The sequence below is a fragment of the Pristiophorus japonicus genome, chromosome 3 (assembly GCF_044704955.1).
Source record: "Pristiophorus japonicus isolate sPriJap1 chromosome 3, sPriJap1.hap1, whole genome shotgun sequence".
NCBI lineage: Eukaryota > Metazoa > Chordata > Chondrichthyes > Pristiophoridae > Pristiophorus > Pristiophorus japonicus.
Genome location: NC_091979.1, coordinates 328,577,092 through 328,648,785, shown reverse-complemented (window position 1 = coordinate 328,648,785; position 71,694 = coordinate 328,577,092). Strand labels below are relative to the sequence as shown.

At 43.8% G+C, this 71,694-nt stretch overlaps 11 non-coding genes and 1 pseudogene across 11 annotated transcripts; 1 reads left to right on the top strand and 11 right to left on the bottom strand.

Annotated features, from left to right (window-relative positions):
• The first annotated feature begins 358 nt into the window (after positions 1-358).
• LOC139256375 (probable G-protein coupled receptor 139) lies at positions 359-3,465 on the top strand (annotated as a pseudogene).
• Positions 3,466-15,130: 11,665 nt separating this feature from the next.
• trnav-aac (transfer RNA valine (anticodon AAC)) lies at positions 15,131-15,203 on the bottom strand. Its single transcript has one exon. It is a non-coding gene; the product is annotated as a tRNA-Val (tRNA).
• Positions 15,204-23,370: 8,167 nt separating this feature from the next.
• On the bottom strand, positions 23,371-23,443 carry trnav-cac (transfer RNA valine (anticodon CAC)). Its single transcript has one exon. It is a non-coding gene; the product is annotated as a tRNA-Val (tRNA).
• A 2,675-nt stretch (positions 23,444-26,118) lies between these two features.
• trnai-aau (transfer RNA isoleucine (anticodon AAU)) lies at positions 26,119-26,191 on the bottom strand. Its single transcript has one exon. It is a non-coding gene; the product is annotated as a tRNA-Ile (tRNA).
• Positions 26,192-28,863: 2,672 nt separating this feature from the next.
• trnav-aac (transfer RNA valine (anticodon AAC)) lies at positions 28,864-28,936 on the bottom strand. Its single transcript has one exon. It is a non-coding gene; the product is annotated as a tRNA-Val (tRNA).
• Positions 28,937-42,579: 13,643 nt separating this feature from the next.
• Positions 42,580-42,652, bottom strand: trnav-aac (transfer RNA valine (anticodon AAC)). The gene has a single exon. It is a non-coding gene; the product is annotated as a tRNA-Val (tRNA).
• A 1,519-nt stretch (positions 42,653-44,171) lies between these two features.
• On the bottom strand, positions 44,172-44,244 carry trnav-cac (transfer RNA valine (anticodon CAC)). Its single transcript has one exon. It is a non-coding gene; the product is annotated as a tRNA-Val (tRNA).
• A 1,537-nt stretch (positions 44,245-45,781) lies between these two features.
• On the bottom strand, positions 45,782-45,854 carry trnav-aac (transfer RNA valine (anticodon AAC)). The gene has a single exon. It is a non-coding gene; the product is annotated as a tRNA-Val (tRNA).
• A 2,674-nt stretch (positions 45,855-48,528) lies between these two features.
• trnav-aac (transfer RNA valine (anticodon AAC)) lies at positions 48,529-48,601 on the bottom strand. The gene has a single exon. It is a non-coding gene; the product is annotated as a tRNA-Val (tRNA).
• A 10,888-nt stretch (positions 48,602-59,489) lies between these two features.
• On the bottom strand, positions 59,490-59,561 carry trnav-cac (transfer RNA valine (anticodon CAC)). The gene has a single exon. It is a non-coding gene; the product is annotated as a tRNA-Val (tRNA).
• A 2,673-nt stretch (positions 59,562-62,234) lies between these two features.
• trnav-cac (transfer RNA valine (anticodon CAC)) lies at positions 62,235-62,307 on the bottom strand. Its single transcript has one exon. It is a non-coding gene; the product is annotated as a tRNA-Val (tRNA).
• Positions 62,308-67,725: 5,418 nt separating this feature from the next.
• Positions 67,726-67,798, bottom strand: trnav-aac (transfer RNA valine (anticodon AAC)). The gene has a single exon. It is a non-coding gene; the product is annotated as a tRNA-Val (tRNA).
• Positions 67,799-71,694: the final 3,896 nt, after the last annotated feature.

Here is a 71,694-nt window from a genome sequence, read left to right as displayed (position 1 = left end):
CCTCGTTATTGAACAAGGAAAATAGTGTGCATTATCTCATAGTCAGTTGTCCTATGACTGAACCCAACACCCTATAAATCTATAATTTCATGGTATTGCTCCTCAATCTTCCGAGATCAGCTGTATATAGGCTGTTGATTTTAGTGATCATGAGGAGGATTTTCCAGTAATAAGGTTTTGAAACTTCCCTCCAGATTACCTTCTCTCCACAGATGTTACATTTCACACACAGAGTGCTTTAATCTCCCATAAAGTAATCTACAGCAAAGAAGACAATGTCAGATCACATTAAACAGCTGGTTCATTAAAAGAAATCACGGGATGTGGGTATTTCTGACAACACTGGAATTTATTGTCCATGCACAGTTGCCCTTATGAAGGTGGTGGCGAGTCTTCTCCTAAAGTTTTACGCAAGTGAGTAGATTTTTAGGCCATTTCAGAGGGAAGATAAGAGTCAACCATACTGATGCGGGACTGGAATCATGTCTAGGCCTAAACGACGTAAGGACAGCAGGTTTATTACACTAAAGTGCTTTAGTAAGCCAGTTGAACTTCAAAAAACTCCAACAGCTTCTCGGTCATTATTCCTGATACCAGATTTATCTTCAGATTGTTTGAATTCAGCCACATAACTCCATTAAAACCAAGGCGTCCAGGCGCCCGAATCAACTGCGGATGAGACACTGATTGAAATGGTGTCGAGGCCTCAATGAATTCAAATTCTCCTTATTTCAGTAATGAATGTCCAGCCTGCTGATAGGATCTACCAAGGCACGTCCTGTAGTCTAGCGCAAATCCGGGTCCGGGCAGGGTTGGGCGAGCAGCAGGAAGAATCTCTTCTCACCAAATTTCCACAACTCGCAATTTGCGTCTTTTTGGCAGATTTAAAGGAGACCAAATATGATCGCTAAAGTTCAAAACACTAGTCATGTATAAGTATTCCAGGAAAAATATTGGGTTAGAAATTAATTATAGCCCAGGAATGGGCGGCAAAATGACAAAAGCTGGAGCATCAGTGCCAGGCGCACACAAAAGTCCCTCTCACTGCTCAAATAAATGATTGTGGTGCTAAATAAAGTCTTAAAGGCCATGCTGATTGGCGTTACATTCAAAGGGGCGACCAATATCGGGTGCAATCAACTCATCTTGGCCACATAAATTTTCCCAATACTTAAAGGGGAAGTTTATTGATATGGTAGCACCACATTCTCAGCATTGCCGCCTGTGGAGCTGCATCAACAAGGAGAAGAATAACACGGAGAAGGAGCCGGACGACTGAAACAGGTGTGCTCATGGCAGTTCGTCCTCAGTCGGGTGTTCAGGGTGCATGATTGCTTCAACAAATGTAACTTAACAACATATGTACCACGAGCTTCACACACTGCCCAAAGCATCAGACCCACAGCACTCACCCACCGTCAATCTCCACCGAACAGAATTCACACACACATCTCAAGCTTTCCACACAATGACAACTGTCCAACGATGGCAGGCACAGAAGTCATTCATTATTGGATTGAATCTGATATGTGTGATATGTTTATGCATATATTAATTAATGGAGTTTGCAATATTTTTTGGTCTCTCTCTTTCACCGTTGCGCCCAGGATGAGGCTGTGATATCGCAAGACACATGGATGATATGATGGCGATCAGCTGAGCAAAAGTATTTGGGGTTTAAGTTATACTGGTGTATGGCTGGAGGTCTCTTTGGAGGAGGTGGCAGAATTCTGTGCTGACTAACTTGGTGACGTGAAGAGTTTAATACACTGCTCCTGGGTTCATTGAAGGTAGGAGAAGTGTTCTGGCAATATGCTCGGAGGGAAACACGCACTGATGAGAGCCCTGGTGTTCCTCCTCGAACATTCGTGCAAATGTTCCCATATTTCTGACTGCCGTCGCTCCCGCCTCCACAGATACTGAAGGGCGAGGTGCCAGGCCAGTGCAACACACATTAATGTTGTTATCTGCAACAGTTTAAATCTTTGAACAATAAATGTAGCCACTCTCCTTTTGTCAGAAGACTGCTGTTAAAAAGTACCTTGAAATTACTCATATAGGTTGATCCACTGGCTGAAACTGAAAAGAAACCGCTGAAACTAGCTTGCCCTGACAGCTGCAAATGATTAATGTGGATTCCATTAAATAATTTCCCTGGAGTCAGTATTCTGCAGCTGTGCACCTCTGTCCCCTTTCGCTTTCTGTTCGAGGCGCTGTAGTGCATGGCTAGAATGACTTGTGCAGATTGGGCTCCCAGTGAGCATTGCACGTTGAATGACGTCACGGTCTGATTGACGTTGAAGTCCCCGGCAGTACTTCATACCAGTGGCGCAATGGGGAGTCTAAATTTGCCGTGCACCGCCGGATTTGCCTTGCCCCGGCGCAACTGCACCAACATCACATTGCCGCCCTCTGCAGGCACTAAACTAACAGGAGGTGCTAACAAACTGCATTTTTTCCCCATTGTCCTTAAGGCAATCCGAGAAATCAGCTGGATTTTCTGATTGGAGGGATGAAATAAGTGATATGTGTGGAAGGGGATTTCTAAGAAGCAAAGCATCACTTGCCAGGCGAATGTGCAATGGAGATTAATGTGACTGCGAGTTTATTGACTGTCTTTTCTTGTTTCTTACAGTGAACCTGGTGGCATTTGTATTCTACCCCAGAGGAAGTGTGGGCTCTCCAGATGCAGCACTCTTTACTCGGTGGCCATAGCAGCGGCGGATTTGATGGTGGTTATTACAGAAGTTATATCATTTTCCTGGTCTGTGTAGCGAGGGACAATTCTGTCTGGTTAACCGTCGCCTTCACATTTGATCGGCTCATAGCCATTTGTTATCAGAAACTTAAAGCAGTGTATTGCATTCCGAAAATGGCAACTTCTGTGATTGCAACAGTTTGTCTACTGTTGTGCTTGAAGAACATTCCTTGGTATTTTTCATTTGAAGCTGTTTATATCATTAACAATGTACCATGGTTCTGCCAATCAAAGCCTGAGTTTTACACGTTACCTGCCTGGATTGGATATGATTGGCTCCACCGAATCCTCACCCCATTATTGCCCTTTTTCTTTATTTTGCTCTTTAATGCTCAGATCGTTAGTTACATTTTTGTGGCCAATATAGTTCGCAGGGTGTTGCTGTCCAATCAAGGCGGGACTCAGGCCGATCCAGAAAAGGAGAACCGAAGAAAATCCAGATTTTACAATTCACCATATCGGGCAGCTTCATCGTGCTATGGATGCCCTATGTCATTAACTTCTTGCATTATAGAATCTCAAAAACATATTATTACACAGGCCCATCTGATCCGGGATATATCATACAGCAGGTGGCGTATATGTGTCAGCTTAACAGCTCATTTACCAACACCTGCATCTATGTGGTAACTCAGGCTAAATTAAGAGAGGAGTTCAACATTATGTTCCGAACTCAGTTTTCACGATTTGTTAAGTTACTCAAATAAACACTACTGAAGTCACATGAGATCTAACTTGTTGGACTTACTAATTGCATTAGTCACCCAGCAATGTCATGGCAAAGACTCTGAATGTGAGGCGCATTCTGTAAATACATAGGCCTGGTTTGTGCAGTTGGCGGAACAACTACACATTATTCTGCTGGCATCTATGTGGAATATGAACTTACTTGATACAGAATCACCTTCGCCGACATGTTCTTTGATGCTATGTACTAGAGGGCAATGTAAAGACCGTGAGATCTCAGAGGTGTACCAGTTATCATTTGGGCCTCGTGCTCCAATCAGGAAAGAGAAATTCTCTACTTCATTCACAGTCTCCGGAAAGGAAAACATAACAATATGAGAGCTTTCCGGAATAGACATCTTCGGACTGAAATTGTCGCTCTTCTTAAGGCTTGTTACCACCATAATGTGATTCCGGGTGGAGCTCCTCGGCCACAGGGAGAAGAGGATTGAGGAGAACTCCATTGACAACTTTCCCAGTGGCTGATAGCAGGGAGATTCCCCTATAGTTTCCGCAATCGGACTTTTCCCCTTTTTAAAAAATGGTCACAGTCGCTGCATCTCTGAGATCTCCCAGCATGCTCTCCTCCCTCCAGATCAGAGAGATGAGGTCATGTATCCGCGCCATCAGCGCCTCTCCACCATACTTTAGCGCCTCAGCAGGGATTCCATCCGCACCAGTAGACTTTTTATTCTTGAGCTGTTTTATGGCTTTGCCTACCTTGTGCAACATTACATGTTTCGTTCCCTATGGTCACAACAGACATGATATTTGCAGTGCAACAGTTTCAGGAAAAATGCAGCGAGAAGCGCCAGCCCTTATACATGGTCTTTTTCAATCTTACAAAGGCCTTTGACACCATCAATCGCGAGGGTCTACGGAGCATCCTCCTCCATTTCAGATGCCCCAAAAGTTTGTCAACGTCCTTCACCTACTTCGATGACATGCAGGCCGTGATCCTTACCAACGGATCCATTACAAACCCAATCCATGTCCAGCCTGGGGTCAAACAGGGCTGCATATTCGCTTCAACCCTCTTTTCAAACTTCCTCGATGCCATGCTCCACCTCACCATCAACAAGCTCCCCGGTGGAGTGGAACTAAGCTACAGAACCAGTGGGAAGCTGTTTAAGCTATGCGGTCTCCAGGCCAGATCAAAGTTCACCCCAACCTCTGTCACTGAGCTGCAATAGGCGGACAACGCCTGCGTCTGCGCATGTTCAGAGGCTGAACTCCAGGATATAGTCAATGTATTCACTGAGGTATATGAAAGCATGGGCCCTACGCTTAACATCCGCAAGACAAAGGTCCTCCACCAGCATGTCACCGCTGCTCAGTACTGCCCTCCAATCATCAAGATCCACAGTGCGGCCCTGGAAAACGTAGTCCATTTCCCATATCTCGGGTGCCTCTTATCAACAAAGGCAGACATTGATGCGGAGATTCAACATGGCCTCCAGTGCGCCAGTGCAGCCTTCGGCCATCTGAGGAAAAGTGTGTTTGAAGACCAGGCTCTCATATCTACCACAAAGTTCATGGTCTACAGGGCTGTAGTAATACCCGCCCTGAGGCATGGACGATGTCTGGAAGGCAACTTTAGTCGCTGGAGATATATCACCAATGATGTCTCCAGAAGATCCTGCAAATCCCCTGGGAGGACAGGCGCACCAATATCAGTGTCCTCGATCAGGCTCACATCCCCAGTATTGAAGCACTGACCACACTCGATCATCTTCGCTGGGCAGGCCACATAGTTCGCCTGCCAGAATCGAGACTCCCTAATAAAATGCTTTATGTAGAGCTCCTTCATGGTAAATGAGCCAAAAGAGGACAGCAAAAACGATATAAGGACACCCTCAAAGCCTCCCTGACAAAGTGCGACATCACCACTGACAACTGGGAGACCCTGGTGGAAGACCACCCAAGGTGGAGAAAGTACATCCAGGAGGGCATTCAGCTCTTCGAGTCTCAGTGCAAAGAGCATGAAGAGGCCAAGCGCAGGCAGCGGAAGGAGTGCTGTTTGTCCCACCCAGGTTTCGATGCAATTTGTCTGTCCTCCCTACTGCTGCTTCCTGGTGGCCCTCTGCCAGCATGTGGTCTTTTAATATTTTATTTTGTTGTTCTGCGTTCTTTCGCCCCCTGCATCGACTCCCTTGCATTTGTGTAGCAGCAGGATAATGTTCAGGAAAGAAATGGATAAAGGAAAGTGAGAGAGAGAGAGAGAGAGAGCAGCAAAAAGGTCATTGATGGATTAACGGCAGTGTGTGTGCGGACCCACGAGCGGCCTGTGGTAGCAGCAAAAGCCTATGGTACCTGGTATTGCCAGGGGGTCTCCCATCCAAGTGCTAACCAAGCCTGTCTCTGAGTAGTTTCCGAGATTGGACGTTTTCAGACTAGTGTGGCCGTAAGCATCATCGCACAGGCTTTCTCTTTACTTAAACGGACAGACAGCTCATTCCATGCATTCATACAAGTAATCAGCACTCAACTTTCAGTTCACCATTTTCCTCCCGCTCCCCCTCCTCTTGCTGGTCTGCCTCCCACACAAACAAACTACAAGCCCTATCCTTCATTGCCTTGCACGAAGCTTCAAAACTACCTGTCTTTCACCATTCCCTCACTGACCCCCAAGTCACTCACTCACTCACCCCCAAATCTCACGCTCGCCAACCTCAAAATCTCTCACCCCCTCAAATCGCTCTCCCGCAAATCTCCCCATCCCCGATTCTCTCCTCCCCCAAAAAAGCTTCCACCGCCCCCAAATCGCCAGGATTGTATAATTTCCAATCCTTCCCATTTTTAAGCCAAGTCTCTGTTATTACCACATTTCAGGATTCCCATGTGGCAATCGGATTTGTAACACTCCTCACATTAACAATATACATTCCAGCAGCATGTTAATTGGCTTTGATTTTTCCCTGCATTGAATTGCTGCTCTTACTACATTTTCTTTGTTTTGTTGCTGTTTGATCCTTCCATGTTTCGATGCACCTTGTCGCTCATCTCTGATGCTGCATCCTGGTTCCCCTCCGCCAGCTTGTGTTTTTTTGCTGTCTTATTTTGTTCTTCTGAATTCTTTCGGACCCTGCTCCGACCCCCTTGAAGTTGTATAGCAGGAGGAGAATGTTCAGGAAAGAAATAGTGAAAGAGCGAGAGCAGCAAAAAAAGGTTGTTGATGGATTAACGGCAGAGTGTGTGCAGAACCACGAGCGGCCTGTGGCGGCAGCAAAAGCCTACTGCACCTCGTATTCCCTGGCAGTCTCCCACACAAGTACTAACCACGTCTGAATCTGTTTACTTTTCGAAATCCGACGAGATCGAGTGCATTCAGACAAGTGTAGCTGTAAGCGTTGGCACTCTGGATTTCTCTTTACTTAAATCGATATACGGCTGCTCTTCATTTATTTTTCTCATTCTATGCATTAGAAACATAGAAACATAGAAACATAGAAAATAGGTGCAGGAGTAGGCCATTCGGCCCTTCGAGCCTGCACCACCATTCAATAAGATCATGGCTGATCATTCCCTCAGTATCCCTTGCCAGCTTTTTCTCCATACTCCTTGATCCCCTCAGCCGCTAGGGCCACATTGAACTCCCTCTTGAATTTATCCAATGAATTCCAGTGTATAAGGGCCCAGTTGATCCAGTCTCTCCTCATATGTCAGTCCTGCCATCCCGGGAATCAGTCTGGTGAACCTTCGCTGTACTCACTCAATAGCAAAAACTTCCTTCCTCAGATTAGGAGACCAAAATTGAACACAATATTCCAGTTGAGGCCTCACCAAGGCCCTTTGCAACTGCACTAAGACCTCCCTGCTCCAACACTCAATCCACAAGCTATGAAGGCCAACATACCATTTGGCTTCTTCACCACCTGCTGTACCTGTATGCTAACTTTCAATGACTGATGAACCATGACACCCAGGTCACGTTGCATATCCCCTTTTCCTAATCTGCCGCCATTCAGATAATATTCTGTCTTTGCGTTTTTGCCCCCAAAGTGGATAACCTCACATTTATCCACATTGTAGTGCATATGCCATGCATTTGCCCACTCACCTAACCTGTCCAAGTCACCCAGCAGCCTCTTAGCACCCCCCTCACAGCTCACACCGCCACCCAGTTTAGTGTCATCTGCAAACTTGGAGATATTACACTCAATTCCTTCATCCAAATCATTGATGTATATTTTAAAGATCTGGGGTCCCAGCACTGAACCCTGCGGCACTCCATTGGTCACTGCCTGCCATTCTGAAAAGGACCTGTTTATCCCGACTCTCTGCTTCCTGTCTGCCAACCAGTTTGCCATCCATGTCAGTATATTACCCCCAATACCAGGTGCTTTGATTTTGCTCACCAATCTCTTGTGTGGGACCTTGTCAATAGCATTTTGAAAGTCCAAATACACCACATCCACTGGTTCTCCCTTGTCCACTCTACTAGTTACATCCTCAAAAAATTCCAGAAGATTTGGCAAGCATGATTTCCCCTTCATAAATCTATGCTGACTTGAACCGATCTGTCACTGCTTTCCAAATGCGCTGCTATTTCATTCTTAATAATTGATTCCAACATTTTTCCCACGACTGTTGTCAGGCTAACCAGTCTATGATTACCCGCTTTCTCTATCCCTCAATTATTAAAACGTGGTGTTAAATTAGCTACCCTCCAGTCCATAGGAACTGATCCGGAGGTGATAGACTGTTGGAAAATGATCACCAATGCATCCACTATTTCTATGGCCACTTCCTTAAGTACTCTGGGATGCAGACTATCAGGCCCCCGGGATTTACCGGCCTTCAATCCCATCAATTTCCCGAGCACAATTTCCCGTCTAATAAGGATATCCTTCAGATTCTCCTTCTCACTAGACCCTCGGTCCCCTAGTACTTCCGGAAAGTTATTTGTGTCTTCCTTCGTGAAGACAGAACCAAAGTATTTTTTAAATTGGTCTGCAATTTCTATGTTCCCCATTATAAATTCACCTGAATCTGACTGCAAGGGTCCTACGTTTGTCTTCACTAATCTTTTTCTCTTCACTTATCTATAGAAGCTTTTGCAGTCAGTTTTTATGTTCCCGGCAAGCTTCTTCTCACACTCTATTTTCACTCTGTTAATTAAACTCTTTGTCCTCCTCTGCTGAATTTTAAATTTCTCCCAGTGCTCAGGTTTGTTGCTTTTTCTGACCAATTCATATGCCTCTTCCTTGGATCTAACACTATCCTTAATTTCCCTTGTTAGCCACAGTTGAGCCACCTTGCCTGTTTTATTTTTAGTCCCGACAATGATGTGCAATTGCTGAAGTTTATCCATGTGATCTTTAAATGTTTGCCATTGCCTATCCACCGTCAACACTTTAAGTATCATTTGCCAGTCTATTCTAGCCAATTCACGCCTCAAACCATCGAAGTTACCTTGCCTTAATTTCAGGACCCTAGTTTCTGAATTAACTGTGTCACTCTCCATCTTAATAAAGAATTCTACCATATTATGGTCACTCTTCCCCAAGGGGCCTCGCACAACAAGTTTGCTAATTCCTTTCTCATTACACAATACCCAGTCTAGGATGGCCAGCTCTCGAGTTAGTTCCTCGACATATAGTCTAGAAAACCATCCCTAATACACTCCAGGAAATCCTCCTCCACCGCATTGCTACCAGTTTGCTTAGCCCAATCAATATGTAGATTAAAGTCACCCATCATAACTGCTGTACCTTTATTGCATGCTTCCTTAATTTCTTGTTTGATACTGTCCCCATCCTTAGTACTACTGTGTGCTGGTCTGTGCACAACTCCCACTAGAGTTTTCTGCCCCTTGGTATTCTGTAGCTCCATCCATACCGATTCCACATCATCCAAGCTAATTTGCATTAATTTCCTCTTTAACCAGCAACGCCACCCCGCCTCCTTTTCCTTTCTGTCTATCCATCCTAAATGTTGAATACCCCTGAATCTTGAGTTCCCAGCCTTGCTCACCGTGGAGCCATGTCTCCGTGATGCCAATTACATCATACCCGTTAACTGCTATCTGCGCAGTTAATTCGACCAACTTAATCCGAATACTCCTTACATTGAGGCACAGAGCCTTCACGTTTGTCTTTCTAACACACTTTGCCCTTTTAGAATTTTGGTGTAATGTGGCCCTTTTTGTTTTTGGTTTTTCTGCCCTCCACTTTTACTTTTCTTCTTTCTATCTATTGCTTCTGCCCCCATTTTACTTCTGTCTGTCTCCCTGCCTAGGTTCCCATCCCCCTGCCATATTAGTTTAACTCCTCCCCAACAGCATTAGCAAACACTCCCCTCAAGACATTGGTTCTGGACCTGCCCAGGTACACACCATCATGTTTGTACTGGTCCCTACTCCCCCAGAACTGGTTCCATTGTCCCGGGAATTTGAATCCCTCCCTTCTGCACCACTCCTCAAGACACGTATTCATCTGAGCTATCCTGTGCTTCCTACTCTGACTAGCACGTGGCACTGGTAACAATCCTGAGATTACTACTTTTGAGGTCCTACTTTGTAATTTAGCTCCAAGCTCCCTAAATTCGTCTTGTAGGACCTCATAGCGTTTTTTTTAACCTACAGCCTTGGTACCTATATGCACCAAGCCAACTGGCTCTTCACCCTCCCTTTTCAGAATGCCCTGCACCCGCTCCGAGACATCCTTGACCCTTGCACCAGGGAGGCAACATACCACCTGGAGTCTCGGTTACGGCCGCAGAAACGTCTATCTATTCCCCTTAAAATTGAATCCCCTATCACTATAGCTCTCCAACATCAGGCTGTCACCCATCCAAGCACTAACTAGGCATGATTCCGTTTAGCTTCAGAGATCACATGAGATAATGCCTTTTCAGAGTAGTGTGGCCATAGGCACGAGCGAAATGACTTTTTCTTTACTTAAATGGACATACAGCCATACTTCATTTCTTTGTCTCATTCTGTGCATTCATGAAAGTAACCAGCACTCAATTTTCATTTCACCATTTTCCACCCCCACCTCTTTCTGCTCTGCCTCCCACACAAACAAACTACAAGCCCTACTCCCTTCATTGCCTTGCCGCAAGCTTCAAAACTACCTGACTTTCACCATTCCCTCACTTACCCACAAGTCACTCACACAATCTCCCCATCCCCAAATCTCTACTCTCCCAAAAAGATGTCTGACCATTCTCAAATCGACAGGATTGTATAATTTCCAATCCTACACATTTTTATAACAGGTCTCTGTTATAGCCACAATTCAGCATCCCATGTGGCAAGTGACGCCTGCGACTCGTCAATCTCATTTGTAACACTCCTCACATTAACACCAATGCATTCCAGCAGCATGCTAGTCGGCTTTGCTTTCTTCCTGCAGTGAATTGCTGCTCTTCCTGCACTATTCTTTGTTCTGTTGCTGTTTCTCCCTCACATGTTTCGATGTACCTTGTCGCTCCTCTCTGCTGAGGCGTCCTGGTGCCACTCCGCCAGCGAGTGGTTTTTTGCAAACTTATTTTCCTGTTCTGCGTTCTTTCGCCCCCTGCGCCAATCCCCTTGCATTTGTGCAGCAGAAGCAGAATGTGCAGGAAAGAAATGGTGAAAGGAAAGTGAGAGAGCGAGCAGCAAATAGGTTGTTGATGGATTAACGGCAGTGTGTGTGCAGACCAATGAGCGGCCTGTGGCGGCAGCAAAAGCCTATTGCACCTGGCAGTCTCCCATTCAAGTAGTAACAAGGCCTGACTACGCTTAGCATTTAGGAGGGGCCGAGATATTGTTGATTAAAAGGGCCTATTTCACATAGTGGAGTGGTCAACAACCAGGGGGCAGTAATTAAAAGTAATTAGTATGAGGGTTAAAGGGGATTTGAAGTGAACATTCTTCATCCACATGTTTGTGGGGGTCTGGAACTCACTGCCTGAAAGTGTGGTGCAGGCAGAAACCCTCACCACATTTAACAAGTTCTTGGATGTGCACATGAAATGCAATAAGGTGCAGGGGTGCACACCTAAAACTGGGCATTTGTTGGCCGGTGCAGATACGATGGGCCTAAAAAGAGTCCTCCCATGCTGTAAACCTCTATGATTATATAATTATCGGTTAGGATTACTTTCATGATGCAAAACGAGGCGATCGGATAATTAATGGTGTTTCCAGTGAAGAAGTGTTCGTGCAAGCTGGGGCTCAAACTCAGGAACCTGAGATGAGGAGTCTTATGAGGCTGCTGTTTGGTGTAGGGGGAGCGTTGTCTCGAACGGTGGCATTTTGTAGCCCAGTGAAGGGCGGTAAACCGCTGTTTGATGCTGCATTCTCCGCTTTCCGCCGGCAGCGGCTGATTGGAGAGTGTGGGAGCGGAAGTTAGGGCTTGTCCCACCCTCACTCACTCTGGAGCTGGGGAAGAGCGATTAGTCGATGTGTTTGTTTGTGGCTTTAATTTTCTGTTGTGAAGCGTGGCGGCGTGGCAGGATTCTTTAATAACCTCTCACAGCTGATCTGAATGCACGGAATCTGCAGCTTTGAGATATGGTTTCTCCAGCGTCAGGGCTGGAAACGGGAGGGAGTGAGAGACACTGTGTAGAATTTGAGTGTCTACAGAACTGCAGAGAGAAATCAGCAAATGGAACAGCATCGTGAGGCACTGCACTCTGTTAATATTGAACCACTAATATGAATGATTTAATTTTATCTAATCATTAATTGAACACGTTTGCAAAAAGTTTCCTCCCAGTTTTGAACCAGGGACCTTTCGCGTGTTAGGCGAACGGGATAACCACTACACTACGGAAACGCTGTAGCAGTAACTTTGTTGGGAACATAACCAGAGCTTTAACCTCAACAGCTCGACTACACTTCTGGAGCTTGTGTCATGAGAATAGAATGACGGTGCGAGATTTAGCAAGGTTGTGAGTGTGGCAGGAATTGATCCCGTGTTTCTCTGCCTTTATACATAGGAACAGGAGTGGCCATTCCTCAGCAAGTGGTGAGAATCTGGAATACACTGCTCTAAAGGGCGGTGGAGTCAGACTCAATCTTATCTTTCAAAACGGAGTTGGATAAGTATCCGAAGGAAAAAAATTGCACAGCTGTGGGTAAATGACAGGGGAGTGAGACTAGTTGAGAGTTGGCATGGGCTCGACGGGCCGAATAGCCTTCTTCCGTGCTGCAACCATTCCCTTATCCTTTGATTCTATAAGTTAGTCGCACATTTAGTAGTGTGCATGGCAGCAGAATATTGAAAGGGACATGGCTTCAGTCGTCACAACGAGAGTCAGCCGATTTAGACGATTCGGGGCGCGAAAATTCTGGTTTAATTATTTTAAAAGCATCATTTTTTTTTGTGAAGTTTCGGTCAGAGAAATGTTTGGGAAAGGAATTTTTTGCTGAAGGCGACTCAGTATTTAATCTTCTTTCTGGCTGTTGGGGTCACACTTCCTTTCGATGTTATTCTTCCAGAATGTATATTTTCTTTGCTGTTTCACAACAACCAGTCCCTTGCCCTCCAGTCTATCTCACTGTTTCCCCACTCTTGTATATATATTCCCGGCAATGAACATTTTGAAGCATACCACTAAAGCACAGTGTCTTAAATGGAGAATGGTTTAAGAGGTAAAGTGCAGAGCACAGACAAGTTATTCAATTAAGGACTCTCCTTCAGTTAATATTTTTTTGTTGTGCAAATGTAGATCATCAGTTAATGAATGATGTTTTCCCATGAAAGCAGGGTAACATTTAACGACTATACTTTTTCTACATTTCGAAAGACACTGGTTCATCAGGACAGTCTGCACGATTTGTTAAGGATGGTTTGCATTTTACTAACTTGATTACATTTTTGGAGGAGGTCTCCAGGAGGGTCGATCAAGGAGTGCGTACGATGTAGTGTATATAGATTTTATTATTGCTTTCACTCAGGTCCCACATGGCAGACTGGTCATGAAAGTAAAAGCCCATGTGGTTCAGGGCGAAGTGGCAAATTGGATCCAAATTTGGCTCAGAAGCAGGAAGCAAAGGGGAATATTTGATGGGTGTTTTTGTGACTGGAAGGAAGTTTCCAGTCGGGTTCCACAGTTTTCAGTGCTAGGTCCATTGGTTTTTATGGTATTTATCAATGATCTAAACTTGAATATTGGGGTTATGTTTAAGAAGTTTTCAGGTGATAGTAAAATAGGCAGTGTGCTTGATAATGAAGAAGAAAGCTGGAGACTCCAGGAAGATATCAATCAACTGGTAAGGTGGGTAGAGCAGTGGCAAATGGAATTTAATCGAGAGACATGCGAGATCGCGCATTTGTGGAGGGCTAACAAGGAAAGGGAATATACATCAACTGGTATGACATTGAGAAGTGTAGAGGAACAAAGGGAACTGGGATTGCATGTCCACAGATCCCTGAAGGTAGCTGGCCAGTTGGAAAAGTTGGTTAAGAAGTCATATGGAATGGTTGCATTTATTGGCAGAAGCAAGGAACAGAACAGCAAGTGGGTTATGCTAGAACTGTATAAAATTTTGGTTAGGCCACAACTGGAGTACTGCGTGCAGTTCTGGTCAGCGCATTGAAGGAAGAACGTGAATACGCTGGAGAGGGTACAGAGGAGATTTACGTAGATGTTGCCGGGAGTGGAGCAACTTTGCTATGAGGACAGATTGGATAGGATGGGTTTGTTTTCCTTGGAACAGAGGAGGCTGATGGGCGACAGCATTGAGCTGTATAAAATAAGGAGGGGCCTAGATATTGTTGATTAAAAGGGTCTATTTCACATAGTGTAGTGGTCAACAACCAGGCTGCATAATTTAGCAATTAGTGTAAGGGTTAAAGGGGATTTGAAGTGAACATTCTGCATGCAGATGTTTGTGGGGGTCTCAAACTCACTGCCTGAAAGTGTGGTGCAGGCAGAAACCCTCACCACATTTAACAAGTTCTTAGATGTGCACATGAAATGCAATAAGGTGCAGGGGTACACACCGAAAAGTGGGCATTTGTTGGCCGGTGCAAATACGATGGGCTTAAATGACTCCTTCCATGCTGTAAACCTCGATGATTATATAATTATCGGTTAGGATTACTTTCATGATGCAAAACGTGGCAATCAGATAATTAATGGTGTTTCCATTGAAGTAGTGTTCGTGCAAGCTGGGGCTCGAACTCAGGAAGCTGAGATGAAGCATCTTATGAGGCTGCTGTTCGGTGTATGGGGAGCGTTGTCTCGAATGGTGGCATTTTGCAGCCCAGTGAAGGGCGGTAAACCGCTGTTTGATGCTGCATTCTCCGCTTTCCGCCGGCAGCGGCTGATTGGAGAGTGTGGGAGCGGAAGTTAGGCCTTGTCCCGCCCTCACGCACTCTGGAGCTGGGGAAGAGCGATTAGTCGATGTGTTTGTTTGTGGCTTTAATTTTCTGTTGTGAAGCGTGGCGGCGTGGCAGGATCCTTTAATAATCTCTCACAGCTGACCTGAATGCACGGAATGTGCAGCTTTGAGATATGGTTTCTCCAGCGTCAGGGCTGGAAACGGGAGGGAGTGAGAGACACTGTGTAGAATTTGAGTGTGTACAGAACTGGAGAGAGAAGTCGGCAAAAGGAACAGCATCGTGCGACACTGCACGCTGTTAATATTGAACCACTAATATGAATGATTTAATTTTATCTAATCATTAATTGAACACGTTTGCATACCGTTTCCGCCCAGTTTCGAACCGGGGACCTTTCGCGTGTTAGGCGAACGTGATAACCACTACACTACCGAAACGCTGTGGCCGTAACATTGTTGGGAACATAACCAGAGCTTTAACCTCAACAGCTGGACCACACTTCTGGAGCTTGTGTCACGAGAAATGAATGACGGTGCTATATTTAGCAAGGTTGTGAGTGTGGCAGGAATTGATCCCGTGTTTCTCTGCCTTTATACATAGGAACAGGAGTGGCCATTCCTCAGCAAGTGGTTAGAATCTGGAATACACTGCTCTAAAGGGCGGTGGAGTCAGACTCAATCTTATCTTTCAAAACGGAGTTGGATAAGTATCCGAATGAAAAAAATTGCACAGCTGTGGGTAAATGACAGGGGAGTGAGACTTGTTGAGAGTTGGCATGGGCTCGACGGGCTGCAACCATTCCCTTATTCTTTGATTCTGTAAGTTAGTGGCACATTTAATAGTGTGCATGTCAGCAGAATATTGAAAGGGACATGGATTCAGTCGGCACAACGAGATGCATCTGATTCAGAAGATTCGGGTGCACGAAAATTCGGGTTTAATGACTTTAAAAGCATCATTTTTGTTTTGTGAAGATTCGGTCAGAGAAATGTTCGGGAAAATAATTTTTTGCTGAAAAGGGCTCAGCACTTCATCTTCTTTTTGGCTGTTAGGGATACACTTCTTTTCGATGGTATTCTTCCAGAATGTATATTTTCTTTGCTGTTTCACAATAACCAGTCCCTTGCACTACAGTCTATCTCACTGTTTCCAACGTCCCATGTACATGTTACCAGCAATGAACATTTGAAGCAGACTTCTAAAGTACAGTGTCCAAAATGGTTTATGGATTCAGAGGTAAAGTGCAGAGCACAGATAAGTTATTCAATTAAGGTCTCTCCTTCAGTTAACATTTCTTTAGTTGTGCAAATGAAGATCATCAGTCAATTAATGATGTTTTCCCATGAAGGCAGGATAACATTTAATGATGATGCATTTTCTAAGTAAAAGCCCATGTGATTCAGGGCGAAGTGGCAAATTGGATCCAAATTGGGCTCAGAGGCAGGAAGCAAAGGGTAATGTTTGATGGGTGTTTTTGTGACTGGAAGGATGTTTCCAGTGGGGTTGCGCAGTTTTCAGTGCCAGATCCATTGCTTTTTATGGTATTTATCAATGATCTTAACTTGAATATAGGTGTTATGATTACGAAGTTTTCAGGTGTTATTAAAATAGGCAGTGTGGTTGATAATGAAGAAGAAAGCTGGAGACTCCAGGAAGATATCAATCAACTGATAAGGGGGTAGAGCAGTGGCAAATGGAATTTAATCCAGAGATGTGAGAGATCGCGCATTTGTGGAGGGCTAACAAGGAAAGGGAATACACATCAACTGGTATGACATTGAGAAGTGTAGAGGAACAAAGGTAACTGGGATTGCTTGTCCACTGATCCCTGAAGGTAGCTGGCCAGTTGGAAAAGTTGGTTAAGAAGTCATATGGAATGGTTGCATTTATTGGCAGAAGCAAGGAACAGAACAGCAAGTGGGTTATGCTAGAACTGTATAAAATTCTGGTTAAGCCACAGCTGGAGTACTGCGTGCAGTTCTGGTCACCGCATTGAAGGAAGAACGTGAATACGCTGGAGAGGGTACAGAGGAGATTTACGTAGATGTTGCTGGGAGTGGAGCAACTTTGCTATGAGGACAGAATGGATAGGATGGGTTTGTTTTCCTTGGAACAGAGGAGGCTGATGGGCGACAGCATTGAGCTGTATAAAATAAGGAGGGGCCTCGATATTGTTGATTAAAAGGGTCTATTTCACATAGTGGAGTGGTCAACAACCAGGCTGCATAATTTAAAAGTAATTAGTGTAAGGGTTAAAGGGGATTTGAAGTGAATATTCTGCATGCAGATGTTTATGGGGGTCTCAAACTCACTGCCTGAAAGTGTGGTGCAGGCAGAAACCCTCACCACATTTAACAAGTTCTTAGATGTGCACATGAAATGCAATAAGGTGCAGGGGTACACACCTAAAACTGGGCATTTGTTGGCTGGTGCAGATACGATGGGCTTAAATGACTCCTTCCATGCTGTAAACCTCTATGATTATATAATTATCGGTTAGGATTACTTTCATGATGCAAAACGTGGCAATCAGATAATTAATGGTGTTTCCAGTGAAGAAGTGTTCGTGCAAGCTGGGGCTCGAACTCAGGAAGCTGAGATGAAGCATCTTATGAGGCTGCTGTTCGGTGTACGGGGAGCGTTGTCTCGAACGGTGGCATTTTGCAGCCCAGTGAAGGGCGGTAAACCGCTATTTGATGCTGCATTCTCCGCTTTCCGCCGGCAGCGGCTGATTGGAGAGTGTGGGAGCGGAAGTTAGGGCTTGTCCCGCCCTCACTCACTCTGGAGCTGGGGAAGAGCGATTAGTCGATGGGTTTGTTTGTGGCGTTAATTTTCTGTTGTGAAGCGTGGTGGCGTGGCAGGATCCTTTAATAATCTCTCACAGCTGACCTGAATGCACGGAATGTGCAGCTTTGAGATATGGTTTCTCCAGCGTCAGGGCTGGAAACGGGAGGGAGTGAGAGACACTGTGCAGAATTTGAGTGTGAACAGAACTGTAGAGAGAAATCAGCAAATGGAACAGCATCGTGAGACACTGCACTCTGTTCATATTGAACCACTAATATGAATGATTCAATTTTATCTAATCATTAATTGAACACGTTTGCATAATGTTTCCACCCAGTATCGAACCTGGGACTTTTCGCGTGTGAGGCGAACGTGATAAGCACTACACTACAGAAACGCTGTGGCAGTAACATTGTTGGGAACATAACCAGAGCTTTAACCTCAACAGCTGGACTACACTTCTGGAGCTTGTGTCACGAGAATAGAATGACGGTGCTATATTTAGCAAGGTTGTGAGTGTGGCAGGAATTGATCCCGTGTTTCTCTGCCTTTGTACATAGGAACAGGAGTGGCCATTCCTCAGCAAGTGGTTAGAATCTGGAATACACTGCTCTAAAGAGCGGTGGAGTCAGACTCAATCTTATCGTTCAAAACGGAGTTGGATAAGTATCCGAATGAAAAAAATTGCACAGCTGTGGGTAAATGACAGGGGAGTGAGACTTGTTGAGAGTTGGCATGGGCTCGACGGGCTGCAACCATTCCCTTATTCTTTGATTGTATAAGTTAGTGGCACATTTAATAGTGTGCATGTCAGCAGAATATTGAAAGGGACATGGATTCAGTCGGCACAACGAGAGGCATCTGATTCCGAAGATTCGGGTGCACGAAAATTCAGGTTTAATGACTTTAAAAGCATCATTTTTGTTTTGTGAAGATTCGGTCAGAGAAATGTTTGGGAAAATAATTTTTTGCTGAAAAGGGCTCAGCACTTCATCTTCTTTTTGGCTGTTAGGGCCACACTTCTTTTCGATGGTATTCTTCCAGATGGATATTTTCTTTGCTGTTTCACAATAACCAGTCCCTTGCACTACAGTCTATCTCACTGTTTCCAACGTCCCATGTACATGTTACCAGCAAGGAACATTTAGAAGCAGACTTCTAAAGCACAGTGTCCAAAATGGTTTATGGATTCAGAGGTAAAGTGCAGAGCACAGATAAGTTATTCAATTAAGGACTCTCCTTCAGTTAACATTTCTTTAGTTGTGCAAATGAAGATCATCAGTCAATTAATGATGTTTTCCCATGAAGGCTGGATAACATTTAATGATTATGCATTTTCTAAGTAAAAGCCCATGTGATTCAGGGCGAAGTGGCAAATTGGATCCAAATTTGGCTCAGAGGCAGGAAGCAAAGGGTAATGTTTGATGGGTGTTTTTGTGACTGGAAGGATGTTTCCAGTGGGGTTCCACAGTTTTCAGTGCCAGATCCATTGCTTTTTATGGTATTTATCAATGATCCAAACTTGAATATAGGTGTTATGATTACGAAGTTTTCAGGTGTTATTAAAATAGGCAGTGTGGTTGATAATGAAGAAGAAAGCTGGAGACTCCAGGAAGATATCAATCAACTGATAAGGGGGTAGAGCAGTGGCAAATGGAATTTAATCCAGGGATGTGAGAGATTGCGCATTTGTGGAGGGCTAACAAGGAAAGGGAATACACATCAACTGGTATGACATTGAGAAGTGTAGAGGAACAAAGGTAACTGGGATTGCTTGTCCACAGATCCCTGAAGGTAGCTGGCCAGTTGGAAAAGTTGGTTAAGAAGTCATATGGAATGGTTGCATTTATTGGCAGAAGCAAGGAACAGAACAGCAAGTGGGTTATGCTAGAACTGTATAAAATTCTGGTTAGGCCACAGGTGGAGTACTGCGTGCAGTTCTGGTCACCGCATTGAAGGAAGAACATGAATACGCTGGAGAGGGTACAGAGGAGATTTACGTAGATGTTGCGGGGAGTGGAGCAACTTTGCTTTGAGGACAGATTGGATAGGATGGGTTTGTTTTCCTTGGAACAGAGGAGGCTGATGGGCGACAGCATTGAGGTGTATAAAAATAGGAGCGGCCTAGATATTGTTGATTAAAAGGGTCTATTTCACATAGTGGAGTGTTCAACAACCAGGCTGCATAATTTAAAAGTAGTTAGTTTAAGGGTTAAAGGGGATTTGAAGTGAACCTTCTGCATGCAGATGTTTGTGGGGGTCTCAAACTCACTGCCTGAAAGTGTGGTGCAGTCAGAAACCCTCACCACATTTAACAAGTTCTTAGATGTGCACATGAAATGCAATAAGTTGCAGGGGTACACACCTAAAACTGGGCATTTGTTGGCTGGTGCAGATACGATGGGCTTAAATGACTCCTTCCATGCTGTAAACCTCTATGATTATATAATTATCGGTTAGGATTACTTTCATGATGCAAAACGTGGCAATCAGATAATTAATGGTGTTTCCAGTGAAGAAGTGTTCGTGCAAGCTGGGGCTCGAACTCAGGAAGCTGAGATGAAGCATCTTATGAGGCTGCTGTTCGGTGTACGGGGAGCGTTGTCTCGAACGGTGGCATTATGCAGCCCAGTGAAGGGCGGTAAACCGCTGTTTGATGCTGCATTCTCCGCTTTCCGCCGGCAGCGGCTGATTGGAGAGTGTGGGAGCGGAAGTTAGGGCTTGTCCCGCCCTCACTCACTCTGGAGCTGGGGAAGAGCGATTAGTCGATGGGTTTGTTTGTGGCGTTAATTTTCTGTTGTGAAGCGTGGTGGCGTGGCAGGATCCTTTAATAATCTCTCACAGCTGACCTGAATGCACGGAATGTGCAGCTTTGAGATATGGTTTCTCCAGCGTCAGGGCTGGAAACGGGAGGGAGTGAGAGACACTGTGTAGAATTTGAGTGTGAACAGAACTGTAGAGATAAATCAGCAAATGGAACAGCATCGTGAGACACTGCACTCTGTTCATATTGAACCACAAATATGAATGATTCAATTTTATCTAATCATTAATTGAACACGTTTGCATAATGTTTCCACCCAGTATCGAACCTGGGACTTTTCGCGTCTGTGGCGAACGTGATAAGCACTACACTACGGAAACGCTGTGGCAATAACATTGTTGGGAACATAACCAGAGCTTTAACCTCAACAGCTGGACTACACTTCTGGAGCTTGTGTCACGAGAATAGAATGACGGTGCTATATTTAGCAAGGTTGTGAGTGTGGCAGGAATTGATCCCGTGTTTCTCTGCCTTTATACATAGGAACAGGAGTGGCCATTCCTCAGCAAGTGGTTAAAATCTGGAATACACTGCTCTAAAGGGCGGTGGAGTCAGACTCATTCTTATCTTTCAAAACGAGTTGGATAAGTATCCGAATGAAAAAAATTGCACAGCTGTGGGTAAATGACAGGGGAGTGAGACTTGTTGAGAGTTGGCATGGGCTCGACGGGCTGCAACCATTCCCTTATTCTTTGATTGTATAAGTTAGTGGCACATTTAATAGTGTGCATGTCAGCAGAATATTGAAAGGGACATGGATTCAGTCGGCACAACGAGAGGCATCTGATTCAGAAGATTTGGGTGCACGAAAATTCGGGTTTAATGACTTTAAAAGCATCAATTTTGTTTTGTGAAGATTCGGTCAGAAAAATGTTTGGGAAAAGAATTTTTTGCTGAAAAGGGCTCAGCACTTCATCTTCTTTTTGGCTGTTAAGGTCACACTTCTTTTCGATGGTATTCTTCCAGAATGTATATTTTCTTTGCTGTTTCACAATAACCAGTCCCTTGCACTACAGTCTATCTCACTGTTTTCAACGTCCCATGTACATGTTACCAGCAAGGAACATTTTGAAGCAGACTTCTAAAGCACACTGTCCAATATGGTTTATGGATTCAGAGGTAAAGTGCAGAGCACAGATAAGTTATTCAATTAAGGACTCTCCTTCAGTTAACATTTCTTTAGTTGTGCAAATGAAGATCATCAGTCAATTAATGATGTTTTCCCATGAAGGCAGGATAACATTTAATGATTATGCATTTTCTAAGTAAATGCCCATGTGATTCAGGGCGAAGTGGCATATTGGATCCAAATTTGGCTCAGAGGCAGTAAGCAAAGGGTAATGTTTGATGGGTGTTTTTGTGACTGGAAGGATGATTCCAGTGGGGTTCCGCAGTTTTCAGTGCCAGATCCATTGCTTTTTATGGTATTTATCAATTATCTAAACTTGAATATAGGTGTTATGATTACGAAGTTTTCAGGTGTTATTAAAATAGGCAGTGGGTTGATAATGAAGAAGAAAGCTGGAGACTCCAGGAAGATATCAATCAACAGATAAGGGGGTAGAGCAGTGGCAAATGGAATTTAATCCAGAGATGTGAGTGATAGCGCATTTGTGGAGGGCTAACAAGGAAAGGGAATACACATCAACTGGTATGACATTGAGAAGTGTAGAGGAACAAAGGTAACTGGGATTGCTTGTCCACAGATCCCTGAAGGTAGCTGGCCAGTTGGAAAAGTTGGTTAAGAAGTCATATGGAATGGTAGCATTTATTGGCAGAAGCAAGGAACAGAACAGCAAGTGGGTTATGCTAGAACTGTATAAAATTCTGGTTAGGCCACAGCTGGAGTACTGCGTGCAGTTCTAGTCACGGCATTGAAGGAAGGACGTGAATACGCTGGAGAGGGTACAGAGGAGATTTACGTAGTTGTTGCCGGGAGTGGAGCAACTTTGCTATGAGGACAGATTGGATAGGATGGGTTTGTTTTCCTTGGAACAGAGGAGGCTGATGGGCGACAGTATTGAGGTGTATAAAAATAGGAGGGGCCTAGATATTGTTGTTTAAAAGGGTCTATTTCACATAGCGGAGTGGTCAACAACCAGGCTGCATAATTTAAAAGTAATTAGTGTAAGGGTTAAAGGGGATTTGAAGTGAACATTCTGCATGCAGATGATTGTGGGGGTCTCAAACTCACTGCCTGAAAGTGTGGTGCAGGCAGAAACCCTCACCACATTTAACCAGTTCTTAGATGTGCACATGAAATGCAATCAGGTGCAGGGGTACACACCTAAAACTGGGCATTTGTTGGCCGGTGCAGATACGATGGGCGTAAATGACTCCTTCCATGCTGTAAACCTCTATGATTATATAATTATCGGTTAGGATTACTTTCATGATGCAAAACGTGGCAATCAGATAATTAATGCTGTTTCCAGTGAAGAAGTGTTCGTGCAAGCTGGGGCTCGAACTCAGGAAGCTGAGATGAAGCATCTTATGAGGCTGCTGTTCGGAGCACGGGGAGCGTTGTCTCGAACGGTGGCATTTTGCAGCCCAGTGAAGGGCGGTAAACCGCTGTTTGATGCTGCATTCTCCGCTTTCCGCCGGCAGCGGCTGATTGGAGAGTGTGGGAGCGGAAGTTAGGGCTTGTCCCGCCCTCACTCACTCTGGAGCTGGGGAAGAGCGATTATTCGATGGGTTTGTTTGTGGCTTTAATTTTCTGTTGTGAAGCGTGGTGGCGAGGCAGGATCCTTTAATAATCTCTCACAGCTGACCTGAATGCACGGAATGTGAAGCTTTGAGATATGGTTTCTCCAGCGTCAGGGCTGGAAACGGGAGGGAGTGAGAGACACTGTGTAGAATTTGAGTGTGAACAGAACTGTAGAGAGAATTCAGCAAATGGAACAGCATCGTGAGACACTGCACTCTGTTAACATTGAACCACTAATATGAATGATTTAATTTTATCTCATCATTAATTGAACACGTTTGCATAATGTTTCCGCCCGGTTTCGAACCGGAGACTTTTCGCGTGTGCGGCGAACGTGATAACCACTACACTACGGAAACGCTGTGGCAGCAGCATTGTTGGGAACATAACCAGAGCTTTAACCTCAACAGCTGGACTACACTTATGGAGCTTGTGTCACGAGAATAGAATGACGGTGCTATATTTAGCAAGGTTGTGAGTGTGGCAGGAATTGATCCCGTGTTTCTCTGCCTTTATACATAGGAACAGGAGTGGCCATTCCTCAGCAAGTGGTTAAAATCTGGAATACACTGCTCTAAAGGGTGGTGGGGTCAGACTCATTCTTATCTTTCAAAACGGAGTTGGACAAGTATCCGAATGAAAAAAATTGCACAGCTGTGTGTAAATGACAGGGGAGTGAGACTTGTTGAGAGTTGGCATGGGCTCGACGGGCCGCAACCATTCCCTTATTCTTTGATTGTATAAGTTAGTGGCACATTTAATAGTGTGCATGTCAGCAGAATATTGAAAGGGACATGGATTCAGTCGGCACAACGAGAGGCATCTGATTCAGAAGATTTGGGTGCACGAAAATTCGGGTTTAATGACTTTAAAAGCATCATTTTTGTTTTGTGAAGATTCGGTCAGAAAAATGTTTGGGAAAAGAATTTTTTGCTGAAAAGGGCTCAGCACTTCATCTTCTTTTTGGCTGTTAGGGTCACACTTCTTTTCGATGGTATTCTTCCAGAATGTATATTTTCTTTGCTGTTTCACAATAACCAGTCCCTTGCACTGCAGTCTATCTCACTGTTTCCAACGTCTCATGTACATGTTACCAGCAATGAACATTTTGAAGCAGACTTCTAAAGCACAGTGTCCAAAATGGTTTATGGATTCAGAGGTAAAGTGCAGAGCACAGATAAGTTATTCAATTAAGGATTCTTCTTCAGTTAACATTTCTTTAGTTGTGCAAATGAAGATCATCAGTCAATTAATGATGTTTTCCCATGAAGGCAGGATAACATTTAATGATTATGCATTTTCTAAGTAAAAGCCCATGTGATTCAGGGCGAAGTGGCAAATTGGATCCAAATTTGGCTCAGAGGCAGGAAGCAAAGGGTAATGTTTGATGGGTGTTTTTGTGACTGGAAGGATGTTTCCAGTGGGGTTCCACAGTTTTCAGTGCCAGATCCATTGCTTTTTATGGTATTTATCAATGATCTAAACTTGAATATAGGTGTTATGATTACGAAGTTTTCAGGTGTTATTAAAATAGGCAGTGTGGTTGATAATGAAGAAGAAAGCTGGAGACTCCAGGAAGATATCAATCAACAGATAAGGGGGTAGAGCAGTGGCAAATTGAATTTAATCCAGAGATGTGAGAGATCGCGCATTTGTGGAGGGCTAACAAGGAAAGGGAATACACATCAACTGGTATGTCATTGAGAAGTGTAGAGGAACAAAGGTAACTGGGATTGCGTGTCCACAGGTCCCTGAAGGTAGCTGACCAGTTGGAAAAGTTGATTAAGAAGTCATATGGAATGGTTGCATTTATTTGCAGAAGCAAGGAACAGAACAGCAAGTGGGTTATGCTAGAACTGTATAAAATTCTGGTTAGGCCACAGCTGGAGTACTGCATGCAGTTCTGGTCACCGCATTGAAGGAAGAACGTGAATACGCTGGAGAGGGTACAGAGGAGATTTACGTAGATGTTTCCGGGAGTGGAGCAACTTTGCTATGAGGACAGATTGGATAGGATGGGTTTGTGTTCCTTGGAACAGAGGAGGCTGATGGGCGACCGCATTGAGGTGTATAAAAATACGAGGGGCCTAGATATTGTTGATTAAAAGGGTCTATTTCACATAGTGGAGTGGTCAACAACCAGGCTGCATAATTTAAAAGTAATTAGTGTAAGGGTTAAAGCGGATTTGAAGTGAACATTCTGCATGCAGATGTTTGTGGGGGTCTCAAACTCACTGCCTGAAAGTGTGGTGCAGGCAGAAACCCTCACCACATTTAACCAGTTCTTAGATGTGCACATGAAATGCAATAAGGTGCAAGGGTACACATCTAAAACTGGGCATTTGTTGGCCGGTGCAGATACGATGGGCGTAAATGACTCCTTCCATGCTGTAAACCTCTATGATTATATAATTATCGGTTAGGATTACTTTCATGATGCAAAACGTGGCAATCAGATAATTAATGCTGTTTCCAGTGAAGAAGTGTTCGTGCAAGCTGGGGCTCGAACTCAGGAAGCTGAGATGAAGCATCTTATGAGGCTGCTGTTCGGAGCACGGGGTGCGTTGTCTCGAACGGTGCCATTTTGCAGCCCAGTGAAGGGCGGTAAACCGCTGTTTGATGCTGCATTCTCCGCTTTCCGCCGGCAGCGGCTGATTGGAGAGTGTGGGAGCGGAAGTTAGGGCTTGTCCCGCCCTCACTCACTCTTGAGCTGGGGAAGAGCGATTATTCCATGTGTTTGTTTGTGGCTTTAATTTTCTGTTGTGAAGCGTGGTGGCGTGGCAGGATCCTTTAATAATCTCTCACAGCTGACCTGAATGCACGGAATGTGAAGCTTTGAGATATGGTTTCTCCAGCGTCAGCGCTGGAAACGGGACGGAGTGAGAGACACTGTGTCGAATTTGAGTGTGAACAGAACTGTAGAGAGAAATCATCAAATGGAACAGCATCGTGAGACACTGCACTCTGTTAATATTGAACCACTAATATGAATGATTTAATTTTATCTTATCATTAATTGAACACGTTTGCATAATGTTTCCGCCCGGTTTCGAACCGGGGACCTTTCGCGTATTAGGCGAACATGATAACCACTACACTACGGAAACGCTGCGGCAGTAACATTGTTGGGAACATAACCAGAGCTTTAACCTCAACAGCTGGACTACACTTCTGGAGCTTGTGTCACGAGAATAGAATAACGGTGCTATATTTAGCAAGGTTGTGAGTGTGGCAGGAATTGATCCACTGTTTCTCTGCCTTTATACATAGGAACAGGTGTGGCCATTCCTTAGCAAGTGGTTAGAACCTGGAATACACTTCTCTACAGGGCGGTGGAGTCAGACTCAATCTTATCTTTCAAAACGGAGTTGGATAAGTATCCGAATGAAAAAAATTGCACAGCTGTGGGTAAATGACAGGGGAGTGAGACTTGTTGAGAGTTGGCATGGGCTCGACGGGCTGCATCCATTCCCTTATTCTTTGATTCTATAAGTTAGTGGCACATTTAATAGTGTGCATGTCAGCAGAATATTGAAAGGGACATGGATTCAGTCGGCACAACGAGAGGCATCTGATTCAGAAGATTCGGGTGCACGAAAATTCGGGTTTAATGACTTTAAAAGCATCATTTTTCTTTTGTGAAGATTCGGTCAGAGAAATGTTTGAAAAATAATTTTTTGCTGAAAAGGGCTCAGCACTTCATCTTCTTTTTGGCTGTTAGGGCCACACTTCTTTTCGATGGTATTCTTCCAGAATGTATATTTTCTTTGCTGTTTCACAATAACCAGTCCCTTGCACTGCAGTCTATCTCACTGTTTCCAACGTCCCATGTACATGTTACCAGCAAGGAACATTTTGAAGCAGACTACTAAAGCACACTGTCCAATATGGTTTATGGATTCAGAGGTAAAGTGCAGAGCACAGATAAGTTATTCAATTAAGGACTCTCCTTCAGTTAACATTTCTTTAGTTGTGCAAATGAAGATCATCAGTCAATTAATGATGTTTTCCCATGAAGGCAGGATAACATTTAATGATTATGCATTTTCTAAGTAAAAGCCCATGTGATTCAGGGCGAAGTGGCAAATTGGATCCAAATTTGGCTCAGAGGCAGGAAGAAAAGGGTAATGTTTGATGGTTGATTTTGTGACTGGAAGGATGTTTCCAGTGGGGTTCCACAGTTTTCAGTGCCAGATCCATTGCTATTATGGTATTTATCAATGATCTAAACTTGATTATAGGTGTTATGATCACGAAGTTTTCAGGTGTTATTAAAATAGGCTGTGGGTTGATAATGAAGAAGAAAGCTGGAGACTACAGGAAGATATCAATCAACTGATAAGGGGGTAGAGCAGTGGCAAATGGAATTTAATCCAGAGATGTGAGAGATCGCGCATTTGTGGAGGGCTAACAAGGAAAGGGAATACACATCAACTGGTATGACATTGAGAAGTGTAGAGGAACAAAGGTAACTGGGATTGCTTGTCCACAGATCCCTGAAGGTAGCTGGCCAGTTGGAAAAGTTGGTTAAGAAGTCATATGGAATGGTTGCATTTATTGGCAGAAGCAAGGAACAGAACAGCAAGTGATTTATGCTAGAACTGTATAAAATTCTGGTTAGGCCACAGCTGGAATTCTGCGTGCAGTTCTAGTCACCGCATTGAAGGAAGGACGTGAATACGCTGGAGAGGGTACAGAGGAGCTTTACGTAGTTGTTGCCGGCAGTGGAGCAACTTTGCTATGAGGACAGATTGGATAGGATGGGTTTGTTTTCCTTGGAACAGAGGAGGCTGATGGGCGACAGTATTGAGGTGTATAAAAATAGGAGGGGCCTAGATATTGTTGTTTAAAAGGGTCTATTTCACATAGCGGAGTGGTCAACAACCAGGCTGCATAATTTAAAAGTAATTAGTGTAAGGGTTAAAGGGGATTTGAAGTGAACATTCTGCATGCAGATGTTTGTGGGGATCTCAAACTCACTGCCTGAAAGTGTGGTGCAGGCAGAAACCCTCACCACATTTAACAAGTTCTTAGATGTGCACATGAAATGCAATAAGGTGCAGGGGGACACACCTAAAACTGAGCATTTGTTGGCCGGTGCAGATACGATGGGCTTAAATGACTCCTTCCATGCTGTAAACCTCGATGATTATATAATTATCGGTTAGGATTACTTTCATGATGCAAAACGTGGCAATCAGATAATTAATGGTGTTTCCAGTGAAGAAGTGTTCGTGCAAGCTGGGGCTCGAACTCAGGAAGCTGAGATGAAGCATCTTATGAGGCTGCTGTTCGGTGTACGGGGAGCGTTGTCACGAACGGTGGCATTTTGCAGCACAGTGAAGGGCGGGAAACCGCTGTTTGATGCTGCATTCTCCGCTTTCCGCCGGCAGCGGCTGATTGGAGAGTGTGGGAGCGGAAGTTCGGGCTTGTCCCGCCCTCACTCATTCTGGAGCTGGGGAAGAGCGATTAGTCGATGGGTTTGTTTGTGGCTTTAATTTTCTGTTGTGAAGCTTGGTGGCGTGGCAGGATCCTTTAATCGAAGCTCACAGCTGACCTGAATGCACGGAATGTGCAGCTTTGAGATATGGTTTCTCCAGCGTCAGGGCTGGAAACGGGAGGGAGTGAGAGACACTGTGTAGAATTTGAGAGTGCACAGAACTGCAGAGAGAAATCAGCAAATGGAACAGCATCGTGAGACACTGCACTCTGTTAACATTGAACCACTAATATGAATGATTTAATTTTATCTAATCATTAATTGATCACGTTTGCATAATGTTTCCGCCCGGTTTCGAACCGGGCACCTTGCGCGTGTTAGGCGAACGTGATAACCACTACACTACGGAAACACTGTGGCAGTAACACCATGGGGAACATAACCAGAGCTTTAACCTCAACAGCTGGACTACACTTCTGGAGCTTGTGTCACGAGAATAGAATGACGGTGCTATATTTGGTAAGGTTGTGAGTGTGGCAGGAATTGATCCCGTGTTTCTCTGCCTTTATACATAGGAACAGGAGTGGCCATTCCTCAGCAAGTTGTTAGAATCTGGAATACACGTCTCTAAAGGGCGGTGGAGTCAGACTCAATCTTATCTTTCAAAACGGAGTTGGATAAGTATCCGAATGAAAAAAATTGCACAGGTGTGGGTAAGTGACAGGGGAGTGAGACTTGTTGAGAGTTGGCATGGGCTCGACGGGCTGCATCCATTCCCTTATTCTTTGATTCTATAAGTTAGTGGCACATTTAATAGTGTGCATGTCAGCAGAATATTGAAAGGGACATGGATTCAGTCGGCACAACGAGAGGCATCTGATTCAGAAGATTCCGGTGCACGAAAATTCGGGTTTAATGACTTTAAAAGCATCATTTTTCTTTTGTGAAGATTCGGTCAGAGAAATGTTTGAAAAAGAATTTTTTGCTGAAAAGGGCTCAGCACTTCATCTTCTTTTTGGCTGTTAGGGCCACACTAATTTTCGATGGTATTCTTCCAGAATGTATATTTTCTTTGCTGTTTCACAATAACCAGTCCCTTGCACTGCAGTCTATCTCACTGTTTCCAACGTCTCATGTACATGTTACCAGCAATGAACATTTTGAAGCAGACTTCTAAAGCACAGTGTCCAAAATGGTTTATGGATTCAGAGGTAAAGTGCAGAGCACAGATAAGTTATTCAATTAAGGATTCTCCTTCAGTTAACATTTCTTTAGTTGTGCAAATGAAGATCATCAGTCAATTAATGATGTTTTCCCATGAAGGCAGGATAACATTTAATGATTATGCATTTTCTAAGTAAAAGCCCATGTGATTCAGGGCGAAGTGGCAAATTGGATCCAAATTTGGCTCAGAGGCAGGAAGCAAAGGGTAATGTTTGATGGGTGTTTTTGTGACTGGAAGGATGTTTCCAGTGGGGTTCCGCAGTTTTCAGTGCCAGATCCATTGCTTTTTATGGTATTTATCAATGATCTAAACTTGAATATAGGTGTTATGATTACGAAGTTTTCAGGTGTTATTAAAATAGGCAGTGTGGTTGATAATGAAGAAGAAAGCTGGAGACTCCAGGAAGATATCAATCAACTGATAAGGGGGTAGAGCAGTGGCAAATTGAATTTAATCCAGAGATGTGAGAGATCGCGAATTTGTGGAGGGCTAACAAGGAAAGGGAATACACATCAACTGGTATGACATTGAGAAGTGTAGAGGAACAAAGGTAACTGGGATTGCTTGTCCACAGATCCCTGAAGGTAGCTGACCAGTTGGAAAAGTTGATTAAGAAGTCATATGGAATGGTTGCATTTATTGGCAGAAGCAAGGAACAGAACAGCAAGTGGGTTATGCTAGACCTGTATAAAATTCTGGTTAGGCCACAGCTGGAGTACAGCGTGCAGTTCTGGTCACCGCATTGAAGTAAGAACGTGAATAAGCTAGAGCGGGAACAGAGGAGATTTATGTAGATGTTACAGGGAGTGGAGCAACTTTGCTAGGAGGACAGATTGATTCGGATGGGTTTGTTTTCCTTGGAACAGAGGAGGCTGATGGGCGACAGCATTGAGGTGTATAAAAATAAGAGCGGCCTAGATATTGTTGATTAAAAGGATCTATTTCACAGAGTGGAGTGGTCAACAACCAGGCTGCATAATTTAAAAGTAATTAGTATCAGGTTTAAAGGGGATTTGAGGTGAACATTCTGCATGCAGATGTTTGTGAGGGTCTCAAACTCACTGCCTGAAAGTGTGGTGCAGGCAGAAACCCTCACCACATTTAACAAGTTCTTAGATGTGCACATGAAATGCAATAAGGTGCAAGGGTACACGCCTAAAACTCGTCATTTGTTGGCCGGTGCAGATACGATGGGCTTAAATGACTCCTTCCATGCTGTAAACCTCTATGATTATATAATTATCGGTTAGGATTACTTTCATGATGCAAAACGTGGCAATCAGATAATTAATGGTGTTTCCAGTGAGGAAGTGTTCGTGCAAGCTGGGGCTTGAACTCAGGAAGCTGAGATGTAGCATCTTATGAGGCTGCTGTTCGGTGTACGGGGAGCGTTGTCTCGGACGGTGGCATTTTGCAGCCCAGTGAAGGGCGGTAAACCGCTGTTTGATGCTGTATTCTCCGCTTTCCGCCGGCAGCGGCTGATGGGAGAGTGTGGGAGCGGAAGTTCGGGCTTGTCCCGCCCTCACTCACTCTGGAGGTGGGGTAGAGCGATTAGTCGATGGGTTTGTTTGAGGCTTTAAGTTTCTGTTGTGAAGCGTGGTGGCGTGGCAGGATCCTTTAATAATCTCTCACAGCTGGCCTGAATGCACGGAATGTGCAGCTTTGAGATATGGTTTCTCCAGCGTCAGGGCTGGAAACGGGAGGGAGTGAGATACACTGTGTAGAATTTGAGTGTGGACAGAACTGTAGAGAGAAATCAGCAAATGGACCAGCATCGTGAGACACTGCACTCTGTTAATATTGAACCACTAATATGAATGATTTAATTTTATCTAATCATTAATTGAACACGTTTGCATAATGATTCCACCCGGTTTCGAACCGGGGACCTTTCGCTTGTGAGGCTAGCATGATAACCACTACACTACGGAAACGCTGTGACATTAACATTGTTGGGAACATAACCAGAGCTTCAACCTCAACAGCTGGACTACACTTCTGGAGCTTGTGTCACGAGAATAGAATGACGGTGCGATATTTAGCAAGGTTGTGAGTGTGGCAGGAATTGATCCCGTGTTTCTCTGCCTTGACACATACGAACAGGAGTGGCCATTCCTCAGCAAGTGGTTAGAATCTGGAATACACTGCTCCAAAGGGCGGTAGAGTCAGACTCAATCTTATCTTTCAAAACGGAGTTGGATAAGTCTCCGAATGAAAAAAATTGCACAGCTGTGGGTAAATGACAGGGGAGTGAGACTTGTTGAGAATTGGCATGGGCTCGACGGGCTGCAACCATTCCCTTATTCTTTGATTCTATAAGTTAGTGGCACATTTAATAGTGTGCATGTCAGCAGAATATTGAAAGGGACATGGATTCAGTCGGCAAACGAGAGGTATCTGATTCAGAAGATTCGGGTGCACGAAAATTCGGGTTTAATGACTTTAAAAGCATCATTTTTGTTTTGTGAAGATTCGGTCAGAGAAATGTTTGGGAAAATAATTTTTTGCTGAAAAGGGCTCAGCACTTCATCTTCTTTTTGGCTGTTAGGGCCACACTTCTTTTCGATGGTATTCTTCCAGAATGTATATTTTCTTTGCTGTTTCACAATAACCAGTCCCTTGCACTACAGTCTATCTCATTGTTTCCAACGTCCCATGTACATGTTACCAGCAAGGAACATTTTGAAACAGACTTCTAAAGCACAGTGTCCAAAATGGTTTATGGATTCAGAGGTAAAGTGCAGAGCACAGATAAGTTATTCAATTAAGGACTCTCCTTCAGTTAACATTTCTTTAGTTTTGCAAATGAAGACCATCAAGTCAATTAATGATGTTTTCCCATGAAGGCAGGATAACATTTAATGATTATGCATTTTCTTAGGAAAAGCCCATGTGATTCAGGGCGATGTGGCATATTGGATCCAAATTTGGCTCAGAGGCAGGAAGCAAAGGGTAATGTTTGATGGGTGTTTTTGTGACTGGAAGGATGTTTCCAGTGGGGTTCCGCAGTTTTCAGTGCCAGATCCATTGCTTTTTATGGTATTTATCAATGATCTAAACTTGAATATAGGTGTTATGATTACGAAGTTTTCAGGTGTTATTAAAATAGCAGTGCGGTTGATAATGAAGAAGAAAGCTGGAGACTCCAGGAAGATATCAATCAACTGATAAGGGGGTAGAGCAGTGGCAAATGGAATTTAATCCAGAGATGTGAGAGATCGCGCATTTGTGGAGGGCTAACAAGGAAAGGGAATACACATCAACTGGTATGACATTGAGAAGTGTTGAGGAACAAAGGTAACTGGGATTGCTTGTCCACAGATCCCTGAAGGTAGCTGGCCAGTTGGAAAAGTTGGTCAAGAAGTCATATGGAATGGTTGCATTTATTGGCAGAAGCAAGGAACAGAACAGCAAGTGGGTTATGCTAGACCTGTATAAAATTCTGGTTAGGCCACAGCTGGAGTACAGCGTGCAGTTCTGGTCACCGCATTGAAGGAAGAACATGAATAAGCGAGAGCGGGAACAGAGGAGATTTACGTAGATGTTACAGGGAGTGGAGCAACTTTGCTAGGAGGAAAGATTGATTCGGATGGGTTTGTTTTCCTTGGAACAGAGGAGGCTGATGGGCGACAGCATTGAGGTGTATAAAAATAAGAGCGGCCTAGATATTGTTGATTAAAAGGGTCTATTTCACAGAGTGGATTGGTCAACAACCAGGCTGCATAATTTAAAAGTAATTAGTGTCAGGTTTAAAGGGGATTTGAGGTGAACATTCTGCATGCAGATGTTTGTGAGGGTCTCAAACTCACTGCCTGAAAGTGTGGTGCAGGCGGAAACCCTCACCACATTTAACAAGTTCTTAGATGTGCACATGAAATGCAATAAGGTGCAAGGGTACACGCCTAAAACTCGGCATTTGTTGGCCGGTGCAGATACGATGGGCTTAAATGACTCCTTCCATGCTGTAAACCTCTATGATTATATAATTATCGGTTAGGATTACTTTCATGAGGCAAAACGTGGCAATCAGAAAATTAATGGTGTTTCCAGTGAAGAAGTGTTTGTGCAAGCTGGGGCTCGAACTCAGGAAGCTGAGATGAAGCATCTTATGAGGCTGCTGTTCGGTGTACGGGGAGCGTTGTCGCGAACGGTGGCATTTTGCAGCCCAATGAAGGGCGGTAAACCGCTGTTTGATGCTGCATTCTCCGCTTCCCGCCGGCAGCGGCTGATTGGAGAGTGTTGGAGCGGAAGTTAGGTCCTGTCCCGCCCTCACTCACTCTGGAGCTGGGGAATAGTGATTAGTCGATGGGTTTGTTTGTGGCTTTAATTTTCTGCTGTGAAGCGTGGTGGCGTGGCAGGATCCTTTAATAATCTCTCACAGCTGACCTGAATGCACGGAATGTGCAGCTTTGAGATATGGTTTCTCCAGCATCAGGGCTGGAAACGGGAGGGAGTGAGAGACACTGTGTAGAATTTGAGTGCGTACAGAACTTTCGAGAGAAATCAGCAAATGGAACAGCATCGTGAGACACTGCACTCTGTTAATATTGAACCACTAATATGAATGATTTAATTTTATATAATCATTAATTGAACACGTTTGCATAATGTTTCGGCCCGGGGACATTTCGCGTGCAGGCGAACGTGATAACCATTACACTACGGAAACGCTGTGGCAGTAACACTGTTGGGAACATAACCAGAGCTTTAACCTCAACAGCTGGACTACACTTCTGGAGCTTGTGTCACGAGAATAGAATGACGGTGCTATATTTAGCAAGGTTGTGAGTGTGGCAGAAATTGATCCCGTGTTTCTCTGCCTTTATACATAGGAACAGGAGTGGCCATTCCTCAGCAAGTGGTTAGAATCTGGATTACACTGCTCAAAAGGGCGGTGGAGTCAGACTCAATCTTATCTTTCAAAACGGAGTTGGATAAGTATCCGAATGAAACAAATTGCACAGCTGTGGGTAAATGACAGGGGAGTGAGACTGGTTGAGAGTTGGCATGGGCTCGACGGGCTGCAACCATTCCCTTATTCTTTGATTCTATAATTTAGTGGCACATTTAATAGTGTGCATGTCAGCAGAATATTGAAAGGGACATGGTTTCAGTCGGCACAACGAGAGGCATCTGATTCAGAAGATTCGGGTGCACGAAAATTCGGGTTTAATGTCTTTAAAAGCATGATTTTTGTTTTGTGAAGATTCGGTCAGAGAAATGTTTGGGAAAATAATTTTTTGCTGAAAAGGGCTCAGCACTTCATCTTCTTTTTGGCTGTTTGGGTCGCACTTCTTTTCGATGGTATTCTTCCAGAATGTATATTTTCCTTGCTGTTTCACAATAACCAGTCCCTTGCACTAAAGTCTGTCTCACTGTTTCCAACGTCCCATGTACATGTTACCAGGAATGAACATTTTGAAGCAGACTTCGAAAGCACAGTGTCCAAAATGGTTTCTGGATTCAGAGGTAAAGTGCAGAGCACAGATAAGTTATTCAATTAAGGAATCTCCTTCATTTAACATTTCTTTAGTTGTGCAAATGAAGATCATCAGTCAATTAATGATGTTTTCCCATGAAGGCAGGATAACATTTAATGATTATGCATTTTCTAAGTAAAAGCCCATGTGATTAAGGGCGAAGTGGCAAATTGGATCCAAATTTGGCTCAGAGGCAGGAAGCAAAGGGTAATGTTTGATGGGTGTTTTTGTGACTGGAAGGATGTTTCCAGTGGGGTTCCGCAGTTTTCAGTGCCAGATCCATTGCTTTTTATGGTATTTATCAATGATCTAAACTTGAATATAGGTGTTATGATCACGAAGTTTTCAGGTGTTATTAAAATAGGCAGTGTGGTTGAAAATGAAGAAGAAAGCTGGAGACTCCAGGAAGATATCAATCAACTGATAAGGGGGTAGAGCAGTGGCAAATGGAATTTAATCCAGAGATGTGAGAGATCGCGCATTTGTGGAGGGCTAACAAGGAAAGGGAATACACATCAACTGGTATGACATTGAGAAGTATAGAGGAACAAAGGTAACTGGGATTGCTTGTCCACAGATCCCTGAAAGTAGCTGGCCAGTTGGAAAAGTTGGTTAAGAAGTCATATGGAATGGTTGCATTTATTGGCAGAAGCAAGGAACAGAACAGCAAGTGGGTTATGCTAGAACTATATAAAATTCTGGTTAGGCCAGAGCTGGAGTACTGCGTGCAGTTCTGGTCACCGTATTGAAGGAAGAACGTGAATACGCTGGAGAGGGTACAGACGAGATTTACGTAGATGTTGCCGGGAGTGGAGCAACTTTGCTATGAGGACAGATTGGATAGGATGGGTTTGTTTTCCTTGGAACAGAGGAGGCTGATGGGCGACAGCATTGAGGTGTATAAAAATAGGAGGGGCCTAGATATTGTTGATTAAAAGGGTCTATTTCACAGAGTGGAGTGGTCAACAACCAGGCTGCATAATTGAAACATAAGCAGTGTAAGTGTTAAAGGGGATTTGAAGTGAACATTCTGCATGCAGATGTTTGTGGGGGTCTCAAACTCACTGCCTGAAAGTGTGTTCCAAGCAGAAACCCTCACCACATTTAACAAGTTCTTAGATGAAATGCAATAAGATGCAGTGGTGCACACCTAAAACAGGGCATTTGTTGGCCGGTGCAGATACGATGGGCTGAAATGACTCCTTCCATGCTGTAAACCTCTATGATAATATAATTATCGGTTATGATTACTTTCATGATGCAAAACGCGGCAATCAGATAATTAATGGTGTTTCCAGTGCAGAAGTGTTCGTGCAAGTTGGGCTCGAACTCCGGAAGCCGAGATGAAGCATCTTATTCGGCTGCTGCTCGGTGTGCAGGGAGCGTTGTCTCGAATGGTGGCATTTTGCAGCCCATTGAAGGGCGGTAAACCGCTGTTTGATGCTGCATTCTCCGCTTTCCGCCGGCAGCGGCTGATTGTAGAGTGTGCGAGTGGAAGTTAGGGCTTGTCCCGCCCTCACTCACTTTGGAGCTGGGGAAGAGCGATTAGTCGATGGGTTTGTTTGTGCCTTTAATTTTCTGTTGTGAAGCGTGGCGGCGTGACAGGATCCTTTAATAATCTCTCACAGCTGACCTGAATGCACGGAATGTGCAGCTTTGAGATATGGTTTCTCCAGCGTCAGGGCTGGAAACCGGAGTGAGTGAGAGACACTGTGTAGAATTTGAGTGTGAACAGAACTGCAGAGAGAAATCAGCAAACGGAACAGCATCGTGAGACACTGCACTCTGTTAATATTGAACCACGAATATGAATTATTTAATTTTTTCTAATCATTAATTGAACACGTTTGCATAATGTGTTCGCCCGGTTTCGAACCGGGGACATTTCGCGTGTTCGGCGAACGTGAAAACCATTACACTACGGAAACGCTGTGGAAGTAACACTAATGGGAACATAACCAGAGCTTTAACCTCAACAGCTGGACTACACTTCTGGAGCTTGTGTCACGAGAATAGAATGACGGTGCTGTATTTAGCAAGGTTGTGAGTGAGGCAGGAATTGATCCCGTGTTGCTCTGCATTTATACATCGGAACAGGAGTGGCCATTCCTCAGCAAGTGGTTAGAATCTGGAATACACTGCTCTAAAGGGCGGTGGAGTCAGACTCAATCTTATCTTTCAAAACGGAGTTGGATAAGTATCCGAATGAAAAAAATTGCACAGCTGTGGGTAAATGACAGGGGAGTGAGACTTGTTGAGAGTTGGCATGGGCTCGACGGGCTGCAACCATTCCCTTATTCATTGATTCTATAAGTTAGTGGCACATTTAATAGTGTGCATGTCAGCAGAATATTGAAAGGGACATGGATTCAGTCGGCACAACGAGAGGCATCTGATTCAGAAGATTCGGGTGCACGAAAATTCGGGTTTAATGACTTTAAAAGCATCATTTTTGTTTTGTGAAGATTCGGTCAGGGAAAAGATTGGGAAAATAATTTTTTGCTGAAAAGGGCTCAGCACTTCATCTTCTTTTTGGCTGTTAGGGTCACACTTCTTTTCGATGGTATTCTTCCAGAATGTATATTTTTTTTGCTGTTTCACAATAACCAGTCCCTTGCACTACAGTCTATCTCACTGTTTCCAACGTCTCATGTACATGTTACCAGCAATGAACATTTTGAAGCAGACTTCTAAAGCACAGTGTCCAAAATGGTTTATGGATTCAGAGGTAAAGTGCAGAGCACAGATAAGTTATTCAATTAAGGACTCTCTTTCAGTTAACATTTCTTTAGTTGTGCAAATGAAGATCATCAGTCAATTAATGATGTTTTCCCATGAAGGCAGGATAACATTTAATGATTATGCATTTTCTAAGTAAAAGCCCATGTGATTCAGGGCGAAGTGGCACATTGGATCCAAATTTGGCTCAGAGGCAGGAAGCAAAGGGTAATGTTTGATGGGTGTTTTTGTGACTGGAAGTATGTTTCCAGTGGGGTTCCGCAGTTTTCAGTGCCAGATCCATTGCTTTTTATGGTATTTATCAATGATCTAAACTTGAATATAGGTGTTATGATGACGAAGTTTTCAGGTGTTATTAAAATAGGCAGTGGGTTGATAATGAAGAAGAAAGCTGGAGACTCCAGGAAGATATCAATCAACTGATAAGGGGGTAGAGCAGTGGCAAATGGAATTTAATCCAGAGATGTGAGAGATCGCGCATTTGTGGAGGGCTAACAAGGAAAGGGAATACACATCAACTGGTATGACATTGAGAAGTGTAGAGGAACAAAGGTAACTGGGATTGCTTGTCCACAGATCCCTGAAGGTAGCTGGTCAGTTGGAAAAGTTGGTTAAGAAGTCATATGGAATGGTTGCATTTATTGGCAGAAGCAAGGAACAGAACAGCAAGTGGGTTTTGCTAGAACTGTATAAAATTCTGGTTAGGCCACAGCTGGAGTACTGCGTGCAGTTCTAGTCACCGCATTGAAGGAAGGACGTGAATACGCTGGAGAGGGTACAGAGGAGATTTACGTAGATGTTGCCGGGAGTGGAGCAACTTTGCTATGAGGACAGATTGGATAGGATGGGTTTGTTTTCCTTGGAACAGAGGAGGCTGATGGGCGACATCATTAAGGTGTAAATAAAAAGGGGGGGCCTAGATATTGTTGATTAAAAGGGTCTATTTCACATAGTGGAGTGGTCAACAACCAGGCTGCATAATTTAAAAGTAATTAGTGTAAGGGTTAAAGGGGATTTGAAGTGAACATTCTGCATGCAGATGTTTCTGGGGGTCTCAAACTCACTGCCTGAAAGTGTGGTGCAGGCAGAAACCCTCACCACATTTAACAAGTTCTGAGATGTGCACATGAAATGCAATAAGGTGCAGGGGGACACACCTAAAACTGGACATTTGTTGGCCGGTGCAGATACGATGGGCTTAAATGACTCCTTCCATGCTGTAAACCTCGATGATTATATAATTATCGGTTAGGATTACTTTCATGATGCAAAACGTGGCAATCAGATAATTAATGGTGTTTCCAGTGAAGAAGTGTTCGTGCAAGCTGGGGCTCGAACTCAGGAAGCTGAGATGAAGCATCTTATGAGGCTGCTGTTAGGTGTACGGGGAGCGTTGTCTCGAACGGTGGCATTTTGCAGCCCAGTGAAGGGCGGTAAACCGCTGTTTGATGCTGCATTCTCCGCTTTCCGCCGGCAGCGGCTGATTGGAGAGTGTGGGAGCGGAAGTTAGGGCTTGTCCCGCCCTCACTCACTCTGGAGCTGAGGAAGAGCGATTAGTCGATGGGTTTGTTTGTGGCTTTAATTTTCTGTTGTGAAGCGTGGTGGCGTGGCAGGATCCTTTAATAATCTCTCACAGCTGACCTGAATGCACAGAATGTGCAGCTTTGAGATATGGTTTCTCCAGCGTCAGGGCTGGAAACGGGAGGGAGTGAGAGACACTGTGTCGAATGTGAGTGTGAACAGAGCTGCAGAGAGAAATCAGCAAATGGAACAGCATCGTGAGACACTGCACTCTGTTAACATTGAACCACTAATATGAATGATTTAATTTTATCTTATCATCATTAATTGAACACGTTTGCATAATATTTCCACCGGTTTCGAACCTTAGACCTTTCGCGTGTTAGGCGAATGTGATAACCACTAACTACGGAAACGCTGTGGCAGTAACATTGTTGGGAACATAACCAGAGCTTTAACCTCAAAAGCTGGACTGCACTTCTGGAGCTTGTGTCACGAGAATCGAATAACCGTGCTATATTTAGCAAGGTTGTTAGTGTGGCAGGAATTGATCCCGTGTTTCTCTGCCTTTATACATAGGAACAGGAGTGGCCATTCCTCAGCAAGTGGTTAGAATCTGGAATACACTTCTCTAAAGGGCGGTGGAGCCAGACTCAATCTTATCTTTCAAAACGGAGTTGTATAAGTGTCCGACTGAAAAAAATTGCACAGCTGTGGGTAAATGACAGGGGAGTGAGACTTGTTGAGAGTTGGCATGGGCTCGCGGGCTGCAACCATTCCCTTATTCTTTGATTCTATAAGTTAGTGGCACATTTAATAGTGTGCATGTCAGCAGAATATTGAAAGGGACATGGATTCAGTCGGCACAACGAGAGGCATCTGATTCAGAAGATTCGGGTGCACGAAAATTCGGGTTTCATGCCTTTAAAAGCATCATTTTTGTTTTGTGAAGATTCGGTCAGAGAAATGTTTGGGAAAATATTTTTTTGCTGAAAAGGGCTCAGCACTTCATCTTCTTTTTGGCTGTTAGGGCCACACTTCTTTTCGATGGTATTCTTCCAGAATGTATATTTTCTTTGCTGTTTCACAATAACCAGTCCCTTGCACTACAGTCTATCTCACTGTTTCCAACGTCTCATGTACATGTTTCCAGCAATGAACATTTTGAAGCAGACTTCTAAAGCACAGTGTCCAAAATGGTTTATGGATTCAGAGGTAAAGTGCAGAGCACAGATAAGTTATTCAATTAAGGACTCTCCTTCAGTTAACATTTCTTTAGTTGTGCAAATGAAGATCATCAGTCAATTAATGATGTTTTCCCATGAAGGCAGGATAACATTTAATGATTATGCATTTTCTAAGTAAAAGCCCATGTGTTTCAGGGCGAAGTGGCAAATTGGATCCAAATTTGGCTCAGAGGCAGGAAGCAAAGTGTAATGTTTGATGGGTGTTTTTGTGACTGGAAGGATGTTTCCAGTGGGGTTCCACAGGTTTCAGTGCCAGATCCATTGCTTTTTATGGTATTTATCAATGATCTAAACTTGAATATAGGTGTTATGATGACGAAGTTTTCAGGTGTTATTAAAATAGGCAGTGTGGTTGATAATGAAGAAGAAAGCTGGAGACTCCAGGAAGATATCAATCAACTGATAAGGGGGTAGAGCAGTGGCAAATTGAATTTAATCGAGAGATGTGAGAGATCGCGCATTTGTGGAGGGCTAACCAGGAAAGGGAATACACATCAAGTGGTATGATATTGAGAAGTGTAGAGGAACAAAGGTAACTGGGAATGCTTGTCCACAGATCCCTGAAGGAAGCTAGCCAGTTGGAAAAGTTGGTTAAGAAGTCATATGGAATGGTTGCATTTATTGGCAGAAGCAAGGAACAGAACAGCAAGTGGGTTATGCTAGAACTGTATAAAATTCTGGTTAGGCCACAGCTGGAGTACTGCGTGCAGTTCTGGTCACCGCATTGAAGGAAGAACGTGAATACGCTGGAGAGGGTACAGAGGAGATTTACGTAGATGTTGCCGGGAGTGGAGCAACTTTGCTATGAGGACAGATTGGATAGGATGGGTTTGTTTTCCTTGGAACAGAGGAGGCTGATGGGCGACAGCATTGAGGTGTATAAAAATAGGAGGGGCCTAGATATTGTTGATTAAAAGGATCTATTTCACATAGTGGAGTGGTCAACAACCAGGCTGCATAATTTAAAAGTAATTAGTGTAAGGGTTAAAGGGGATTTGAAGTGAACATTCTGCATGCAGATGTTTGTGGGGGTCTCAAACTCACTGCCTGAAAGTGTGGTGCAGGCAGAAACCCTCACCACATATAACCAGTTCTTAGATGTGCACATGAAATGCAATAAGGTGCAGGTGTACACAACTAAAACTGGGCATTTGTTGGCCGGTGCAGATACGATGGGCTTAAATGACTCCTTCCATGCTGTAAACCTCTATGATTATATAATTATCGGTTAGGATTACTTTCATGACGCAAAACGTGGCAATCAGATAATTAATGGTGTTTCCAGTGAAGAAGTGTTCGTGCAAGCTGGGGCTCGAACTCAGGAAGCTGAGATGAAGCATCTTATGAGGCTGCTGTTCGGTGCACGGGGAGCGTTCTCTCGAACGCTGGCATTTTGCAGCCCAGTGAAGAGCGGTAAACCGCTGTTTGATGCTGCATTCTCCGCTTTCCGCCGGCAGCGGCTGATTGGAGAGTGTGGGAGCGGAAGTTAGGGCTTGTCCCGCCCTCACTCACTCTGGAGCTGGGAAAGAGCGATTAGTCGATGGGTTTGTTTGTGGCTTTAATTTTCTGTTGTGAAGCGTGGTGGCGTGGCAGGATCCTTCAATAATCTCTCACAGCTGACCTGAATGCACGGAATTTGCAGCTTTGAGATTTGGTTTCTCCAGCGTCAGGGCTGGAAACGGGAGGGAGTGAGAGACACTGTGTAGAATTTGAGTGTGAACAGAACTGCAGAGAGAAATCAGCAAATGGAACATCATCGTGAGACACTGCACTCTGTTAACATTGAACCACTAATATGAATGATTTAATTTTATCTGATCATCAATTGAACACGTTTGCATAATGTTTCCGCCCGGTTTCGAACCAGGGACCTTTCGCGTGTTAGGCCAACGTGATAACCACTGCACTACGGAAACGCTGTGGCAGTAACATTGTTGGGAACATAACCAGAGCTTCAACCTCAAAAGCTGGACTGCACTTCTGGAGCTTGTGTCACGAGAATAGAATGACGGTGCTATATTTAGCAAGGTTGTGAGTGAGGCAGGAATTGATCCCGTGTTTCTCTGCCTTTATACATAGGAACAGGAGTGGCCATTTCTCAGCAAGTGGTTAGAATCTGGAATACACTTCTCTAAAGGGCGGTGGAGTCAGACTCAATCTTATCTTTCAAAACGGAGTTGGATAAGTATCCGAATGAAAAAAATTGCACAGCTGTGGGTAAATGACAGGGGAGTGAGACTTGTTGAGAGTTGGCATGGGCTCGACGGGCTGCAACCATTCCCTTATTCTTTGATTCTATAAGTTAGTGGCACATTTAATAGTGTGCATGTCAGCAGAATATTGAAAGGGACATGGATTCAGTCGGCACAACGAGAGGCATCTGATTCAGAAGAATCGGGTGCATGGAAATTCGGGTTTAATGACTTTAAAAGCATCATTTTTGTTTTGTGAAGATTCGGTCAGAGAAATGTTTTTTGAAAATAATTTTTTGCTGAAAAGGGCTCAGCACTTCATCTTCTTTTTGGCTGTTAGGGTCACACTTCTTTTCGATGGTATTCTTCCAGAATGTATATTTTCTTTGCTGTTTCACAATAAACAGTCCCTTGCACTGCAGTCTATCTCACTGTTTCCAAAGTCCCATGTACATGTTACCAGCAATGAACATTTTGAAGCAGACAGAAACGCTCACCACATTTAACAAGTTCTTAGATGTGCACATGAAATGCAATAAGGTGCAGGGCATTTGTTGGCCGGTGCAGATACGATGGGCTTAAATGACTCCTTCCATGCTGTAAACCTCTATGATTATATAATTATCGGTTAGGATTACTTTCATGATGCAAAACGTGGCAATCAGATAATTAATGGTGTTTCCAGTGAAGAAGTGTTCGTGCAAGCTGGGGCTCGAACACAGGTAGCTGAGATGAAGCATCTTATGAGGCTGCTGTTCGGTGTCCGGGTAGCGTTGTCTCGAACGGTGGCATTTTGCAGCCCAGTGAAGGGAGGTAAACCGCTGTTTGATGCTGCATTCTCCGCTTTCCGCCGGCAGCGGCTGATTGGAGAGTGTGGGAGCGGAAGTTAGGGCTTGTCCCGCCCTCACTCACTCTGGAGCTGGGGAAGAGCGATTAGTCGATGGGTTTGTTTGTGGCTTTAATTTTCTGGTGTGAAGCGTGGTGGCGTGGCAGGATCCTTTAATAATCTCTCACAGCTGACCTGAATGCACGGAATGTGCAGCTTTGAGATATGGTTTCTCCAGCGTCAGGATTGGAAACGGGAGGGAGTGAGAGACACTGTGTAGAATTTGAGTGTGAACAGAACTGTAGAGAGAAATCATCAAATGGAACAGCATCGTGAGACACTGCACTCTGTTAATATTGAACCACTAATATGAATGATTTAATTTTATCGAATCATTATATGAACACTTCTGCATAATGTTTCCACCCGGTTTCGAACCGGGGACCTTTCGCGTGTGAGGCGAACGTGATAACCACTACACTACGGAAACGCTGCGGCAGTAACATTGTTGGGAACATAACCAGAGCTTTAACCTCAACAGCTGGACTACACTTCTGGAGCTTGTGTCACGAGAATAGAATAACGGTGCGATATTTAGCAAGGTTGTGAGTGTGGCAGGAATTGATCACGTGTTTCTCTGCCTTTATACATAGGAACAGGAGTGGCCATTCCTCAGCAAGTGGTTAGAATCTGGAATACACTGCTCTAAAGGGCGGTGGAGTCAGACTCAATCTTATCTTTCCAAACGGAGTTGGATAAGTATCCGAATGCAAAAAATTGCACAGCTGTGGGTAAATGACAGGGGAGTGAGACTTGTTGAGAGTTGGCATGGGCTCGACGGGCTGCAACCATTCCCTTATTCTTTGATTGTATAAGTTAGTGGCACATTTAATAGTGTGCATGTCAGCAGAATATTGAAAGGGACATGGATTCAGTAGGCACAACGAGAGGCATCTGATTCAGAAGATTCGGGTGCACGAAAATTCGGGTTTAATGACTTTAAAAGCATCATTTTTGTTTTGTGAAGATTCGGTCAGAGAAATGTTTGGGAAAAGAATTTTTTGCTGAAAAGGACTCAGCACTTCATCTTCTTTTTGGCTGTTAGGGTCACACTTCTTTTCGATGGTATTCTTCCAGAATGTATATTTTCTTTGCTGTTTCACAATAATCAGTCCCTTGCACTACAGTCTATCTCACTGTTTCCAACTTCCCATGTACATGTTACCAGCAATGAACATTTTGAAGCAGGCAGAAACCCTCACCACATTTAACAAGTTCTTAGACGTGCACATGAAATGCAATAAGGTGCAGGGGTACACACCTAAAACTTGGCATTTGTTGGCCGGTGCAGATACGATGGGCTTAAATGACTCCTTCCATGCTGTAAACCTCTATGATTATATAATTATCGGTTAGGATTACTTTCATAATGCAAAACGTGGCAATCAGATAATTAATGGTGTTTCCAGTGAAGAAGTGTTCGTGCAAGCTGGGGCTCGAACTCAGGAAGCTGAGATGAAGCATTTTATGAGGCTGCTGTTCGGAGCACGGGGAGCGTTGTCTCGAACGGTGGCATTTTGCAGCCCAGTGAAGGGCGGTAAACCGCTGTTTGATGCTGCATTCTCCGCTTTCCGCCGGCAGCGGCTGATTGGAGAGTGTGGGAGCGGAAGTTAGGGCTTGTCCCGCCCTCACTCACTCTGGAGCTGAGGAAGAGCGATTAGTCGATGGGTTTGTTTGTGGCTTTAATTTTCTGTTGTGAAGCGTGGTGGCGTGGCAGCATCCTTTAATAATCTCTCACAGCTGACCTGAATGCACGGAATGTGCAGCTTTGAGATATGGTTTCTCCAGCGTCAGGGCTGGAAACGGGAGGGAGTGAGAGACACTGTGTAGAATTTGAGTGTGAACAGAACTGTAGAGAGAAATCAGCAAATGGAACAGCATCGTGAGACACTGCACTCTGTTAATATTGAACCACTAATATGAATGATTTAATTTTATCTAATCATTAATTGAACACGTTTGCATAATGTTTCCACCCGGTTTCGAACCGGGGACCTTTCGCGTGTTAGGCGAACTTGATAACCACTACACTACGGAAACGCTGTTGCAGTAACATTGTTGGGAACATAACCAGAGCTTTAACTTCAACAGCTGGACTACACTTCTGGAGCTTGTGTCACGAGAATCGAATGACGGTGCTATATTTAGCAAGGTTGTGAGTGTGGCAGGAATTGATCCCGTGATTCTCTGCCTTTATACATTGGAACAGGAGTGGCCATTCCTCAGCAAGTGGATAGAATCTGGAATACACTTCTCTAAAGGGCGGTGGAGTCAGACTCAATCTTATCTTTCAAAACGGAGTTGGATAAGTATCCGAATGAAAAAAATTGCACAGCTGTGGGTAAATGACAGGGGAGTGAGACTTGTTGAGAGTTGGCATGGGCTCGACGGGCTGCATCCATTTCCTTATTCTTTCATTCTATAAGTTAGTGGCACATTGAATAGTGTGCATGTCAGCAGAATATTGAAAGGGACATGGATTCAGTCGGCACAACGAGAGGCATCTGATTCAGAAGATTCGGGTGCACGAAATTTCGGGTTTAATGACTTTAAAAGCATCATTTTTCTTTTGTGAAGATTCGGTCAGAGAAATGTTTGAAAAAGAATTTTTTGCTTAAAGGGGCTCAGCACTTCATTTTCTTTTTGGCTGTTAGGGCCACACTTCTTTTCGATGGTATTCTTCCAGAATGTATATTTTCTTTGCTGTTTCACAATAACCAGTCCCTTGCACTGCAGTCTATCTCACTGTTTCCAACGTCTCATGTACATGTTACCAGCAATGAACATTTTGAAGCAGACTTCTAAAGCACAGTGTCCAAAATGGTTTATGGATTCAGAGGTAAAGTGCAGAGCACAGATAAGTTATTCAATTAAGGATTATCCTTCAGTTAACATTTCTTTAGTTGTGCAAATGAAGATCATCAGTCAATTAATGATGTTTTCCCATGAAGGCAGGATAACATTTAATGATTATGCATTTTCTAAGTAAAAGCCCATGTGATTCAGGGCGAAGTGGCAAATTGGATCCAAATTTGGCTCAGAGGCAGGAAGCAAAGGGTAATGTTTGATGGGTGTTTTTGTGACTGGAAGGATGTTTCCAGTGTGGTTCCACAGTTTTCAGTGCCAGATCCATTGCTTTTTATGGTATTTATCAATGATCTAAACTTGAATATAAGTATTATGATTACGAAGTTTTCAGGTGTTATTAAAATAGGCAGTGTGGTTGATAATGAAGAAGAAAGCTGGAGACTCCAGGAAGATATCAATCAACTGATAAGGGGATAGAGCAGTGGCAAATTGAATTTAATCCAGAGATGTGAGAGATCGCGCATTTGTGGAGGGCTAACGAGGAAAGGGAATACACATCAACTGGTATGACATTGATAAGTGTAGAGAAACAAAGGTAACTGGGATTGCTTGTCCACAGATCCCTGAAGGTAGCTGGCCAGTTGGAAAAGTTGATGAAGAATTCATATGGAATGGTTGCATTTATTGGCAGAAGCAAGGAACAGAAAAGCAAGTGGGTTATGCTAGAACTGTATAAAATTCTGGTTAGGCCACAGCTGGAGTACTGCGTGCAGTTCTGGTCACCGCATTGATGGAAGAACGTGAATGCGCTGGAGAGGGTACAGAGGAGATTTACGTAGATGTTGCCGGGAGTGGAGCAACTTTGCTATGAGGACAGATTGGATAGGATGGGTTTGTTTTCCTTGGAACAGAGGAGGCTGATGGGCGACCGCATTGAGGTGTATAAAAATAGGAGGGGCCTAGATATTGTTGATTAAAAGGGTCTATTTCACATAGTGGAGTGGTCAACAACCAGGCTGCATAATTTAAAAGTAATTAGTGTAAGGGTTAAAGGGGATTTGAAGTGAACATTCTGCATGCAGATGTTTGTGGGGGTCTCAAACTCACTGCCTGAAAGTGTGGTGCAGGCAGAAACCCTCACCACATTTAACCAGTTCTGAGATGTGCACATGAAATGCAATAAGGTGCAGGGGTACACACCTAAAACTGGGCATTTGTTGGCCGGTGCAGACACGATGGGCTTAAATGACTCCTTCCATGCTGTAAACCTCTATGATTATATAATTATCGGTTAGGATTACTTTCATGATGCAAAACGTGGCAATCAGATAATTAATGGTGTTTCCAGTGAAGAAGTGTTCGTGCAAGCTGGGGCTCGAACTCAGGAAGCTGAGATGAAGCATCTTATGAGGCTGCTGTTCGGTGTACGGGGAGCGTTCTCTCGAACGCTGGCATTTTGCAGCCCAGTGAAGAGCGGTAAACCGCTGTTTGATGCTGCATTCTCCGCTTTCCGCCGGCAGCGGCTGATTGGAGAGTGTGGGAGCGGAAGTTAGGGCTTGTCCCGCCCTCACTCACGCTGGAGCTGGGGAAGAGCGATTAGTCGATGGGTTTGTTTGTGGCTTTAATTTTCTGTTGTGAAGCGTGGTGGCGTGGCAGGATGCTTTAATAATCTCTCACAGCTGACCTGAATGCACGGAATGTGCAGCTTTGAGATATGGTTTCTCCAGCGTCAGGGCTGGAAACGGGAGGGAGTGAGAGACACTGTGTAGAATTTGAGTGTGAACAGAACTGTAGAGAGAAATCAGCAAATGGAACAGCATCGTGAGACACTGCACTCTGTTAACATTGAACCACTGATGTGAATGATTTAATTTTATCTTATCATTAATTGAACACGTTTGCATAATGTTTCCGCCCGGTTTCGAACCGGGGACCTTTCGCGTGTTAGGCGAACGTGATAACCACGACACTACGGAAACGCTGTGGCAGTAACATTGTTGGGAACATAACCAGAGCTTTAACCTCAACAGCTGGACTACACTTCTGGAGCTTGTGTCACGAGAATAGAATAACGGTGCTATATTTAGCAAGGTTGTGAGTGTGGCAGGAATTGATCCCGTGTTTCTCTGCCTTTATACATAGGAACAGGAGTGGCCATTCCTCAGCAAGTGGTTAGAATCTGGAATACACTTCTCTAAAGGGCGGTGGAGTCAGACTCAATCTTATCTTTCAAAACGGAGTTGGATAAGTATCCGAATGAAAAAAATTGCACAGCTGTGGGTAAATGACAGGGGAGTGAGACTTGTTGAGAGTTGGCATGGGCTCGACGGGCTGCATCCATTCCCTTATTCTTTGATTCTATAAGTTAGTGGCACATTTAATAGTGTGCATGTCAGCAGAATATTGAAAGGGACATGGATTCAGTCGGCACAACGAGAGGCATCTGATTCAGAAGATTCCGGTGCATGAAAATTCGGGTTTAATGACTTTAAAAGCATAATTTTTCTTTTGTGAAGATTCGGTTAGAGAAATGTTTGAAAAAGAATTTTTTGCTGAAAAGGGCTCAGCACTTCATCTTCTTTTTGGCTGTTAGGGCCACACTTCTTTTCGATGGTATTCTTCCAGAATGTATATTTTCTTTGCTGTTTCACAATAACCAGTCCCTTGCACTGCAGTCTATCTCACTGTTTCCAACGTCTCATGTACATGTTACCAGCAATGAACATTTTGAAGCAGACTTCTAAAGCACAGTGTCCAAAATGGTTTATGGATTCAGAGGTAAAGTGCAGAGCACAGATAAGTTATTCAATTAAGGAATCTCCTTCAGAAAACATTTCTTTAGTTGTGCAAATGAAGATCAGCAGTCAATTAATGATGTTTTCCCATGAAGGCAGGATAACATTTAATGATTATGCATTTTCTAAGTAAAAGCCCATGTGATTCAGGGCGAAGTGGCATATTGGATCCAAATTTGGCTCAGAGGCAGGAAGCAAAGGGTAATGTTTGATGGGTGTTTTTCTGACTGGAAGGATGTTTCCAGTGGAGTTCCACAGTTTTCAGTGCCAGATCCATTGCTTATTATGGTATTTATCAATGACCTAAACTTGAATATAGGTGTTATGATTACGAAGTTTTCAGGAGTTATTAAAATAGGCAGTGGGTTGATAATGAAGAAGAAAGCTGGAGACTACATGAAGATATCAATCAACTGATAAGGGGGTAGAGCAGTGGCAAATGGAATTTAATCCAGAGATGTGAGAGATCGCGCATTTGTGGAGGGCTAACAAGGAAAGGGAATACACATCAACTGGTATGACATTGAGAAGTGTAGAGGAACAAAGGTAACTGGGATTGCTTGTCCACAGATCCCTGAAGGTAGCTGGCCAGTTGGAAAAGTTGGTTAAGAAGTCATATGGAATGGTTGCATTTATTGGCAGAAGCAAGGAACAGAACAGCAAGTGGGTTATGCTAGAATTGTATAAAATTCTGGTTAGGCCACAGCTGGAGTACTCCGTGCAGTTCTAGTCACCGCATTGAAGGAAGAACGTGAATACGCTGGAGAGGGTACAGAGGAGATTTACGTAGATGTTGCCGGGAGTGGAGCAACTTTGCTATGAGGACAGATTGGATAGGATGGGTTTGTTTTCCTTGGAACAGAGGAGGCTGATGGGCGACAGTATTGAGGTGTACGAAAATATGAGGGGCCTAGATATTGTTGATTAAAAGGGTCTATTTCACATAGTGGAGTGGTCAACAACCAGGCTGCATAATTTAAAAGTAATTAGTGTAAGGGTTAAAGGGGATTTGAAGTGAACATTCTGCATGCAGATGTTTGTAGGGGTCTCAAACTCACTGCCTGAAAGTATGGTGCAGGCAGAAACCCTCACCACATTTAACAAGTTCTTAGATGTGCACATGAAATGCAATAAGGTACAGGGGTACACACCTAAAACTGGGCATTTGTTGGCCGGTGCAGATACGATGGGATTAAATGACTCCTTCCATGCTGTAAACCTCTATGATTATATAATTATCAGTTAGGATTACTTTCATGATGCAAAACGTGGCAATCAGATAATTAATGGTGTTTCCAGTGAAGAAGTGTTCGTGCAAGCTGGGGCTCGAACTCAGGAAGCTGAGATGAAGCATCTTATGAGGCAGCTGTTCGGTGTACGGGGAGCGTTGTCTTGAACGGTGGCATTTTGCAGCCCAGTGAAGGGCGGTAAACCACTGTTTGATGCTGCATTCTCCGCATTACGCTGGCAGCGGCTGATTGGAGAATGTGGGAGCGGAAGTTAGGGCTTGTCCCGCCCTCACTCACTCTGGAGCTGGGGAAGAGCGATTAGTCGAAGGGTTTGTTTGTAGCTTTAATTTTCTGTTGTGAAGCGTGGCGGTGTGGCAGGATCCTTTAGTAATCTCTCACAGCTGACCTGAATGCACGGAATGTGCAGCTTTGAGATATGGTTCCTCCAGCGTCAGGGCTGGAAACGGGAGGGAGTGAGAGACACTGTGTAGAATTTGAGTGTGTACAGAATTGTAGAGAGAAATCAGCAAATGGAACAGCATCGTGAGACACTGCACTCTGTTAATATTGAACCACTAATATGAATGATTTAATTTTATCTAATCAATAATTGAACACGTTTGCATAATGTTTCCGCTCGGTTTCGAACCGGGGACTTTTCACGTGTGAGGCGAACGTGATAACGACTACACTACGGAAACGCTATGGCAGTAACATTGTTGGGAACATAACCAGAGCTTTAACCTCAACAGCTGGACTACACTTCTGGAGCTTGTGTCACAAGAATAGAATGACGGTGCTATATTTAGCAAGGTTGTGAGTGTGGCAGGAATTGATCCCGTGTTTCTCTGCCTTTATACATAGGAACAGGAGTGGCCATTCCTCTGCAAGTGGTTAGAATCTGGAATACACTGTTCTAAAGGGCGGTGGAGTCAGACTCAATCTTATCTTTCAAAACGGAGTTGGATAAGTATCCGAATGAAAAAACTTGCACAGCTGTGGGTAAATGACAGGGGAGTGAGACTTGTGAGAGTTGGCATGGGCTCGACGGGCTGCAACCATTCCCTTATTCTTTGATTGTATAAGTTAGTGGCACATTTAATAGTGTGCATGTCAGCAGAATATTGAAAGGGACATGGATTCAGTCGGCACAACGAGAGGCATCTGATTCAGAAGATTCGGGTGCACGAAAATTCGGGTTTAATGACTTTAAAAGCATCATTTTTGTTTTGTGAAGATTCGGTCAGAGAAATGTTTGGGAAAATAATTTTTTGCTGAAAAGGGCTCATCACTTCATCTTCTTTTTGGCTGTTAGGGCCACAATTCTTTTCGATGGTATTCTTCCTGAATGTATATTTTCTTTGCCGGTTCACAATAACCAGTCCCTTGCACTACAGTCTATCTCACTGTTTCCAACGTCCCATGTACATGTTACCAGCAAGGAACATTTTGAAGCAGACTTCTAAAGCACAGTGTCCAAAATGGTTTATGGATTCAGAGGTAAAGTGCAGAGCACAGATAAGTTATTCAATTAAGGACTCTCCTTCAGTTAACATTTCTTTAGTTGTGCAAATGAAGATCATCAGTCAATTAATGATGTTTTCCCATGAAGGCAGGATAACATTTAATGATTATGCATTTTCTCAGTAAAAGCCCATGTGATTCAGGGCGAAGTGGCAAATTGGATCCAAATTTGGCTCAGAGGCAGGAAGCAAAGGGTGATGTTTGATGGGTGTTTCTGTGACTGGAAGGATGTTACCAGTGGGGTTCCACAGTTTTCAGTGCCAGATCCATTGCTTTTTATGGTATTTATCAATGATCTAAACTTGAATATAGGTGTTATGATTACGAAGTTTTCAGGTGTTATTAGAATAGGCAGTGGGTTGATAATGAACAAGAAAGCTGGAGACTCCAGGAAGCTATCAATCAACTGATAAGGGGGCAGAGCAGTGGCAAATGGAATTTAATCCAGAGATGTGAGAGATCGCGCATTTGTGGAGGGCTAACAAGGAAAGGGAATACACATCAACTGGTATGACATTGAGAAGTGTTGAGGAACAAAGGTAACTGGGATTGCTTGTCCACAGATCCCTGAAGGTAGCTGGCCAGTTGGAAAAGTTGGTTAAGAAGTCATATGGAATGGTTGCATTTATTGGCAGAAGCAAGGAACAGAACAGAAAGTGGGTCATGCTAGAACCGTATAAAATTCTGGTTAGGCCACAGCTGGAGTACTGCGTGTAGTTCTGCTCACCGCATTGAAGGAAGAACGTGAATACGCTGGAGAGGGTACAGAGGAGATTTACGTAGATGTTGCCGGGAGTGGAGCAACTTTGCTATGAGGACAGATTGGATAGGATGGGTTTGTTTTCCTTGGAACAGAGGAGGCTGATGGGCGACAGCATTGAGGTGTATGAAAATAGGAGGGGCATAGATATTGTTGATTAAAAGGGTCTATTTCACATAGTGGAGTGGTCAACAACCAGGCTGCATAATTTAAAAGTAATTAATGTAAGGGTTAAAGGGGATTTGAGTGAACATTCTGCATGCAGATGTTTGTGGGGGTCTCAAACTCACTGCCTGATAGTGTGGTGCAGGCAGAAACCCTCACCACATTTAACAAGTTCTTAGATGTGCACATGAAATGCAATAAGGTGCAGGGGTACACACCTAAAACTGGGCATTTGTTGGCCGGTGCAGATACGATGGGCTTAAATGACTCCTTCCATGCTGTAAACCTCTATGATTATATAATTATCGGTTAGGATTACTTTCATGATGCAAAACGTGACAATCAGATAATTAATGGTGTTTCCAGTGAAGAAGTGTTCGTGCAAGCTGGGGCTCGAACTCAGGAAGCTGAGATGAAGCATCTTATGAGGCTGCTGTTCGGTGTACGGGGAGCGTTGTCTCGAACGGTGGCATTTTGCAGCCCAGTGAAGGGCGGTAAACCGCTGTTTGATGCTGCATTCTCCGCTTTCCGCCGGCAGCGGCTGATTGGAGAGTGTGGGAGCGGAAGTTAGGGCTTGTCCCGCCCTCACTCACTCTGGAGCTGGGGAAGAGCGATTAGTCGATGGGTTTGTTTGTGGCTTTAATTTTCTGTTGTGAAGCGTGGTGGCGTGGCAGGATCCTTTAATAATCTCTCACAGCTGACTTGAATGCACGGAATGTGCAGCTTTGCGATATGGTTTCTCCAGCGTCAGGGCTGGAAACGGGAGGGAGTGAGAGACAATGTGTAGAATTTGAGTGTGTACAGAACTGTCGAGAGAAATCTGCAAATGGAACAGCATCGTGAGACACTGCACTCTGTTAATATTGAACCACTAATATGAATGATTTAATTTTATCTAATCATTAATTGAACACGTTTGCATAATGTTTCCACCCGGGGACTTTTCGCGTGTGAGGCGAACGTGATAACCACTACACTACGGAAACGCTGTGGCAGTAACATTGCTGGGAACAAAACCAGAGCTTTAACCTCAACAGCTGGACTACACTTCTGGAGCTTGTGTCACGAGAATAGAATGACGGTGATATATTTAGCAAAGTTGTGAGTGTGGCAGGAATTGATCCCGTGTTTCTCTGCCTTTATACATAGGAACAGGAGTGGCCATTCCTCAGCAAGTGGTTAGAATCTGGAATACACTGCTCTAAAGGGCAGTGGAGTCAGACTCAATCTTATCTTTCAAAACGGAGTTGGATAAGTATCCGAATGAAAAAAATTGCACAGCTGTGGGTAAATGACAGGGGAGTGAGACTTGTTGAGAGTTGGCATGGGCTCGATGGGCTGCAACCATTCCCTTATTCTTTGATTCTATAAGTTAGTGGCACATTTAATAGTGTGCATGTCAGCAGAATATTGAAAGGGACATGGATTCAGTCGGCACAACGAGAGGCATCTGATTCAGAAGATTCGGGTGCACGAAAATTCGGGTTTAATGACTTTAAAAGCATCATTTTTGTTTTGTGAAGATTCGGTCAGAGAAATGTTTGGGAAAATTATTTTTTGCTGAAAAGGGCTCAGCACTTCATCTTCTTTTTGGCTGTTAGGGCCACACTTCTTTTCGATGGAATTCTTCCAGCTGGATATTTTCTTTGCTGTTTCACAATAACCAGTCCCTTGCACTACAGTCTATCTCACTGTTTCCAACGTCCCATGTACATGTTACCAGCAAGGAACATTTAGAAGCAGACTTCTAAAGCACAGTGTCCAAAATGGTTTATGGATTCAGAGGTAAAGTGCAGAGCACAGATAAGTTATTCAATTAAGGACTCTCCTTCAGTTAACATTTCTTTAGTTGTGCAAATGAAGATCATCAGTCAATTAATGATGTTTTCCCATGAAGGCTGGATAACATTTAATGATTATGCATTTTCTAAGTAAAAGCCCATGTGATTCAGGGCGAAGTGGCAAATTGGATCCAAATTTGGCTCAGAGGCAGGAAGCAAAGGGTAATGTTTGATGGGTGTTTTTGTGACTGGAAGGATGTTTCCAGTGGGGTTCCACAGTTTTCAGTGCCAGATCCAGTGCTTTTTATGGTATTTATCAATGATCTAAACTTGAATATAGGTGTTATGATGACGAAGTTTTCAGGTGTTATTAGAATAGGCAGTGGGTTGATAATGAAGAAGAAAGCTGGAGACTCCAGGAAGATATCAATCAACTGATAAGGGGGTAGAGCAGTGGCAAATGGAATTTAATCCAGGGATGTGAGACATCGCGCATTTGTGGAGGGCTAACAAGGAAAGGGAATACACATCAACTGGTATGACATTGAGAAGTGTAGAGGAACAAAGGTAACTGGGATTGCTTGTCCACAGATACCTGAAGGTAGCTGGCCAGTTGGAAAAGTTGGTTAAGAAGTCATATGGAATGGTTGCATTTATTGGCAGAAGCAAGGAACAGAACAGCAAGTGGGTTATGCTAGAACTGTATAAAATTCTGGTTAGGCCACAGCTGGAGTACTGCGTGCAGTTCTGGTCACCGCATTGAAGGAAGAACGTGAATACGCTGGAGAGGGTACAGAAGAGATTTACGTAGATGTTGCCGGGAGTGGAGCAACTTTGCTTTGAGGACAGATTGGATAGGATGGGTTTGTTTTCCTTGGAACAGAGGAGGCTGATGGCCGACAGCATTGAGGTGCATAAAAATAGGAGGGGCCTAGATATTGTTGATTAAAAGGGTCTATTTCACATAGTGGAGTGGTCAACAACCAGGCTGCATAATTTAAAAGTAGTTAGTGTAAGGGTTAAAGGGGATTTGAAGTGAACCTTCTGCATGCAGATGTTTGTGGGGGTCTCAAACTCACTGCCTGAAAGTGTGGTGCAGTCAGAAACCCTCACCACATTTAACAAGTTCTTAGATGTGCACATGAAATGCAATAAGGTGCAGGGGTACACACCTAAAACTGGGCATTTGTTGGCTGGTGCAGATACGATGGGCTTAAATGACTCCTTCCATGCTGTAAACCTCTATGATTATATAATTATCGGTTAGGATTACTTTCATGATGCAAAACGTGGCAATCAGATAATTAATGGTGTTTCCAGTGAAGAAGTGTTCGTGCAAGCTGGGGCTCGAACTCAGGAAGCTGAGATGAAGCATCTTATGAGGCTGCTGTTCGGTGTACGGGGAGCGTTGTCTCGAACGGTGGCATTTTGCAGCCCAGTGAAGGGCGGTAAACCGCTGTTTGATGCTGCATTCTCCGCTTTCCGCCGGCAGCGGCTGATTGGAGAGTGTGGGAGCGGAAGTTAGGGCTTGTCCCGCCCTCACTCACTCTGGAGGTGGGGAAGAGCGATTAGTCGATGGATTTGTTTGTGGCGTTAATTTTCTGTTGTGAAGCGTGGTGGCGTGGCAGGATCATTTAATAATCTCTCACAGCTGACCTGAATGCACGGAATGTGCAGCTTTGAGATATGGTTTCTCCAGCGTCAGGGCTGGAAACGGGAGGGAGTGAGAGACACTGTGCAGAATTTGAGTGTGAACAGAACTGTAGAGAGAAATCAGCAAATGGAACAGCATCGTGAGACACTGCACTCTGTTAATATTGAACCACTAATGTGAATGATTCAATTTTATCTAATCATTAATTGAACACGTTTGCATAATGTTTCCACCCAGTATCGAACCTGGGACTTTTCGCGTGTGAGGCGAACGTGATAAGCACTACACTACGGAAACGCAATGGCAGTAACATTGTTGGGAACATAACCAGAGCTTTAACCTCAACAGCTGGACTACACTTCTGGAGCTTGTGTCACGAGAATAGAATGACGGTGCTATATTTAGCAAGGTTGTGAGTGTGGCAGGAATTGATGCCGTGTTTCTCTGCCTTTATACATAGGAACAGGAGTGGCCATTCCTCAGCAAGTGGTTAGAATCTGGAATACACTGCTCTAAAGAGCGGTGGAGTCAGACTCAATCTTATCTTTCAAAACGGAGTTGGATAAGTATCCGAATGAAAAAAATTGCACAGCTGTGGGTAAATGACAGCGGAGTGAGACTTGTTGAGAGTTGGCATGGGCTCGACGGGCTGCAACCATTCCCTTATTCTTTGATTGTATAAGTTAGTGGCACATTTAATAGTGTGCATGTCAGCAGAATATTGAAAGGGACATGGATTCAGTCGGCACAACGAGAGGCATCTGATTCCGAAGATTCGGGTGCACGAAAATTCAGGTTTAATGACTTTAAAAGCATCATTTTTGTTTTGTGAAGATTCGGTCAGAGAAATGTTTGGGAAAGTAATTTTTTGCTGAAAAGGGCTCAGCACTTCATCTTCTTTTTGGCTGTTAGGGCCACACTTCTTTTCGATGGTATTCTTCCAGATGGATATTTTCTTTGCTGTTTCACAATAACCAGTCCCTTGCACTACAGTCTATTTCACTGTTTCCAACGTCCCATGTACATGTTACCAGCAAGGAACATTTTGAAGCAGACTTCTAAAGCACAGTGTCCAAAATGGTTTATGGATTCAGAGGTAAAGTGCAGAGCACAGATAAGTTATTCAATTAAGGACTCTCCTTCAGTTAACATTTCCTTAGTTGTGCAAATGAAGATCATCAGTCAATTAATGATGTTTTCCCATGAAGGCAGGATAACATTTAATGATTATGCATTTTCTAAGTAAAAGCCCATGTGATTCAGGGCGAAGTGGCAAATTGGATCCAAATTTGGCTCAGAGGCTGGAAGCAAAGAGTAATGTTTGATGGGTGTTTTTGTGACTGGAAGGATGTTTCCAGTGGGGTTCCACAGTTTTCAGTGCCAGATCCATTGCTTTTATGGTATTTATCAATGATCTAAACTTGATTATAGGTGTTATGATCACGAAGTTTTCAGGTGTTATTAAAATAGGCAGTGGGTTGATAATGAAGAAGAAAGCTGGAGACTACAGGAAGATATCAATCAACTGATAAGGGGGTAGAGCAGTGGCAAATGGAATTTAATCCAGAGATGTGAGAGATCGCGCATTTGTGGAGGGCTAACAAGGAAAGGGAATACACATCAACTGGTATGACATTGAGAAGTGTAGAGGATAAAGGTAACTGGGATTGCTTGTCCACAGATCCCCGAAGGTAGCTGGCCAGTTGGAAAAGTTGATTAAGAAGTCATATGGAATGGTTGCATTTATTGGCAGAAGCAAGGAACAGAACAGCAAGTGGTTTATGCTAGAACTGTATAAAATTCTGGTTAGGCCACAGCTGGAGTACTGCGTGCAGTTCTAGTCACCGCATTGAAGGAAGGACGTGAATACGCTGGAGAGGGTACAGAGGAGCTTTACGTAGTTGTTGACGGCAGTGGAGCAACTTTGCTATGAGGACAGATTGGATAGGATGGGTTTGTTTTCCTTGGAACAGAGGAGGCTGATGGGCGACAGTATTGAGGTGTATAAAAATAGGAGGGGCCTAGATATTGTTGTTTAAAAGGGTCTATTTCACATAGCGGAGTGGTCAACAACCAGGCTGCATAATTTAAAAGTAATTAGTGTAAGGGTTAAAGGGGATTTGAAGTGAACATTCTGCATGCAGATGTTTGTGGGGGTATCAATCTCACTGCCTGAAAGTGTGGTGCAGGCAGAAACCCTCACCACATTTAACAAGTTCTTAGATGTGCACATGAAATGCAATAAGGTGCAGGGGGACACACCTAAAACTGGGCATTTGTTGGCCGGTGCAGATACGATGGGCTTAAATGACTCCTTCCATGCTGTAAACCTCTATGATTATATAATTATCGGTTAGGATTACTTTCATGATGCAAAACGTGGCAATCAGATAATTAATGGTGTTTCCAGTGAAGAAGTGTTCGTGCAAGCTGGGGCTCGAACTCAGGAAGCTGAGATGAAGCATTTTATGAGGCTGCTGTCCGGTGTACGGGGAGCGTTGTCTCGAACGGTGGCATTTTGCAGCCCAGTGAAGGGTGGTAAACCGCTGTTTGATGCTGCATTCTCCGCTTTCCGCCTGCAGCGGCTGATTGGAGAGTGTGGGAGCGGAAGTTAGGGCTTGTCCCGCCCTCACTCATTCTGGAGCTGGGGAAGAGCGATTAGTCGATGGGTTTGTTTGTCGCTTTAATTTTCTGTTGTGAAGCTTGGTGGCGTGGCAGGATCCTTTTATAAAAGCTCACAGCTGACCTGAATGCACAGCTTTGAGATATGGTTTCTCCAGCGTCAGGGCTGGAAACGGGAGGGAGTGAGAGACACTGTGAAGAATTTGAGTGTGAACAGAACTGCAGAGAGAAATCAGCAAATGGACCAGCATCGTGAGACACTGCACTCTGTTCATATTGAACGACGAATATGAATGATTTAATTTTATCTAATCATCAATTGAACACGTTTGCATAATGTTTCCGCCGGTTTCGAACCGGTGACCTTTCGCTTGTGAAGCGAACGTGATAACCACTACACTACGGAAATGCTGTGGCAGTAGCATTGTTGGGAACATAACCAGAGCTTTAACCTCAACAGCTGGACTACACTGATGGAGCTTGTGTCACGAGAATAGAATGACGGTGCTATATTCAGCAAGGTTGTAAGTGTGGCAGGAATTGATCCCGTGTTTCTATGCCTTTATACAGAGGAACAGGAGTGGCCATTCCTCAGCAAGTGGTTAAAATCTGGAATACACTGCTCTAAAGGGCGGTGGAGTCAGACTCATTCTTATCTTTCAAAACGAGTTGGATAAGTATCCGAATGAAAAAAATTGCACAGCTGTGTGTAAATGACAGGGGAGTGAGACTTGTTGAGAGTTGGCATGGGCTCGACGGGCTGCAACCATTCCCTTATTCTTTGATTGTATAAGTTAGTGGCACATTTAATAGTGTGCATGTCAGCAGAATATTGAAAGGGACATGGATTCAGTCGGCACAACGAGAGGCATCTGATTCAGAAGATTTGGGTGCACGAAAATTCGGGTTTAATGACTTTAAAAGCATCATTTTTGTTTTGTGAAGATTCGGTCAGAAAAATGTTTGGGAAAAGAATTTTTTGCTGAAAAGGGCTCAGCACTTCATCTTCTTTTTGGCTGTTAGGGTCACACTTCTTTTCGATGGTATTCTTCCAGAATGTATATTTTCTTTGCTGTTTCACAATAACCAGTCCCTTGCACTACAGTCTATCTCACTGTTTCCAACGTCCCATGTACATGTTACCAGCAAGGAACATTTTGAAGCAGACTTCTAAAGCACACTGTCCAATATGGTTTATGGATTCAGAGGTAAAGTGCAGAGCACAGATAAGTTATTCAATTAAGGACTCTCCTTCAGTTAACATTTCTTTAGTTGTGCAAATGAAGATCATCAGTCAATTAATGATGTTTTCCCATGAAGGCAGGATAACATTTAATGATTATGCATTTTCTAAGTAAATGCCCATGTGATTCAGGGCGAAGTGGCATATTGGATCCAAATTTGGCTCAGAGGCAGTAAGCAAAGGGTAATGTTTGATGGGTGTTTTTGTGACTGGAAGGATGATTCCAGTGGGGTTCCGCAGTTTTCAGTGCCAGATCCATTGCTTTTTATGGTATTTATCAATGATCTAAACTTGAATATAGGTGTTATGATTACGAAGTTTTCAGGTGTTCTTAAAATAGGCAGTGGGTTGATAATGAAGAATAAAGCTGGAGACTCCAGGAAGATATCAATCAACAGATAAGGGGGTAGAGCAGTGGCAAATGGAATTTAATCCAGAGATGTGAGTGATAGCGCATTTGTGGAGGGCTAACAAGGAAAGGGAATACACATCAACTGGTATGACATTGAGAAGTGTGGAGGAACAAAGGTAACTGGGATTGCTTGTCCACAGATCCCTGAAGGTAGCTGGCCAGTTGGAAAAGTTGGTTAAGAAGTCATATGGAATGGTAGCATTTATTGGCAGAAGCAAGGAACAGAACAGCAAGTGGGTTATGCTAGAACTGTATAAAATTCTGGTTAGGCCACAGCTGGAGTACTGCGTGCAGTTCTAGTCACGGCATTGAAGGAAGGACGTGAATACGCTGGAGAGGGTACAGAGGAGATTTACGTAGTTGTTGCCGGGAGTGGAGCAACTTTGCTATGAGGACAGATTGGATAGGATGGGTTTGTTTTCCTTGGAACAGAGGAGGCTGATGGGCGACAGTATTGAGGTGTATAAAAATAGGAGGGGCCTAGATATTGTTGTTTAAAAGGGTCTATTTCACATAGCGGAGTGGTCAACAACCAGGCTGCATAATTTCAAAGTAATTAGTGTAAGGGTTAAAGGGGATTTGAAGTGAACATTCTGCATGCAGATGATTGTGGGGGTCTCAAACTCACTGCCTGAAAGTGTGGTGCAAGCAGAAACCCTCACCACATTTAACCAGTTCTTAGATGTGCACATGAAATGCAATAAGGTGCAGGGGGACACACCTAAAACTGGGCATTTGTTGGCCGGTGCAGATACGATGGGCTTAAATGACTCCTTCCATGCTGCAAACCTCTATGATTATATAATTATCGGTTAGGATTACTTTCATGATGCAAAACGTGGCAATCAGATAATTAATTCTGTTTCCAGTGAAGAAGTGTTCGTGCAAGCTGGGGCTCGAACTCAGGAAGCTGAGATGAAGCATCTTATGAGGCTGCTGTTCGGTGTACGGGGAGCGTTGTCTCGAATGGTGGCATTTTGCAGCCCAGTGAAGGGCGGTAAACCGCTGTTTGATGCTGCATTCTCCGCTTTCCGCCGGCAGCGGCTGATTGGAGAGTGTGGGAGCGGAAGTTAGGGCTTGTCCCGCCCTCACTCATTCTGGAGCTGGGGAAGAGCGATTAGTCGATGGGTTTGTTTGTGGCTTTAATTTTCTGTTGTGAAGCTTGGTGGCGTGGCAGGATACTTTAATAAAAGCTCACAGCTGACCTGAATGCACGGAATGTGCAGCTTTGAGATATGGTTTCTCCAGCGTCAGGGCTGGAAACGGGAGGGAGTGAGAGACACTGTGAAGAATTTGAGTGTGAACAGAACTGCAGAGAAAAATCAGCAAATGGAACAGCATCGTGAGACACTGCACTCTGTTAATATTGAACCACGAATATGAATGATTTAATTTTATCTAATCATCAATTGAACACGTTTGCATAATGTTTCCGCCCGGTTTCGAACCGGGGACCTTTCGTGTGTGAAGCGAACGTGATAACTACTACACTACGGAAATGCTGTGGCAGCAGCATTGTTGGGAACATAACCAGAGCTTTAACCTCAACAGCTGGACTACACTGATGGAGCTTGTGTCACGAGAATAGAATGACGGTGCTATATTTAGCAAGGTTGTGAGTGTGGCAGGAATTGATCCCGTGTTTCTCTGCCTTTATACAGAGGAACAGGAGTGGCCATTCCTCAGCAAGTGGTTAAAATCTGGAATACACTGCTCTAAAGGGCGGTGGAGTCAGACTCATTCTTATCTTTCAAAACGAGTTGGATAAGTATCCGAATGAAAAAAATTGCACAGCTGTGTGTAAATGACAGGGGAGTGAGACTTGTTGAGAGTTGGCATGGGCTCGACGGGCTGCAACCATTCCCTTATTCTTTGATTGTATAAGTTAGTGGCACATTTAATAGTGTGCATGTCAGCAGAATATTGAAAGGGACATGGATTCAGTCGGCACAACGAGAGGCATCTGATTCAGAAGATTTGGGTGCACGAAAATTCGGGTTTAATGACTTTAAAAGCATCATTTTTGTTTTGTGATGATTCGGTAAGAAAAATGTTTGGGAAAATAATTTTTTGCTGAAAAGGGCTCAGAACTTCATCTTCTTTTTGGCTGTTAGGGTCACACTTCTTTTCGATGGTATTCTTCCAGAATGTATATTTTCTTTGCTGTTTCACAATAACCAGTCCCTTGCACTACAGTCTATCTCACTGTTTCCAACGTCCCATGTACATGTTACCAGCAAGGAACATTTTGAAGCAGACTTCTAAAGCACAGTGTCCAAAATGGTTTATGGATTCAGAGGTAAAGTGCAGAGCACAGATAAGTTATTCAATTAAGGATTCTCCTTCAGTTAACATTTCTATAGTTGTGCAAATGAAGATCATCAGTCAATTAATGATGTTTTCCCATGAAGGCAGGATAACATTTAATGATTATGCATTTTCTAAGTAAAAGCCCATGTGATTCAGGGCGAAGTGGCAAATTGGATCCAAATTTGGCTCAGAGGCAGGAAGCAAAGGGTAATGTTTGATGGGTGTTTTTGTGACTGGAAGGATGTTTCCAGTGGGGTTCCACAGTTTTCAGTGCCAGATCCATTGCTTTTTATGGTATTTATCAATGATCTAAACTTGAATATAGGTGTTATGATTACGAAGTTTTCAGGTGTTATTAAAATAGGCAGTGTGGTTGATAATGAAGAAGAAAGCTGGAGACTCCAGGAAGATATCAATCAACAGATAAGGGGGTAGAGCAGTGGCAAATTGAATTTAATGCAGAGATGTGAGAGATCGCGCATTTGTGGAGGGCTAACAAGGAAAGGGAATACACATCAACTGGTATGACATTGAGAAGTGTAGAGGAACAAAGGTAACTGGGATTGCGTGTCCACAGATCCCTGAAGGTAGCTGACCAGTTGGAAAAGTTGATTAAGAAGTCATATGGAATGGTTGCATTTATTGGCAGAAGCAAGGAACAGAACAGCAAGTGGGTTTTGCTAGAACTGTATAAAATTCTGGTTAGGCCACAGCTGGAGTACTGCATGCAGTTCTGGTCACCGCATTGAAGGAAGAACGTGAATACGCTGGAGAGGGTACAGAGGAGATTTTCGTAGATGTTGCCGGGAGTGGAGCAACTTTGCTATGAGGACAGATTGGATAGGATGGGTTTGTGTTCCTTGGAACAGAGGAGGCTGATGGGCGACCGCATTGAGGTGTATAAAAATAGGAGGGGCCTAGATATTGTTGATTAAAAGGGTCTATTTCACATAGTGGAGTGGTCAACAACCAGGCTGCAGAATTTAAAAGTAATTAGTGTAAGGGTTAAAGGGGATTTGAAGTGAACATTCTGCATGCAGATGTTTGTGACGTCTCAAACTCACTGCCTGAAAGTGTGGTGCAGGCAGAAACCCTCACCACATTTAACCAGTTCTTAGATGTGCACATGAAATGCAATAAGGTGCAGGGGTACACACCTAAAACTGGGCATTTGTTGGCCGGTGCAGATACGATGGGCGTAAATGACTCCTTCCATGCTGTAAACCTCTATGATTATATAATTATCGGTTAGGATTACTTTCATGATGCAAAACGTGGCAATCAGATAATTAATGCTGTTTCCAGTGAAGAAGTGTTCGTGCAAGCTGGGGCTCGAACTCAGGAAGCTGAGATGAAGCATTTTATGAGGCTGCTGTTCGGAGCACGGGGAGCGTTGTCTCGAACGGTGCCATTTTGCAGCCCAGTGAAGGGCGGTAAACCGCTGTTTGATGCTGCATTCTCCGCTTTCCGCCGGCAGCGGCTGATTGGAGAGTGTGGGAGCGGAAGTTAGGGCTTGTCCCGCCCTCACTCACTCTGGAGCTGGGGAAGAGCGATTATTCGATGGGTTTGTTGGTGGCTTTAATCTTCTGTTGTGAAGCGTGGTGGCGTGGCAGGATCCTTTAATAATCTCTCACAGCTGACCTGAATGCACGGAATGTGAAGCTTTGAGATATGGTTTCTCCAGCGTCAGGGCTGGAAACGGGAGGGAGTGAGAGACACTGTGTAGAATTTGAGTGTGAACAGAACTGTAGAGAGAAATCAGCAAATGGAACAGCATCGTGAGACACTGCACTCTGTTAACATTGAACCACGAATATGAATGATTTAATTTTATCTAATCATTAATTGAACACGTTTGCATAATGTTTCCGCCTGGTTTCGAACCGGGGATCTTTCGCGTGTGAGGCTAACGTGATAACCACTACACTACAGAAAAGGTGCGGCAGTAGCATTGTTGGGAACATAACCAGAGCTTTAACCTCAACAGCTGGACTACACTTCTGGAGCTTGTGTCACGAGAATAGAATAACGGTGCTATATTTAGCAAGGTTGTGAGTGTGGCAGGAATTGATCCCGTGTTTCTCTGCCTTTATACATGGGAACAGGTGTGGCCATTCCTTAGCAAGTGGTTAGAATCTGGAATACACTTCTCTACAGGGCGGTGTAGTCAGACTCAATCTTATCTTTCAAAACGGAGTTGGATAAGTATCCGAATGAAAAAAATTGCACAGCTGTGGGTAAATGACAGGGGAGTGAGACTTGTTGAGAGTTGGCATGGGCTCGACGGGCTGCATCCATTCCCTTATTCTTTGATTCTATAAGTTAGTGGCACATTTAATAGTGTGCATGTCAGCAGAATATTGAAAGGGACATGGATTCAGTCGGCACAACGAGAGGCATCTGATTCAGAAGATTCGGGTGCACGAAAATTCGGGTTTAATGACTTTAAAAGCATCATTTTTCTTTTGTGAAGATTCGGTCAGAGAAATGTTTGAAAAATAATTTTTTGCTGAAAAGGGCTCAGCACTTCATCTTCTTTTTGGCTGTTAGGGCCACACTTATTTTCGATGGTATTCTTCCAGAATGTATATTTTCTTTGCTGTTTCACAATAACCAGTCCCTTGCACTGCAGTCTATCTCACTGTTTCCAACGTCCCATGTACATGTTACCAGCAAGGAACATTTTGAAGCAGACTACTAAAGCACACTGTCCAATATGGTTTATGGATTCAGAGGTAAAGTGCAGAGCACAGATAAGTTATTCAATTAAGGACTCTCCTTCAGTTAACATTTCTTTAGTTGTGCAAATGAAGATCATCAGTCAATTAATGATGTTTTCCCATGAAGGCAGGATAACATTTAATGATTATGCATTTTCTAAGTAAAAGCCCATGTGATTCAGGGCGAAGTGGCAAATTGGATCCAAATTTGGCTCAGAGGCAGGAAGCAAAGGGTAATGTTTGATGGGTGATTTTGTGACTGGAAGGATGTTTCCAGTGGTGTTCCACAGTTTTCAGTGCCAGATCCATTGCTTTTATGGTATTTATCAATGATCTAAACTTGATTATAGGTGTTATGATCACGAAGTTTTCAGGTGTTATTAAAATAGGCAGTGGGTTGATAATGAAGAAGAAAGCTGGAGACTACAGGAAGATATCAATCAACTGATAAGGGGGTAGAGCAGTGGCAAATGGAATTTAATCCAGAGATGTGAGAGATCGCGCATTTGTGGAGGGCTAACAAGGAAAGGGAATACACATCAACTGGTATGACATTGAGAAGTGTAGAGGAACAAAGGTAACTGGGATTGCTTGTCCACAGATCCCTGAAGGTAGCTGGCCAGTTGGAAAAGTTGGTTAAGAAGTCATATGGAATGGTTGCATTTATTGGCAGAAGCAAGGAACAGAACAGCAAGTGGTTTATGCTAGAACTGTATAAAATTCTGGTTAGGCCACAGCTGGAGTACTGCGTGCAGTTCTAGTCACCGCATTGAAGGAAGGACGTGAATACGCTGGAGAGGGTACAGAGGAGCTTTATGTAGTTGTTGCCGGCAGTGGAGCAACTTTGCTATGAGGACAGATTGGATAGGATGGGTTTGTTTTCCTTGGAACAGAGGAGGCTGATGGGCGACAGTATTGAGGTGTATAAAAATAGGAGGGGCCTAGATATTGTTGTTTAAAAGGGTCTATTTCACATAGCGGAGTGGTCAACAACCAGGCTGCATAATTTAAAAGTAATTAGTGTAAGGGTTAAAGGGGATTTGAAGTGAACATTCTGCATGCAGATGTTTGTGGGGGTCTCAAACTCACTGCCTGAAAGTGTGGTGCAGGCAGAAACCCTCACCACATTTAACAAGTTCTTAGATGTGCACATGAAATGCAATAAGGTGCAGGGGGACACACCTAAAACTGGGCATTTGTTGGCCGGTGCAGATACGATGGGCTTAAATGACTCCTTCCATGCTGGAAACCTCTATGATTATATAATTATCGGTTAGGATTACTTTCATGATGCAAAACGTGGCAATCAGATAATTAATGGTGTTTCCAGTGAAGAAGTGTTCGTGCAAGCTGGGGCTCGAACTCAGGAAGCTGAGATGAAGCATCTTATGAGGCTGCTGTTCGGTGTACGGGGAGCGTTGTCTCGAACGGTGGCATTTTGCAGCACAGTGAAGGGCGGTAAACCGCTGTTTGATGCTGCATTCTCCGCTTTCCGCCGGCAGCGGCTGATTGGAGAGTGTGGGAGCGGAAGTTAGGGCTTGTCCCGCCCTCACTCATTCTGGAGCTGGGGAAGAGCGATTAGTCGATGGGTTTGTTTGTGGCTTTAATTTTCTGTTGTGAAGCTTGGTGGCGTGGCAGGATCCTTTAATAAAAGCTCACAGCTGACCTGAATGCACGGAATGTGCAGCTTTGAGATATGGTTTCTCCAGCGTCAGGGCTGGAAACGGGAGGGAGTGAGAGACACTGTGTAGAATTTGAGAGTGCACAGAACTGCAGAGAGAAATCAGCAAATGGAACAGCATCGTGAGACACTGCACTCTGTTAATATTGAACCCCGAATATGAATGATTGAATTTTATCGAATCATTAATTGATCACGTTTGCATAATGTTTCCGCCCGGTTTCGAACCGGGCACCTTGCGCGTGTTAGGCGAACGTGATAACCACTACACTACAGAAACACTGTGGCAGTAACACCGTGGGGAACATAACCAGAGATTTAACCTCAACAGCTGGACTACACTTCTGGAGCTTGTGTCACGAGAATCGAATGACGGTGCTATATTTAGTAAGGTTGTGAGTGTGGCAGGAATTGATCCCGTGTTTCTCTGCCTTTATACATAGGAACAGGAGTGGCCATTCCTCAGCAAGTGGTTAGAATCTGGAATACACTTCTCTAAAGGGCGGTGGAGTCAGACTCAATCTTATCTTTCAAAACGGAGTTGGATAAGTATCCGAATGAAAAAAATTGCACAGCTGTGGGTAAGTGACAGGGGAGTGAGACTTGTTGAGAGTTGGCATGGGCTCGACGGGCTGCATCCATTCCCTTATTCTTTGATTCTATAAGTTAGTGGCACATTTAATAGTGTGCATGTCAGCAGAATATTGAAAGGGACATGGATTCAGTCGGCACAACGAGAGGCATCTGATTCAGAAGATTCCGGTGCACGAAAATTCGGGTTTAATGACTTTAAAAGCATCATCTTTCTTTTGTGAAGATTCGGTCAGAGAAATGTTTGAAAAATAATTTTTTGCTGAAAAAATCTCAGCACTTCATCTTCTTTTTGGCTGTTAGGGCCACACTACTTTTCGATGGTATTCTTCCAGAATGTATATTTTCTTTGCTGTTTCACAATAACCAGTCCCTTGCACTGCAGTCTATCTCACTGTTTCCAACGTCTCATGTACATGTTACCAGCAATGAACATTTTGAAGCAGACTTCTAAAGCACAGTGTCCAAAATGGTTTATGGATTCAGAGGTAAAGTGCAGAGCACAGATAAGTTATTCATTTCAGGATTCTCCTTCAGTTAACATTTCTTTAGTTGTGCAAATGAAGATCATCAGTCAATTAATGATGTTTTCCCATGAAGGCAGGATAACATTTACTGATTATGCATTTTCTAAGTAAAAGCCCATGTGATTCAGGGCGAAGTGGCAAATTGGATCCAAATTTGGCTCAGAGGCAGGAAGCAAAGGGTAATGTTTGATGGGTGTTTTTGTGACTGGAAGGATGTTTCCAGTGGGGTTCCACAGTTTTCAGTGCCAGATCCATTGCTTTTTATGGTATTTATCAAAGATCTAAACTTGAATATAGGTGTTATGATTACGAAGTTTTCAGGTGTTATTAAAATAGGCAGTGTGGTTGATAATGAAGAAGAAAGCTGGAGACTCCAGGAAGATATCAATCAACTGATAAGGGGGTAGAGCAGTGGCAAATTGAATTTAATCCAGAGATGTGAGAGATCGCGCATTTGTGGAGGGCTAACAAGGAAAGGGAATACACATCAACTGGTATGACATTGAGAAGTGTAGAGGAACAAAGGTAACTGGGATTGCTTGTCCACAGATCCCTGAAGGTAGCTGACCAGTTGGAAAAGTTGATTAAGAAGTCATATGGAATGGTTGCATTTATTGGCAGAAGCAAGGAACAGAACAGCAAGTGGGTTATGCTAGACCTGTTTAAAATTCTGGTTCGGCCACAGCTGGAGTACAGCGTGCAGTTCTGGTCACCGCATTGAAGGAAGGACGTGAATAAGCTAGAGCGGGAACAGAGGAGATTTACGTAGATGTTACAGGGAGTGGAGCAACTTTGCTAGGAGGACAGATTGATTCGGATGGGTTTGTTTTCCTTGGAACAGAGGAGGCTGATGGGCGACAGCATTGAGGTGTATAAAAATAAGAGCGGCCTAGATATTGTTGATTAAAAGGGTCTATTTCACAGAGTGGAGTGGTCAACAACCAGGCTGCATAATTTAAAAGTAATTAGTGTCAGGTTTAAAGGGGATTTGAGGTGAACATTCTGCATGCAGATGTTTGTGAGGGTCTCAAACTCACTGCCTGAAAGTGTGGTGCAGGCAGAAACCCTCACCACATTTAACAAGTTCTTAGATGTGCACATGAAATGCAATAAGGTGCAAGGGTACACGCCTAAAACTCGGCATTTGTTGGCCGGTGCAGATACGATGGGCTTAAATGACTCCTTCCATGCTGTAAACCTCTATGATTATATAATTATCGGTTAGGATTACTTTCATGAGGCAAAACGTGGCAATCAGAAAATTAATGGTGTTTCCAGTGAAGAAGTGTTTGTGCAAGCTGGGGCTCGAACTCAGGAAGCTGAGATGAAGCATCTTATGAGGCTGCTGTTCGGTGTACGGGGAGCGTTGTCTCGAACGGTGGCATTTTGCAGCCCAATGAAGGGCGGTAAACCGCTGTTTGATGCTGCATTTCCGCTTCCCGCCGGCAGCGGCTGATTGGAGAGTGTTGGAGCGGAAGTTAGGTCCTGTCCCGCCCTCACTCACTCTGGAGCTGGGGAATAGTAATTAGTCGATGGGTTTGTTTGTGGCTTTAATTTTCTGTTGTGAAGCGTGGCGGCGTGGCAGGATCCTTCAATAATCTCTCACAGCTGACCTGAATGCACGGAATGTGCAGCTTTGAGATATGGTTTCTCCAGCATCAGGGCTGGAAACGGGAGGGAGTGAGAGACACTGTGTAGAATTTGAGTGTGTACAGAACTTTCGAGAGAAATCAGCAAATGGAACAGCATCGTGAGACACTGCACTCTGTTAATATTGAACCACGAATATGAATGATTTAATTTTATATAATCATTAATTGAACACGTTTGCATAATGTTTCGGCCCGGGGACATTTCGCGTGCAGGCGAACGTGATAACCATTACACTACGGAAACGCTGTGGCAGTAACACTGTTGGGAACATAACCAGAGGTTTAACCTCAACAGCTGGACTACACTTCTGGAGCTTGTGTCACGAGAATAGAATGACGGTGCTATATTTAGCAAGGTTGTGAGTGTGGCAGAAATTGATCCCGTGTTTCTCTGCCTTTATACATAGGAACATGAGTGGCCATTCCTCAGCAAGTGGTTAGAATCTGGATTACACTGCTCAAAAGGGCGGTGGAGTCAGACTCAATCTTATCTTTCAAAACGGAGTTGGATAAGTATCCGAATGAAAAAAATTGCACAGCTGTGGGTAAATGACAGGGGAGTGAGACTTGTTGAGAGTTGGCATGGGCTCGACGGGCTGCAACCATTCCCTTATTCTTTGATTCTATAATTTAGTGGCACATTTAATAGTGTGCATGTCAGCAGAATATTGAAAGGGACATGGATTCAGTCGGCACAACGAGAGGCATCTAATTCAGAAGATTCGGGTGCACGAAAATTCGGGTTTAATGACATTAAAAGCATAATTTTTGTTTTGTGAAGATTCGGTCAGAGAAATGTTTGGGAAAATAATTTTTTGCTGAACAGGGCTCAGCACTTCATCTTCTTTTTGGCTGTTAGGGTCACATTTCTTTTCGATGGTATTCTTCCAGAATGTATATTTTCTTTGTTGTTTCACAATAACCAGTCCCTTGCACTACAGTCTATCTCACTGTTTCCAACGTCTCATGTACATGTTACCAGCAATGAACATTTTGAAGCAGTCTTCTAAAGCAGTGTCCAAAATGGTTTCTGGATTCAGAGGTAAAGTGCAGAGCACAGATAAGTTATTTAATTAAGGACTCAACTTCAGTTAACATTTCTTTACTTTTGCAAATGAAGATCATCAAGTCAATTAATGATGTTTTCCCATGAAGGCAGGATAACATTTAATGATTATGCACTTTCTAAGTAAAAGCCCATGTGATTCAGGGCGAAGTGGCAAATTGGATCCAAATTTGGCTCAGAGGCAGGAAGCAAAGGGTAATATTTGATGGGTGTTTTTGTGACTGGAAGGATGTTTCCAGTGGGGTTCCGCAGTTTTCAGTGCCAGATCCATTGCTTTTTATGGTATTTATCAATGATCTAAACTTGAATATATGTGTTATGATTACGAAGTTTTCAGGTG